We start from the raw sequence: 72,089 nt of genomic DNA on the forward strand, positions 1-72,089 counted from the left end.
TCTAGATTAAGCAATAGCTAGAAGATTATGACGTTCAGACTAAAACAATTGAAGTCAAATGTGACAACAAGAGTGCCATTGACCTATCAAAGAACCCAATCCAGCACAGCAGGATGAAGCACGTCAGCATAAGACATCACTTCATCAGAGATCATGTACTCAAGGGAGAGATCAAGCTGACCTATGTCCCAATGGATGAGCAGCTTGCTGATATCTTCACAAAGCCACTGGCTCGTGAGCAATTCAACATACTTAGAGAAGCCATTGGTATGTTTAATCCTCTTTAATATATTCCAAGTATAATATGTGATATATGCATGCTGAGTTGATTACCATGCTGAGTGATTTGTGCTAAATCAATAACTATTACATGCTGAGTAGATATACACGCTGAGCGGTTATCTTAAGCTGAGTTACTAAGCACACGAATAATTCCTTTGCGTAAAACTGACTACTCAGAACATTAAACGTTTAGAATTCTTAACACTGAGTAAAGATCTGTTGCACAATTAATGCTACACACGCAAATTAAATAGCCACCTAGGATGATGTAAGCGCAATAATTAGAAAATACATGCGCCGATTGTGTCATAAATGCCAGAATCATTGTTGGTTGAGTATCTCGAGGTCAAACCGCCACCTCAACGCTTTACGCTTAGAAATTTTTGGTATTCAAATCCTCTCTTTTCTAAAAATTCCCAAACCTCTCAAATTTCTCTGAAAATCATGTCGGATTCTCAGAATCTCTCCGGAGGCGATTACAACGACAACCACTCCGATGAAAATCCATCGTACCAAACTGAGCAAGAACACGAGGAGATCTTAACTGAATCTCAAGAAGAAGGTAAGCATGACCATCCTAAAGTCACCACACCAAGCAAGAAACCCCACGCTGACCAAGCTACCTCTTCGAAAGGGAAACGGAAGCAGGATAAGGGAAAGAAACCGATGGAACGTACCTACTCCCTAGTTTACAACAGCGTAAGGGGATATAAGGTTGACCACTCCCGTTGGTTCTCGAAGGGATTTGTGGAAACTGAGCAACCCTTCTGTGAGTGGATCTCAAAGAACGGCTGGACTGAGCTGTTCTCAACTCGAGAAGCCACCTACCCTGAGTTAGTGAAGGAGTTTTACACTAACCTAAGAGCCGCTGATGATGATCGGGACTACATGGTAACCAAGGTTCAAGGGAAAGATATCTTCATCAACCCTCCTTACCTTGCCAAACTGCTAAACTAAAAACTGAAAGAGCTAAACTTCGAAAAACCGGTGACCACGAAAAAATTGACTATCCCGCTGAGTTTTGCAAACCTACCGGTCATGTCAGGGAAATCTCGAGTACCTCCATGGGTCAGAATCAAAAGGTGGCCCATTACATACTGACCAACTTCCTCTTTCCAAAGGTCAACTCCACTTCCTCAGCGTCGAACTTTGAGTAGTGCTTTATTTGGCACATGCTGACCTACCAGCCGATCAACATGCCAGTCTTTCTAATCGGTGGTTTTCAAAGAAGTACTGGAACCCTTAGGTTAGGCTCCCTTATTACCAAACTCCTTAAAGACTATCAAGTGAATTTGGTTGAGGAAATTAATGTCTGGGGGACTGAAATTACCGCAGCTGCATTGTTTGGCTTGGTCTACGACCAACCGATTGTGCCCAAGAAAGGAAAAGGGGCCGCTGTTAAGGAAACTGAGGGGATGCTGACTAGAGAAGGAAAGAAAGTAAGGAAAGCTCAAGCTGATAAGCAAGATAGAAAGAGGAAAGTTGTTCAAACCTCTTCCAAAGACATTGACGCTCCACCAAAAAAGAGTCGGTTTGTGTCTAAGGGAACTAAGCCTCAAGTTCAACAAGGTCAGGTTGGACCCAAGTCAGCAGAAAACCTCAAAAGGCAAGCTGAGCCTGAGGAAGAAGAAAAAGAGGACACTCTTGAGCAACCGCTGAGAAAGAAGAAGAAGATCTCTTCTGGGTTAAGTCCTATCGATGCACCCCCGCTTGATGTCGTTATCTCTGAAGACTCACATTTCATGAGAAGTCAAGGCATTGATCTCGAGAAAACACCCACTGATCAAGATGAAGAAGAATTGGGTAATCTCGGAGGTCAGTTTGATGCTGAGGAGCTGATAGGGGTCAAAAACCCCTATCTTTGGGTACGGTTTTAGAACGGTTTTTAGCGTTATTTAGTTAATAAGCGAGCAATTCTCACATTTAAATGATTTTGTGTGAGTTAGTTAGAAATTGGAAATGTTTTATTTACTTTTCGTTGTTCAGGCTCGTTTTATGATCAATTTAGGCAAATACGGCCAAAATGGCATGCATATTATAATTCCGTTATCTTTTGAAGCTAATTGATCCGTCAAAAGTCGCACCAAACGAAGCGTTTGCTCAAAATAAGCGATTGGCGAGTCAATTTAGCCTTTGGACTAATGTTGTTTGGAGTTTATGTGCGTGTGCAGGTTAAAACATGATCAATTTCAGGCAAAAATCGTGTCTCGGGGACCCCCGGCAGTCGCTCGGCAAATTGAGCATCGGTGAGCAGCCCAGGCGCTGCTCGGCGCGCAGCCCGGGCGCTGCGCGGCGCGCTGCCCAAGCGCTGCTCGGTGAGCTGCCCAAGCGCTGCTCGGTGAGCTGCACAGGCACTGCTCGGCGAGCTGCCCAGGCACTGCTCGGGCACTGCCCAGGCACTGCTCGGGCACTGCTCCTGCTCGCCGAGCAGGCCCTCAGAGGCCTGCTCGGGCGAGCAGGGAGCCTGCTCGCGACGAGCAATGCCTGCTCGCCGAGCAGCTCGCCCTGCTCGGCGAGCAGACTTGCGAGAATTGGTCAAAAAGACCAATTCCGCCCCCCACGACTTCACGATCGGCCCCACGACTTCCTACCTGCATAAGGACACGAAATAGGTCAAGAAAAGGGCCCAAACCACACCTATAAATAGGATTTTTCCAATGTAAATTAGTATCTTTTATCTTTTGTAATTTTCTTAGCTTTTCATCTTGAGAAATCCTCTCCACCTCCTCCATATCCTTCAAACCTCCATTGAAGACACCTCCGAAGCTTCGCTCACCGAGGATTGCTCAAGCTCCATCCTTAAGTCCTAGGAAGACGCCTGCATTGGTAGACAGGTTCCCTGAAAGGGATTTTTCTTCTTTTATATTCTATCTAGCCTCTGATCCATGTTATGAATCCTAGGCTTAGTGTATCTTCGTGACAATACTTTCATCTTTGATATATATGATAGTTTTTGTTGAGCCCAAATTGCTGAGCCTTAGAGCTAGTTTCGGCCTTACAAGGGAATCACGAACTAGGGACTTTAGGAGGATAGGTCGGGTTAATCGCCTCGGACACAAGTGACTTAGATTTTAATTCAATTGCTTAAACAATCTATTTTCATTATCATCGTATCCCTTCATGTTCCTTCGGATAATTGCATTGGTAAAAGATCACTTAGGAGTAGTTTAACTTAATTAGGGGTAGAGTAACTTAATTAGGCGTAGAATAACTTAGTTAGAATCAGATAACTTAGCTAGGAGTAGTATAATTCAACCTAGGAGTAGATTAACTTAAGAAAAACCAACTCAAAACCCCCTAAGCCTAGATAACACCTGAAACCAAGTAACTCGATACTTTTTTATGAAGTAAGGCTGACAAGGGTAGCGCAATTTTTGAAAAATCTTTGATAAACCTGCGGTAAAACCCTGCGTGCCCCAGAAAACTTCGCACATCTTTTACATTGGCAGGAACGGCCAGCTTTTATATCACTTCCACCTTCACTTTGTCCACTTCCATCCCTTTTTCTAAAATTTTATGCCCGAGAACAATTCCGCCCGTAACCATGAAGTGGCATTTCTCCCAATTCAAGACCAAGTGGGTTTCCTTGCATCGCACAAGCACGGCTTCGAGGTTGTTTAGACAGCTATCAAAAGAGTTTCCATAAACAGAGAAGTCGTCCATGAATATTTCTACGGTCCGCTCCACCATGTCATGAAAAATGGACATCATACATCTTTGGAAAGTGGCTGGAGCGTTGCACAGTCCGAACGGCATTCGTCTGTAAGCATAGGTCCCATAAGGACACGTGAACGTTGTCTTCTCTTGATCCTCACTATGAATTGCGATCTGGTTGTATCCTGAATAACCGTCAAGAAAACAATAGAAGGCATATCCCGCTAACCGCTCCAACATCTGATCAATGAAGGGCAAGGGGAAATGATCCTTCCTTGTGGCTTCGTTGAGCTTTATGTAATCAACAGAAACTCGCCATCCTGTTATTGTTCTTGTGGGAACCAACTCGTCTTTCTCGTTAAGTACTACGGTTGTTCCTCCCTTCTTCGGCACAACATGGACAGGGCTGGTCCACACACTATCAGAGATTGGGTAAATAATGTCGGCATCAAGAAGCTTGATCACCTCTTTTCGTACAACCTCCTTCATGTGGGGGTTTAGTCTGCGTTGCGGCTGGACAGATGGCTTGTGTTCCTTTTCCATCAAGATTCTGTGGACACAGACTGCCGGACTGATACCTTTGATATCATCAATTTTCCATGCGATTGCATCCTTGTTTCTTCGCAAAACCGCCATGAGTTGCGCCTTCTGATCAGGAGTTAACTTTGAGGATGTAATAACTGGACTTCCGCTGGGTGGTTCTAGGAATGCATACTCGAGGTGTGCAGGTAACGGTTTCAATTCTGGTTTAGACACTGGCACAGTTGGTATCTCCGGTGGTTCTTGATGAGTAGGAACAGTAGGATCGAAAGGAGGTGTCTCCCAATAGAACAGCCTGTTCCTTCACATAAGTTTACCTCTTCTCCCAATAGAGTCTCCAGAGTGTCCTGTTCCTGCAAAGTAGAAAGACTTTGAAAATCATCCAAGAAACAGCATGTGTCATCATTATTGTTTGCACGTCTCATTGCCTCGTTCATTTTGAAAATGACTTCTTCCCCATTAATCCTCAAGAATAATTGTCCCTCTCCTACGTCTATCAATGCTCTACCCGTGGCTAAAAATGGTCTACCTAGGATAATAGGAACATGCAAGTCTTCATCAATGTCCATTATAATGAAATCAACGGGCAATATGAATTTTCCTACTTTGACTAGCACATCTTCCACAACTCCCCTAGGATAACATACTGAACGATCGACCAACTAAATGGACATACGAGTAGGTTAGGGTTCTCCTAATCCAAGTTTACATATACAGAATAAGGCATCAGGTTTATGCTAGCTCCTAGGTCACATAGTGCATTTTCAATATTTAGCTTTCCAATTGAGCAAGGGATAGAAAAACTCCCTGGATCTTTTAGCTTTTTAGGTAGCTGCTGCTTGTTTTGGAGTATTGACGAACAATCTCTGTTGAGTTGGATCATGGAAATGTTTTCCAGCTTCTTTTTGTTAGACATGATATCTTTGAGGAACTTTGCGTATGTCGGCATCTATGCTAGTGCTTCTAAGAAAGGAATGTTGATGTGCAACTTCCTTAAGGTGTCCAACACCTTAGAATTCTGTTCTTCCAGCTTTTTGTTGATCAATCACGTTGGATATGGCACAGGTGGAACATACGGCGGCAGTGGCTTATACATTCTTTCGCTTTCCCCTTGATCCTGCTTACTGGTACAGGCTGTCTTTCTGGTTTCTTCTTCACTAGGAACAGCCTGTTCCTGCTCCCTTTCAGCTTCTTTGGATGTTCTTGTGCATTCAGCATTTTCATCAGTCGATATAATGGGTTGAGTTTGCTTACCAGATCTCAAGGTAATTGCCATGACATCGCCCTTTGGATTTGGCTCAGTGTTGCTCGGTATTATTCCCTTCCCTTTTGACGTAGATGCAGCTAACTGGTGAACTTGTGTTTCCAGATTTTTTATTGATGCTTGTGTCTGTTTCATGAACTGCATCATCATTGTCTTCATATCTGGCTCTACATCTTCCTTTGGTGGAACAGGTTGTTTATAATGCTGCTGAGGTTGCCTTTGGTAGTGTCCTCCTTGCTGTTGTTGATATTTTGGTTGTTCCTGTTGGTTCGGCTGGCCTGTCCATCCAAAATTTGGATGGTTTCTTGTGGAAGGGTTATATGTGTTAGAGTATGGGTTAGGCGGGTTCCTTTGGTTGTACCCTGCATAGTCACATTCTTCCTGTGCACCCTTTCCCTACTTAACTCCGGGACAGTTGATGCTAAAATGAAGCCCTCCACAAAAATTACAAATGTCATTGAATGGTGGTTCGTTGTGAATTGAAGACACATTTATCTTGCCGAGCTGTCTAGCAAGTTGTTCCACCTGACTTGTCAATTTTGACACAACATCTTCATTTCCCGCTCTTTTTTCTTCACTTCTGGCGGAGTGCTAGTTGTAACTTGTGCTTACTACCCTCTCAATAAGGTCATACAAAGCCTGTGGCTCAAGATCTTCTAGGTTACCGTTGGCAATGGATTCAATCTGGATTTTGTAGATGTTTGTTACACCATTATAAAAATTCTGCACTTGCATCCACATAGGGATACCATGATTTGGTACCCTTCTCAACAACTCTTTGTATCTTTCCCAGGCTTCTGCTAGCGACTCATCCTCTTCTTATACAAACCGAGACACTTCATTTCTCAGTTTTATGGCTTGTCGAGGTGGGAAATATTTCATTAGAAAAGCTCGTGCCATTTCTTCCCAAGTTGTGATTGTCCCTGGCTGTAAATTTCTTAGCCAGTTCTTTGTTTTATCCCTTAGGGAAAAAGGAAACAGCTTCAGTCTGATTACGTCATCAGAAACGCCTCTGTTTGATCTGAACGTGTTGCACAGCATGATGAATTCTTGAATATGCCCATTTGGATCTTCAGATTGATACCCATTGAATTGTACTGAGGCCTGGATCATCTGTATCATGGACCCCTTCACCTCAAACATGTTGTTTCCCTCGTTAGGTAGCACAATGCATGAAGACTGTCCCTCTGTTGTGGGTCGGGAGTAATCCCTAATCCTCATGATTGGAGGATTATTGTTTTCTCCTTCTCCTTCAGGACCAGGCTGAACAACGTGTTCTGGTCCTCTTCCAGCCATTCTTCTTTATCTCTGTCTCTCTCTTTGTCTAGCACGTCGAGCTCCCGCTTGGTTTCGTCTACACGTTCTCTCTAATTCGAGATCGATAGGAAAAACAGGAGGTCCAGCTCTACGCATAAACAAGTTAAGAACTTCTTTTTCCTGCACGCCTTAGCACACAGATTAAAAACACCCTGTTTCACAGAAATTTCAGATAAATTTTGTTGCTTTCAATCCCCGGTAACGGCGCCAAAAACTTGTTGTCCTAAAATAAGACTCTAGCAAGTGTACTAGATACAAGTAATAAAGTGATAAGTCAAGTATCGTCTCCACAGGGATTGAGATCCAAAATAATATAAGAAAATCGTTGCTGAACAGTGTGTGTGTAAAGGTATCTTCTTAGTAAAGTTGATTGTTGAGGTTGGTCAGTTAAGATGAAAGAGTGCTACTTCTATTAAGGATATAACAAATAGATGACAGTTAAAAGATAGAACAGGCTAAGCACAGCCGAACAGGTAGTGTAAGCTCCTAAATCAGTCCAACGAATCAGTGAAAATACCAATGAAGTCAAAGTATCAGCTTTAACGCTCACTTAAGTCAACTCTCGTGTGTTCTTAAGTTTCTAAGATTTACTAGAACCAATAGCGTCCTAAAGGAACGTTCTTTCTTGCATTAAGATCAAAGCTGCATTTCTGTTAAGAAAACCTTTGACACAACCATCTAACATGTCTGCTTCGAGGTTGTGAGATTGATAGAGATATCAGTGAAGATGCAAGCAGTGTCCTAACATTCATCTATCATATGCATAAATGCCTAAGCATAGAAATATAAACCCTCATCAACACATCATTGGTAAAACACTATATATTCATCGCAAAGTTATGAGACTTACATTACCGGCCCAGACTTTCATCACTATATATTACTCACTCATATTGAGCAGTGAGCAATAAGAAATTCTTCCAACATTCAGAAACTCCATCTTTGGAGCTCTCTTCTTTTCTAAACAGTGACTTTGTTTTCTTCAAAATATGCTATCCCAAATCTTCCCTTTGCTACATCTATTTAAAGGAAAGACCGGGGCCAAAATCGGTACCCGAAAGTACCTTTACAAAATATTACAGCAACAAGTCAATTGTCCAAAAATCTAAACAAACTAGAAATGATAATGGATCCTTTTGACCCTTGAACACTCAAGGGTCGAAACTTCTTGTCATCTTGCTACTTAGGTAACGCTCTGATACACCTTTCCACCTGCTGCCTCTGCCACGCCCACTTCTGTCCTGTCGCTGTCCGTCATCAGATTATCCGGCGTTTGACCGTTGGATCAGAGAAAGGCTCCAACTCCTCTTTATCAGTAGCGAAACAAGCTGTTTCCATATTGTTTGGCTTTATCTTTACTTATCTGAAAAAAAACATTAATCAGCCCTTCATTCTGGCAATATAACAGAAAAACACCACTATTATTTTATAAATATCGTGTTAAAACTTAGTCAATTTCATGCCTAATAGTCAGCGTCAGTGTATCCAACGAGTGTGAAATCATTAGTATTAGGATACCATAAACTTGCATTCACTGAGCCTTACAAATATCTAAGGATTCTTTTTACAGCTATGTAATGAGATTCCTTAGGGTTAGATTGATATCTTGCACAGTAACATACTGAGTACTGAATATCTGGCCTACTTGTCATTAGATAGAGTAAAGAGCCAATCATACCTCGGTTCAATTTGCTGTCTACTGACTTAACCATTTTCGTCAGCACAGAGAACAATGTCAGTATCCATAGGGGTAGATATTGACTTACAATTTTCCATTTCATATTTCTTCAATATCTCCTTGGCATACTTAGTTTGGCTGATGAAGATGCCATTCTTGCCTTGTTTGATTTGAAGTCCAAGGAAGAAGTTGAGTTCTCCCATCATTGACATCTCAAACTCAGTCTGCATCTGCTTACTAAATTCCTTGCACATAGATTCATTAGTAGCACCAAAAATGATGTCATCAACATATATTGTGCCAGTAGGGTATCCTTACCCTTTCTCTTAATGAATAAGGTTGTATCAGCTTTTCCTCTGACATAGTTTCTGGTCAGCAAGAAGCTGGTCAGCCTTTCATACCAAGCACGTGGTGCTTGCTTCAAACCATACAGAGCATTTTTGAGTTTGTAAACATGGTTTGGGAACTTGGGATCCTCAAACCCTGGAGGCTGACTAACATAGACCTCATCATTTATAACTCCATTAAGAAATGCACTCTTGACATCCATTTGAAACAATTTAAAATTCATAAAGCTAGTGTATGCACACAGTATTCTAATAGCTTCTAGCCTTGCCACTGGGTTCTCCATGTACAACTTATTCAAGTCAGCAATTATTTCTCCTGGAGTTTCAACAAGGGGATCCATTGTTGGTAAGTTTTCTGGCTGTTGAAGGTATGATTCTGAATTATGATGCATATATTTATAGTGATATGATTGTGGTAAGGGAAAGGCTGTGTTAGGGGAAGGGTCATATAATTACTACTAAGTTTAGGGTTGTGTGTAATATTAATGATCTGCTTGGCTTTTACAGATAGCAAGACCTTTGGGATTATAGGCCTAATTATTACTCCAAGATATGGATTGACTTATGGAATATATTGGTTATTATTTTTGTGTTTTAATTCAGAAATGTATTGGTTATTCAAGATATGGATTGACGTTAGGCACAAATGTAAACATATTATGAGTATTGGTCTCCAATAAAATTGAAATCATTGATATATAGAATTTAATCTTCATATTTTAGAATATTTCTGTATTCAGGTATAAAAACCAGAAATTCAAACGAAGAAGAAGGGATAAAGTGACATTTTAATTTTTAAAAATATCATCTAAACAGGAATAAAAAGACATTAAAAAAATGTTTCTGTCATATGAAAAAAACTCCTTTGACATGGTTGATTAAAACATGTGTCATCTAAACAGGCTATAACGGCAGAATTTATTATACAAACTGTTATCTCAAATTAAATATGCCAATTTTCCACACGCTAACCTGACGGTTTTAATTATTAGAATGTCATGTGATGACATTAAAGGCGACGACAGTAATAAATAAGCTGCATCGTAATAAGGGAAAGATAACAGTAAGAAAATAGGCTAATGTCATGTGTGATGACGAAACATGACAGAACCTGACCGTCGTCTGAAGGTGCAATAGACAGCAGCGAGCCCCGTGACAGATTTATATCTCGCGGGATGACGGTTTTTAACCGTCGTCTGAAGAGGGTTTTGGCGTAGTGGAGAAACCTCAGATTTCACTACTTAGATCAATCATAGAGAAGAAACGAGAGACCTTGTTGAGTTATGTTACCAAAAGTTAAAACTCTCAAAAGTAAAGCAACTAGATTATAAACAACATAGGTTTAAAATTCCCCATTGGGTAAGGCTAAGGTATTTCATAGGAAACCTCAATCAATTAAATATGAGTGGTAAGACTAAGTTGAGAGAGAAACTAATAAGCCAAAACAAAGTTTATACATAACCAAACAAGAAGCTAGCACTTGCAATCTCTAGATTCTTAAACTATTACTAATGTCAAAGTAATTGATATCTACCTATAGTTAAATAGAAGTATAAGTTTCTCTAGTAGTTTGTTAATCTTTAAGAAACAATGAATGATCACATTGATCCATAATTAAAAATTTCAAATGAATAGCTCTATGAAAAGGAAACACTTAAACTATCCTAGATGAATAGCACAGACAAAAACACTTAAATTATCCTAGATGAATAGCATAAATATAGAAACACTTAAACTACCCTAGATGAATACCACAAACAGAACATTTAAACTACCCTAGAGGAATAGCACAAACATAACACTTAAACTACCCTAGATGAATAATTATAGCATTTATTTAAGCATAATTAAAGTTAATATCATAAAGCATAAGTTTTATGTGCAATTCCTTTTCATAGAGACCAAATATAAAGTTATCACTTGCAATTTTCAGCTCTTAAACTAGCCTTGTTTACTAATATCAAAGCAATTGATCTCTACCTATTGTTAAACAACCGTAGATGAATATCACAAACATAAACACTTAAACTATCCTAGTAGTTTCTTAATCTTCAAACGAATTGCAAGTTGAAAAGTAAAAGCAAGCTTACAAGTTATGTTACCAAAAGCTAAAAACTCTCAAAAGTAAAGCATCTTTCATCAATTACAAATTATTAGTCTTTCATCAATAATTAAAAATAACCCTCATTCACTCAAACCTCTAAGAATAAGTTCGCATTCTAGATTTCATCCATAACTCTAGATACAACAGCTCCTCGTCGTTTATTAAATGGCTAAGACCAGAATATCCCTGCAAATTTATAGGGACGAAGACTTGGATTAGTTTCATAACTATTCAAGTGAAAACAAGTAACAAACGAGGTACATATAAACATATACATATTCAAGTGCGTTGTTTTCTTCTTCTATATGTTCTGAAAGAAAACATATAAATGAAATTCAGTATATTTACACAAATGAAATGAAAGTGAGATTGAATCTTAAAGTAAAAACCATATAAACCCAGGGTTTCATCATCCTTATCATCGACAACTTGAGGTGCAGATAGAGTTTGATTTGTAATATCTCTGTAAAATTACACATAAATAAAATGAAAGTGAGATTATAGGTGAAAGTAAAAGAGGATTGAAGCTAAAATTGCACACAAATGAAATGAAAGTGATATTGATATTGATACCTACGGTTTAATCCAAACTAACATGCAGGTAGTGTATTTCACTATCCAAATGTAGATTTAATGATATGGAGATGTAGAAACCCAACATATTAATTTCAGAGGAAGAAACCCTAAACAAATACTTATAAAAATGGAGTCGACTTGATAATGCACGAGGAAGAAGACGAATTTAGATGCCATAGATGTAGATGGAGAAACCGGATATAAGATTAGGTTTTTCAGAGCTTGATGAAGAAGGTGAGTGTGAGAGAGAATTAGGTTTAAGAAGGTGAGTGTGAAAGAAAGCTTTTATATCCTGTATAAAATTTGAGTCGTTTCTAACTTTGGGAAATTTTCGCTCTCCCGTGAAACTTAAAGTTTTGATGCTTTTTAGTTTTTACACAACAATAACAATGATTTATAAATAGTGTCATCTGATAATATATGGGATAATATATGGGACCCCATCTGCCTTGCATATTCCCTACTTTCCTCGGGATTCCTAGATTGCTTCTATTGGCCAATTGTTTGATGATAGAGAGATGGCTTTTCAAGTAACGAAATACCAATTGCACAAGTTGATGGTCAGAGAACTGGCATGGTTTTCAACATAGGGGACCTTGTTTTTGTCAAATTGTAGCCATATAGGCAAGGAAGTGTACTGCAACATTCAAATCACAAGGTATGTCTTTATATTACGGTTCCTACATTGGGTCGGTTGCTTATAAACTCAAACTTCCAGCAAGGTCCTCCATCCACCCCCATTTTCTATATGTCTTAGCTAAAGAAGAACAAGGTACACAACAAACAAGCCATTTCTACCCAGCTACCGGAAATGGATGATTAGGCACCATTTCCAGTAGCAATTTTGGATCACAAAATGGTCAAACGTGGTAATCAAGCAGCTACTATGGTATTATTTCAATGGTGAGGATATAGTCTAGAAGAGGTAGTGTGGGAGTTTTCTTTTGATATTAAAAAATGTTTCCTTGTACTAAACTTAGAACCTTGAAGACAAGGTTGCTTTAAGGGAACTGGACTGATATGAGGAAAAATAAAGCATTGTCATTTAATGTTTTGTTATTTGCGTTTTCCTTATTTTGTTTGTTAGTGAGTTAGTTATATGAGAGAGAAAGGGTTGACACTTGTAATTCTGTACCACTTGCACAACACCCCATGTGCAACGGCTATATCATCTATAATTCCCAATTTGGTTGTTGTGAATGAAAAAACAGAATTTGCTCTTCCTCGCTTAGAATTATAACATCTCAGCAACAAAAGTACATATCTAAATTTTTTGGATATGACTGCAGATCAGCTATAAGAAGGGGATGGAGAACATTGTTGCAAATGCCTTGTCTAGACTTCATACAACTGAGTTTGCGGCATCGATAGTTTCAATTATAGTTGGAGGTTTGTTGCCTGAAATTGAGTCTTCTTGGTTAACAAGTCATTAAAGAATTGCAGGAAAGAACTAATAAAGATAGACCTTATACTTGGCAGGACTACTTATTGCGAAGAAAAGGCAGACTTGTGGTAGGAAACAATGTTAAGTTGCGGGCTAAACTCTTACAGCGCATGCATGATTCTGCAATAGGATGTCATTCTGGGGCCCATGATATATACAAAAAAACTGTAGTTGCTTTTTTTTATTAGAAGGGTATGGAGAAGTATGTGAGGAACTATGTGAGAAGTTGTGCTATTTGCCAAGTTTGTAAGTGTGAAACTATGGGAACTCTAGAGCTATTGTAGCCTTTGCCAATTCTTAAAGGAATCTAGACAGCGATTAGCCTGCATTTCATTTATGGGATTCCTAAATCTAATGGCAAGGACTAATGAGTTCATCTTTATAGTGGCCGATATATTAAGTAAGTATGCACACTTATTAAGTCTAATTCACCCTTATACTACTGCAATTGTGACTCAAATCTTTTTGAACAATGTGTACACGCTACATGGACTCCCATCCATAATTGTCAACGATCGAGATTTTATTTTCACTAGTTCTTTTTGGACTAAATTGTTCAAGCTGCAGAGGTGTCCTTAATCAAATCTTCAGTTTACCACCCACAAACTGATGGGAAGACAGAAGTGGTTAACATATGCCTTGAGACCTATCTTAGGTGCATGATAAATGGTAATCCTAAAAAGTGGAAAAATTGCCTCTCTCTCTGGCTAAGTGGTGGTACAACACAAATTTTCACACCTCTACATAATCAACCTCATTTGAGATAGTATATGAGACCACCTCCCCTGTATATTCCCTACTTGCCTAGGGATTCCAAGATTGCTTCTGTCGACCCATTGTTTAAGAATAGAGAGATGGCTTTTCAAGTAATGAAATGCCAAACAGGGCCCAGCACATGATGAAATAACAAGCTGAGTAGGACTGACAGGGTTTTCAACATAGGGGGCCTGGTTTTCGTCAAATTGCAACCATATAGGCAACAAAACGTAGTGCAACATCCAAATCACAAGTTATCTCTTTTATACTACGGTCCCTACATGGTGGAAGATAAAATTGGCTTGGTTGCTTATAAACTCAGACTTCCAATAGGGTCCTTCATCCACCCTGTTTTCCATGCGTCCTAGCTAAAGAAGAATAAGGTCCACGACAAACACGTCATTTCTATCTAGCTGTCTAAAATGGATGATTATGCACCATTTCCAATATCAATTTTGGATCGCAAGATGGTTAAACGTGGTAATCAAGCAGCTACCAAGGTCCTAGTTCAATCAAGACAAAGTCTAAAAGAGGTAATGTGATAGTTCTCTTTTGATATTAAAAAATGTTACCCTGCACTAACTTAGAACCTTGAAGATAATGTTTCTTAAAGGGAAGTGGTTTAATATGAGGCAAAATAAAGCATTGTCCTTTAACTTTTTGTTATTTGCGTCTTCCTTATTTTATTTGTTAATAAGTTAGTTATAGGAGAAAAAACACGGTGACACTTGTAATTATGTAACCACTTGCACAACATCCTATATGCAACGGCTATATCATCGGTCATATGTTTTTCCTCACTTGGATTCTTCTTCTTCCTAAAATAACATATACAATATAGAATAATAATTTTCTTATTTTATTTTTATTCATATTTCAATCTTTTATTTGTATGAGCTTTATCCATATTTTTATTCCCATCAACTAAGAAAAGCCCATTTGTATCTTGGGATGAAATTATTCATGGTTGGTGATAGCTTTTTAAAAAAATATATACAATATATGTATCATATTAATGATATAATTTTCTTTTTTTTTAATCATTGTTCTTAAAAAAAATGAAAGATTCCATTTCCGGCCATCACATTGAAAAATAAAAGTTTGTTGATGATAATGCAAAACTAAACCGGAAGTGGATACTGACATTTGCTACTGTGTCACCTTCTTCTTCTGGTTACAATTTACAAACTGAAGATAGGAATTCACTTTCTCCAAAATTACTTTCTGCCTTCTCAAATCCAGGGAAAGTGACAGTTGAGATTTCGTTTCCCATTTCAGACCTGAATATTCAGGTATATTTTCATTTTAATTTGTCTGCTTCATTGATTTTATATGCAGCTCTAAATTGGTTTTTGCTTTTTAATTGATAATCAGCTAAGTTTGGATAGATGAAGCAGGTTCTGGCTGAACAACAAAATTGTTGATCCAACTTTCTTCTGAGATTGGAGGCGGCTGTTTTTTTCAGGTTTTAGATTATTATTTCTTTGGAAGCACCAGAAGTATTGTAATCTTCTGGATGTTTTAAGGTAGCTGTTTCAGTTGCTCATGCTTGATTATCTGAAAAGAGAGAATTTTAGAGTTCTGAAATCCCAGAATCAAGATGCGCTGATGAATCAGAATTTCAGTTGAATCTAATTTCTGGGATTTATTAATAATTGATCATGGAGAAACAAGTGAGTTTTAAGATGCGGACAATGGAGAAACAGGTAAGCTTTAAGCAGCAGAAAGTGATAGAAAAACACCCAAGTTTTCGTGGTGGGACAGAAAATCAGTCGACTTCCCGGAGTGTGATGGAAAAACACCCTAGCTTTCGCGGAGCACTGGAGAAACAGAAAAGTTTTCGTGGGTTTGTAGAGAAACAGAAGAGTTTTCGTACTGTGATGGAGAGACAACTCAGTTTCATTGGCGTTGGTGAGAAGAAGAAAAGCAAGGAATCACCTGGAAAGAGAGGTGATACACAGATTCATTTGGCAGCTCGAGCAGGGAATTTGACTAGAGTTAGAGAAATTCTTCAGAATTGTGATGGAAAAGAAGCAAAGGGTTTGTTAGCAATTAAGAATCAAGAAGGGGAAACCGCGCTTTATGCAGCTGCAGAGAGTGGAAATGTGGGAGTAGTTGTAGAGATGTTAGGATATATGGACCTTGAGACTGCTTCTATTGCAGCTAGAAATGGGTTTGATCCGTTCCATGTTGCAGCAAAGCAAGGTCATTTGGGTAAGACTTGATCAATTTATATGCATTACTTAGTCAATTCTCTCTATTAAGATTATTTGGTTGAGTAGCTAAGTGTAATTGTGCCTATTTAGAACATTTGTATTGCTGAAACAGCTTAGTTGTTAGCTTTCAACTCTATTGTTAACCTCATGGTGTATTGTTTACACTTTCATATTGAAGATTACTGGAGTATAAGGGTTGGCTTATCTGTCATATGACAGTTATTAAGTTCTATAATCTTATCCCATGATAGAAGTTGATTCAACTTTCAGGAAATTTCCTTACCCTATGATCATTCAACTTAACTCAGACCAACACAAGCTGATGCCTGTACCCATAATGGTCAAGCTGACATGGAAATTCTTTCCCTATCTATGGCCATTTTCAGCTTTGCAGAATATCTCTTAGGTCTTATGCTGAAAATAACCTGCTGCAGCGGCCTTCCATAGTTTGAATCTGGGACTCGCTATGACATGTTATGTGATTCTGAAGCAACCCCTTTGCTATCTGCAATGCAAGATTGAGAAATCCACTTTTCTTGAATGGTTTGCTGTTTCTTTTAATTGCTTCTAATTTTCCTTCCCAACACCTTCCAATTTTGCAGATGTGCTGAAGGAACTTTTGCATGCGTACCCCAATTTGGCCATGACCACAGATTTGTCCTGTACAACTGCCTTGCATACAGCTGCCACTCAAGGTCACTCTGATGTGGTAGATCTCCTTCTGGAAACAGATTCAAATCTAGTTAAAATTGCTCGGAATAATGGTAAGACTGCCCTCCATTCCGCTGCTAGGATGGGGCATGTGGAAGTTGTGCGGTCCCTAATGACCAAGGATCCAAGCACTGGATTTAGGACCGATAAAAAAGGACAAACTGCACTGCATATGGCTGTCAAAGGGCAAAATGAGGAAATTGTGCTTGAATTGCTAAAGCACGATTCTTCTGTTGCAAATTTGGAAGATAACAAAGGAAACACAGCTTTGCATATTGCCATTAAGAAGGGCCGTACTCAGGTGCATATTCATTTCCCTAGCTTTCATTATGATTTTTGGCCAGTAGCATATTTTGGAGACTTTGCAGCTGTAAATATTTCCTTCGGTAAAATTTGTTTCATTGAATTCTTGGAAGAAATATCTATTGCCTACACCTGAAATCTAGTTGAAGGTTTTTAATTTAAAGAGGTAGAAGGATTGAGGGAGTGTTTATAATTGACAAAACTAAATAAGAGGTTACAACTTAATTGCTCAAAATTCTCACAACAATTACAAGTGTGTGTGCGCTTTTTTTTTTTTTGGGTTATGGAAGAGAAAGATCCATTTAATTCAACCCATTAAGTTGAAATTAAAGCATTTAAGTTGAGATCGGTTATGTGATGCTGAGATCTGATATCTGAAGTTACCAGATATTGATGTCAATTATAACTACCAGAATTTTTGGTCTTGACGTCAATTATGTGCGCACTTATCACCAAAATCTCCAGTATCCAAAGAGATTTCACTTGGTATGGATTCCTAGAACCAATCTAAGGCTAATGTCTAGTTCAGTTTGCCATCTCTTTACAAAGAGTTTTGCATTCTGTAGATGGAATTTATATTGCCAATCCATCAAAGAGAACAAAAAACGTAACAGGATGTGATTGAGAGAGAGGTGCGAAATAATTCATAATTTAGTTTTGCCTATCCCAAACTACAAACTGCGATGCTGATTTAACAGCTTGAGAATTGAAGTTATGAAATCATCATTCTGGTCAGACAAAATTCTGGCCTCTTCCCATTTTCCCAAACTAAATTAAGAGTTTTCTCTAGCTTTCGGTTGGAGTTCACCTAGAACATCAAGTGTCATCATGCATTGTTTGTAGAGAGGAGATAATCTCTGATTGAAGAAATTGTGGACTAAGCAGTAAAACTTTCAATAAAAAAAATTGAAGTTACATCTTTTCCTTTTTGTACACTATATTGTAACATCAAATACCTCCAGTCGTTTTCCAACTGTCCTGTCTGCTCTACACTACAATATAACCAATTTTTTTGCTCAGTGTTTCTGAATACACCAACTTATTCAGTAATATCACTATTGGGGCATGGGATTGGTACCTATATCATTTTGTAGATTGAAGTTGTTATTTTACTTTCAAGGGAAAAGAGAGTTGTTGATTTAATAGCACATTTTACCTACAACAGCATATATCTCTTGAGTCAGAATGCCATTGTCGCTGATAGTTTCCATCTTGATCAACGTTAAGAATATGGCATTATCCTTGCCAATTTTACATTGATTACCCGGAATGCAGCTTAGTGCCAGTGAAAAAGTACTAGCATTAACCGGTAATGGAACTAAGGAAGGGAAATGAGAGGAGAAAGAGGGAGCTGATCCTGGTTTTAACTTTTATCTTTCAAATGTGGATTTGTGAGTAAGACTCAGTTAAAGTATCTTTCTTCCTGATTTTAATAGCATATGAACATCTAATTACCTGTTAAAAGCTGCTTTTTCTTTTGGATGAGGTCTCTATAGGAATAGTTTTGATTGATACCAAGTCTTCATGTGATAATAAAGTGCTTCATTGTGAATTAGAGGTTTGACTTCAAAAACATGCTTGCAACAGAACAGGAAAATTGCTTCTTCCCTTTTTTTTTTTTTAACTTCTGCTGACGGAATATTTGGAGTGTAAGTTTAGCAGTGACAGAAGTAGGGAGGCCGGGACAATCACCCTAGATGGGAGGGTTGTCCAGGGCTCGGATTGCTTCCGTTATTTAGGGTCTATTATTCAAACGGATGGAGAAGTTGATGGAGATGTTGCTCATAGGATTAAATCTGGTTGGTTGAAGTGGAAGAGTGCTACGGGTTTCCTTTGCGACCCCAGCATGCCTAATAGATTGAAGGGAAAATTCTAACGCACGGCAATTAGACATGCATTGTTATATGGTACGGAATGTTGGGCAGTGAAACATTGTCACATTTATATGATGTCAGTGGCGGAGATGCGTATGTTGCGATGGATGTGTGGTATACGAGAAAGGATCGGGTGAGGAATGAAATAATTAGGACGAAAGTAGGGGTTACATCTATTGAGAATAAAATGATGGAAAATCGAACTAAGGTGGTTTGGCCATGTAAGACGAAGAGTGCTTGATGCGCAGGTTAGAAGGATTGAAAAGTGGCAAAGGGATGCAATGGTGAGGGGTAGGGGAAGGCTTAAGCAAACTTGGAAAAGGGTGATTGAGAGTGATATGAATTTATTGGGGATTGAGGAAAATATGACAGGGGATAGGACGGAGTGGAGGGAGACTTATATAAGCCAACCCCGAATAAGGCTTTGTTGTTGTTGTTGTTCTGCTCTACAGATTTGTTTTTGTTTTTGTTAACTGACCATTACATAATTTACAAACGGTTACCTTTTTCCGCTTCTATTGAGATTTGGGTTCATTTGGTTGCAGAATGTACGATGCTTGTTAGCAACTGCGGGTATCAATATAAATGAAATGGACAAAGCTGGAGAGACCCCACTTGACATTGCAGAAAAACTTGATGCTTCAGAAATAGTGTCCATGTTAAAAGAAGCTGGGGCACTCAATTCTAAGGATCTGGGAAAGCCACAAAATCCAGCAAAGCAACTTAAGCAGACTGTCAGTGATATAAAACATGATGTCCAGACCCAGCTTCAACAAACTCGTCAAACAGGTTTCAGGGTCCAGAAGATTGCCAAAAGGTTAAAGAAGCTTCACATTAGTGGCCTCAACAATGCTATAAACTCTGCAACTGTTGTGGCTGTTCTCATAGCCACAGTTGCTTTTGCAGCCATTTTCACCGTGCCTGGCCAATATGTTGAGAAAAATGAAAAAGGAACTTCGCTCGGGCAAGCCCATATAGCAGAGTATCCAGCTTTCTTAGTCTTCTTTGTGTTTGACAGTCTGGCATTATTCATCTCTTTGGCAGTTGTGGTAGTCCAAACATCTGTTGTCGTTATCGAACAAAAGGCAAAGAAGCAGCTTGTCTTTTTTATTAACAAACTCATGTGGCTGGCTTGCCTTTTCATTTCAATTGCATTCATTTCTCTTACTTATGTGGTGGTGGGTAAAAAGTCAAGGTGGCTTGCAATTTATGCAACCGTAATCGGCAGCACAATCATGCTTACGACCATTGGGTCCATGTGCTATTGTGTGATATTGCATAGAATGGAGGAGTCAAAGATGAGGAGCATGAGAAAAGAGAGTCGATCGCAATCTTATTCCATGTCTGCGGTATCAGATCAGGAACTTTTGGAAAGTGAATATAAAAGGATGTATGCATTGTGAGGAGATCAGAATTATCTGACATGCTATACTCATTTATGCTGTAAGATTGCTGCATGATGCTCATGCTCTAATTTTTATCAAGTATATATGTATGTATAAGAAGTTGAGCTAAGATGTTGCTTCACTGGAACAGTATGAAGAGACGAAAGGAGTAATCTGGTTCTGCAACTGAAAAGCTCCTTGGATTTCGGATTTTCTGGCTTCTGCAAGAAAGCTCAACTTGATATCCTTTAGGACACCAGGAGTAAATCTTATTTACATCTAGCAGTCACAGATTGTATCCAAGTTCAAAAGCAGGCAAAAGGCATCAATGAGTGATGTCAATTGTTGTGCCTGCTTGAATTATATGTTTAAGAATATCCAGTTGTGAGAAATATCTTTATAATTAATTTGATGTAATATGGACTCATCAATGGTGTTGTTAGTAATAGTTCAAAGCATGAGACAACTGATTAGTGAATGCTGATTGAACACTAATGTTCTTTAATGGTTCCTATTCGATTATCTTTCCAAAAGTATATCCAACTGAATAGTTACAAATAAAATGAACCTTTACCATAGTGAATAAAATAAACAGTGCCAAAAGTGTATTCACATCAAGAAGGCACAGCACCAGAATGAGTTTCTGACTTTCTTCAGACTTTGATTTTATCTATAAGGGTATTGTTTTTTCTAGAATTTTTCAATTTTTTCTTGAAGAACTGTTCAATTTAGTTGAATCTGAATGGACTCCCTTTGCTGAGAAACAGTGACTGGACATTGATTTTGTGACTTCGTGTTGCAGTTGAACTGCTTCCTTGTACAATGACATTTAAAATGACTTCCTTATCACGCGTATCTTCACACCACCAGTTCTGTGGGATGCCATCAACTTGATCTTCTGAAGCATGGAATTCTTCATGATGCACCGCTATTTCCACGCAATGATCAGGTTTAACTATGCCACAAGTTGGTCTGACCTGTACCAAAAACAACACAGATTACCCCAAAAATGGTGGAAAACAGAGAAGCATGTATGCTTCTAAATTGATCAACTACAAACTATAATGGAGAAGCTACCTCAAGCCACCGTGGGATGCCGTTGCAACCTCTAGCACGATATTCAACCTCTTCGCCATCATCCTTGACGATTGATTGACCTTCACAAATAACAATGAATGCTGCTTTCTCCTTGGTGCACTTGTTGGTAAGCAGAATGGAAGTGTCCTGGTTCTGAAGGACAACGTTATTCGTGCTTACAACTGTTTCTGGAACATAACGCGACTCTTCAAGCAAACTCCTAACTTTCTCATTGGAATTAATGATTGCCCCAAACATTTGTCTCCTCACTGATCTCTCAACATGGGAAACTTGGACGTTGAACTTGCAACGAACAGGTTTGTGGTCACTCTCTGTCACGTCCATGACAGCCTCATACCTCAATACATACAGAACAAATGTTAGAAAATCGGTTCATTGCTAAAACCCTTCAAGTTTACCCTAACACACACACTACCTTCTACTGTTTGAAAATTAGCAAGTTTAGCCTCCCACGGCTCTGCAATTAAGTCCTCAGCTTTCAAGTTGACAGCTTAATCAATAATAATATAAAGATTATAAGTGCTAATTTTGAAACAGTAGGGTACAGGAGTGTATATAGAGATAAACCTAGTGGGTTTCAAGTAATTAACTCTAAGAATAAATAAGGATGAAAGAATGCTCCGAAATTCTTAGTTCAAACCATACTGTAAAACTGATGAGACTACAGGACATTCTAAGCTGCACTCAGAAACTGAAGCCAACCGACTGTCACGAAATATTATTCTATCGCACCAAGCAGGAATGTGCTTTTTCTCCCCAGAGTCATATCCTGTGAAGAATATGTGTGATGGAAGGTCCAAACTGAATGATATTATGTAAAAATAAATAATATATAAATAATGAAACCGACTCGAAAATACAAATTTTAAAAAAAAAAATAAAAGACCATTTTTGAGATTTTTCACAGAAGCCAAGACCCATGAACCAATAAGCTGAAACAATTTTACCTCCTAAACCAGGTTGGTTTCTCTCAAACTTGTAAGTAGGAGGGAATCTGATGAGTGCTTCACGCATTCCTTGAAAAACTTTTCCTGATCTCATTTCTGCTCGAAGCTGGTCCTTTTCTCTAAGCCAATCAAAGCTCCTTTTTGAAACAAAATCCATCGCTTCATCATAAGATATACCAAAAAGCCGGTAGTTAAAATCACCAAGAAACACGACCATATCTGCCTCTGATAGTTCAGGCTTTATGTCCTCAGTGTTGGCACTTACAGCCTGAGAAAACCGCACGACACAGTAAGCAGTTGATTGTAGCCAGTAAAGACGATCACATTAAATATAATGAGCGAAATACTGTTGAGGAAAGTAACAACAAATAGAACAGAAACATACATTTGTACCCTTGAGCGTTTGAGTGGTTGTTGAGACACCAGCTGCAATACATAGGACCAATGGCAAGCCAGAAATATAAAGCAGCCAAAATAAATATGTGGACAAGGCAAGAGAGCAACACAAAAACAGGAGTCGCACCATACCAGCTGCTGGAAGGGTTGAAGACCGGCTGAAGACCATGTTTTTAAAAATGCGATCAAAATCAGCATTCCGTTGATTAACTGCTTCCAAATGTGCAGGCAAGTGACAGTTCACAAAGCACATTATCCTGTCAAGAACCCTAATCCTCAAACCTACACCTCCCTGCAAAGGAAAAGTAATCCACCAAATATGACAATGAAGAAAAAGCATTGAAACTCTTCCAAGGTTGGAAGAAAAGAGGTGAACTACTCTAGCTCTAGTTACGACATTGCATGAAATTGCTTTTATATGTAACTCTTCCAAGGTGTAATTATCCCACCGAAAGCAAAATTCCTATATTGCAAGGTACGTGACTGCTGTAAACACCTATTTGCTTGGATACTAATGCATATTGTTGAAACAAAAAATTCTCTGGAATATCACAGATCAAAACTGTGGAACTCTATTCATCCAAGTCAATTCACTGTCTTCTACTTGGGTTTACTGCATGTAATAAGAATTGAAATCCAGTGCAAATCAGCTCAGTCCACAGAATTTTGTATATATGAAGCCCTAAGATCATTTATACAGGGTTTTGTAAGAGAAATAAATACACAATTTTTTAATTTTTTTTTTTTAAAAAAAACTTTGCCAAGTAAGAACATATTTCGATTTCCGATTTATACTTTGAAGTAGTTTGAAAATCATATAATTAGTATACCAGTCAACTAACCAGTTTGACAATATAAAAACAAGTCGAAGAATGGAAAATAGATAAGAATGTTAAAAGTACCACAAAAAAAAAAAACTAAATTACAATACATGATTGATCTGGTCCCTAATTCAACAACTCCAACCCTCCACCCTTATCCAGTTTACGAAAATAGAAACTAAGCTATTCTAAAACAGGTAAATCTTAAAAGCTACAGCGACTAAGACTTTTACTGCAAATGCAATCGAAACTAATATGAGCCGACCATCATCACTACTAGACGGAAATTATGGTTGATCTGGCTCCTAAATTAGCAAGTCCAACCACCCAGTTATATCCAGTTTACGAGAATAGATGATAAAGACATTCTAAAACCAGAGTTCTAAATCTTTCATCTGAAATGTAATTGAAAGCTAATAAAGCTTACTATTATCACTGAGAAAAGTCATTCGCATACAAGATTTACAGTTGATACTGCAAAACTTAACATGTTAATCTTTTGGCTTTATATATGTTCTGTTTGTAGGACAAAAATGGAAAAACTGATTTCTAACTCCCAGGAATGCCAGTAAATTCACCTTATTACCAATTGCACGTCCAAAGCAACAAGCAACTGCTCCAGCATCAACATCCCCAACATGCGCTCTAAGATTCTTCCTCACCCTAATTTAGAACTCACAATATAATTTCAAAAGAAACATAAGGATGCAGGATATTTACAGGGCAGGTTAAGGTGTTCCAAAAATGCAAAGAAAGATAAAGAGGAGCTTTCATACATGAAATAAGAAACTAAGTTTGAAACTCATTTTTAAATATTACTAACCAAAGAGATATAAGCATGCCAGCCAGCTGCCTAGAGCCCATGCGCTCAAAAGTTGTTCCCTCATCTAATGCCTTTCCTATGTTGTCCAGCCACCAATGCCCAACAGGACTCCCTTCAAGCCCAACCTACAATTGGAACATAAACAGGATATAACATAATCTATAAATAAGCGGACAATGTACAATGCATACTCATACATAGACACAAAAGGCATCAAATGAAGATGTGAAATGTTGTGATGAAAGTATTATTGACTTCATATTATTAACAGAACCATACATATCTATATATACAAAAGAAGAGTTATGGGTAGAACTGGTACAGTATGGGTATAGTCATGAAGACCCATACTATCTGTCAACAGCCTGTTAACCCTAGCCTATTGTGTAATCTGTAACCTATCTGTAACACTTCCCCTCAAGCTGGAGCATAGATATTTATCATTACCAGCTTGTTACAAATATAGTTTAGCCGAAACCCATTTGAGGCTTTAGTAAAAATATCTCGAAGTTGCGCCTGACATAGGCTGTAGAGATGATATTTTGTTCCAGTTTTTCATGGACAAAGTGGCAATCTATTTCAATATCCTTGGTTCGTTCATGAAATACTGGGTTAGAAGCAATATGAAGCGCGGCTTGGTTGTCACACCATAGTTTTGCTGGAGTATTAACCTTGAATCCAAGTTCAGATAAAAGGTGGCGAATCCACATAATTTCACCAACTGCTCGATATTCAGATTCGGCACTGGAGCGAGATACAATATGTTGCTTCTTGCTTTTCCACGAAACCAAGTTTCCTGCAACGAAAACACAATAGCCTGTAGTGGATCTCCGATTGTCCTTATCACCTACCCAGTCTGCATCGGAGAAACATTCAATCTGTGTATGACCATGATTCTTGTAAAATATTTCTCGTCCATGAATTCGTTTCAAGTAACATAAGATATGTTCTAGCGCAACCCAGTGATCAATGGTAGGAGAAGACATAAACTGGCTAACAACGTTGACTGCATATATATCAAGTCTAGTTACTGTAAGATAGTTAAGTTTTCCTAACAACCTCCTATATCTATCAAGATCTTCAAATAGCTCTCCTTTTGATGTGGGATGTGAATTCAGAGTCATAGGCGCACTGCAAGGCTTAGCTCCAGATTTTCCTGTTTCTGACAACAAATATTTTCTTTGACACAAGAAGATTCCTTTATTACTTCTTGATACTTCAATTCCCAAGAAGTATTTTAGAACTCGCAGATCCTTGAAATTGACCATGGAGAAAGGTTTTTAGAGATGAAATTCCTGAAATATCACTTCATGTAATGACAATATCGTCTATATAGACAACAAGGAGAATGATACCCGATTCCGAGTGTTTGTAGAAAACAGAGTGATCACACTTGCATTTCTTCATCCCAAACATGTCAACTGCTTGACTAAACTTCCCAAACCATGCTCGAGGACTTTCTTTCAGGCCATATAGAGATTTACGAAGACGCCAGACCTTGCCATACTCCCCCTGATCAACAAACCCTGGTGGTTGCTCCATATAGACTTCTTCCTGAAGGCCCCCATGTAAGAATCTAGGTGATGTAAGGGCCAATTAGAACAGGCCGCCATTGAGATAAAGAGCCGAATGGAGGCCATTTTAGCCACCGGAGAGAATGTATCAGAGTAATCGACCCCATAGGTCTCAGCATACCCCTTGGCTACAAAACGCGCTTTCAAACGAGTTACTGATCCATCAGAATTAAGTTTAGCAGCATACACCCATCGACATCCAACCGACTTTGTGCCAGAAGGTAAATCTACCAGATCCCAAGTACTGTTAGCATCTAAAGCATTCATTTCATTGATCATTGCATTGCGCCAGCCAGAATGTGATAAGGCCTCTGAGACGGATTTAGGAACAAAAGTAGAGTCAAGGGAAGTAACAAGGCAACGTGAAGTGGAGGAGAGGTTAGTATAAGAAACAAAAGCTAAAAGAGGATAGGTGCAGGAATGTTTACCTTTTCGTAGGGCAATAGGAAGATCAGGGTCATCTTGACTTGTGTCAGAAGGTGGATCCGATGGCGGATCAGATATTGGTACTGGACTAGAAGCAGGAGGATTTGGACGCTGAGAATATCCCTGAACGATTGGTGGCTTAGGCGTCGTTTGGGGCACAGACGGTGGAGCATGGTGGACTTGATAGACTAACACATTAGCGTCGTTTGGAGGAGTAGATAAATTAGAGGATGCGGGAAAGAATTGAAGGCGTTCCATAAATGTGACATCAGAAGATATGAGATACTTATTCAGAGATGGACAAAAACATCGATAGCCTTTCTAAAGAAGAGAGTGTCCAAGAAAGACACATTTGAGGGCTTTGGGGTCAAGTTTAGTAATTTGTGGTCGAATATCCCGAACAAAGCAAGTATTCCCGAAATTCGTGGTGAGATAGGAAACAACGGTTTGGTAGGGAACAGAGTACCATAAGGAGTCTCACCGTGTAACACGGCAAGGCATTCGATTGATAAGAAAACAAGCTGTCAAAAAGGCATCATCCCAAAAGTGTTTAGGAACATGGGTTTGAAATAAAAGGGCTCTAGTCGTTTCAAGTAGATGACAATTTTTACGTTCAGCTACACCATTCTAAGATGGTGTATCAACGCAGGAGGATTGGTGAAGAATACTATTTTGGAGCATGAAAGTTTGAAATGGTCCAGAAAAGTATTATTTATATTTAGCATTGTCACTTCTTAAGGTGTGAACTCAAACATTAAATTAAGTTTTACTTCAACACAGAAAGCAGTAAAATGAGTAAATGATTTGAAATGATTTTTCGTTAAATATAAGCACGTAGTACGTGAAAAATCATCTACAAAGGTAACAAAATACTTAAAACCAAATTTAGACACAACCGAACAAGGTCTCCAAACATCAAAACGAACTAATTCAAAGGGAAAATTGGACCTTTTATTGACTCGTGGAGAGGAAAACACGCGATGGTGTTTAGCAAACTGACACGACTCGCAATTCAAAGTAGATAAATTTTGAAACTGAGGACACAACTGCTTCAAAAGAGGAAGAGATGGGTGCCCTAACCGGCAGTGCTCATCAAACGGAGTGGATACAGTGGAGCAAGCAATAGGTCTTCTAACATGAGTATCCAACAAGCAGAGACCTCCAGATTCTCGTCCACTACTAATAATCTACTTCGTCAGGAGATCTTGAAACAAACAATGATCAAGAAAAAATGAGATAGAGCAATTTAGTGCACGAGTAAGTTTACTCACGGATATCAAGTTAAAATCAAAACCAAGGACATTGAGGACAGAGGAAAGAGAAAGTGCAGGAGTGGGGTCAATAGTGCTTGAGCCAATGACAGATGAAGTTGTTCCATCAACTAGGGTTACATGGGAAGGAAAAGTACGAGAGTAAGACGAGAAAATTTTTGAATTACCTGTCATGTGGTCTGTGGCACCAGAATTAATGACCCATTTTGAGGAAGACGAAAGGAGGCATTTATTTGTGTTACCTGACTCGGGAAGAGCAGTGATAGACAGAGATGAATGTCGTGCAGGGTACGTGGCATACTCGGCTGCAGTGTGTATGTTGGATCTGATGAGGAGGATGCAAAATCACTAGTGGCAACATGAGCAAACCGATGCCTTGGATTTTTGTTATGTAGTTTCTGGGAGGTACGCTTGGTATGACCAGATTCATGACAATAATAGCACACAACAAAGCCACTTCCCTCTCCCGAGTGTTTAGCATCTCGAGTGATAAGAGCACTAGAGACAGGAACAACAGGAGGAGCGGAGATAACAAGCTCACTACGTAGAACACGAGTAAGAGCCTCATGAGAGTCAAGAATGTCCACGCCAGAAAGAATTTGAGAAGTAACACCCTCATATTCGGAGCCCAGTCCACATAAAATTTTGAGAACAAACATTTGGTCTCGTTGAGTTGGTAGTACTTTGATATCAGTAGTCAAGAGCACCAATTCTTTCCACTGTTCAAAAATTTGCATAAGTTGCATATAGTAGTTCTGAACAGATCGACCCTGTCGTTCGGCAGTGTAAAAAGACTTGTAGATATCATATATGCGCGAGACATTACCTCGACCAGAGTATAAAAATTGCAAGAAATCCATGAGTTCTTTGACAAACTCACAATGTTGAACCATACCTACGATACTCATATCAATTGAATTCTTAATCTGAATGAATAAACGAGCATCGTCCTCCATCCAATCCTCGTCAGTTGTGTTCGGAGCATCAGATAAATGACGACTTTTCCTAATACTGCGAAGATAAATTTTGATAGTTTTGGACCAGTCAACATAGTTCAAGCCTGTCAATTTGTGGTTAGTGATCTTCTGAGATACCGGAATAATATTAGTAACAGGAAGATTATGAGTTTGGACTTTCTTTCCGTCAGCCATAACAACTCAATAAAAGAAATCTCACACTTGAACAATTCCAAATCAACCCAGCAAGAATTCACACACTGAAAAAAATATCCAAATTTGCCAAACTCAACCAAAATAAATCACAAACCACCACCTATATAGCCCACTGATAGAGAGACTGAAGATAATAACAGCAGAACAGGGGTAATGAAAAACAAAGACAAGCAAAGTGTTTGAACTGAAAAAGTGACCAGATATTCTGATAGTGGAGGAAGGGACGACGCCCGAAAAATAATCTGCTAGGGGTGGTGGTGAAGCAAGGAGATGCCCAGAAAGTAATGTCTTCCCCAACTGTCTATACACCGGGATAGAACGGAGGAAGAAAAAAAAATTCAGAAAAAAAAAATCATCAAACAGAAAAAAGAAAAGGAACACCAGAATCAACTGCTCACAAGGACAGCTCTGATAACATGTGAAATGTTGTGATGGAAGTATTATTAACTTCATATTATTAACAGAACCATACATATCTGTATATACAAAAGAAGAGTTATGGGTAGAACTGGTACAGTATGGGTATAGTCATGAAGACCCATACTATCTGTCAACTGCCTGTCAACCCTACCCTATCCTGTATTCTGTAATCTGTAACAAAAGAAAAGGCTTAAAGGAGAGCTACTGTCAGTGATCATAATCCTAGGTTAACTTTCAACTGGATTTTAATAAAATCCTGCAGCCAATCCACTGATAAATTTAATTCAAATAAATGTTTAAAAAAAAGGCATTCGCAGAACTGAATTAAATCAATAACACATTCTGAAAACATAGTTTACCATTGAGAATCGGTGAAACATGAGTCAGGAAATCTCTCAGAACAATTGAAACATTAGGCTTCAGTTAGAAATGGTTTTAGAGATGGAAAAGAGAATTCAGAAAGTGACAAGTGATGCATGCAAGAGACCAAAGTGTAATACTCAAGAGATATATGCTGCAGCTGAATAATTTTATAGCTAGGATAAATATGATTTGGAAACCAACGTTATTCATGTACTCAAGCATAATTATGACATGGAAACTTCAGATAATATTTGTTTTTCTAGCATAGTGGTAGTTCTATAACAAAAATAGAATAAAATAATATTAATTTTTGGGAAAAGTACAAAAATAAACCATGTAGTTACACATGTTTTCGAACAATACTCATGTTGTTTAAAAGTTTGCAAAATGGTACCTTGAGGTTCATTCCGTCAGCAAACACATATCAAATTAACTAACGGTGTTAAAAATCAAAGCAAAAAATAGTTAATTTAGTTCTTATATTTATTTATTTTATAAATTAACCCTCCTTATTATCTAATTATCAAAAACAAACTCTAAAATAAAAAATAAAAATCAAATATACCATCTCCTTTGTCTCTCTTTAATTTTTTATTTCTCTTCTTCTCTTCTCTCTCCCCTATTTGTTAATTTCTCTCTCTAAAATATCTCTTTAAAGACAAATGAATATGATGCTCCTATTTATGTTAAATTGAATCCCATATTTTAAATTAAGGTAAAGAACTTTTCTAATTTATTACTCCCTCCGTTCCATAATATCTTATCTTTGATGAATTTGATTTATGCCTAATTTGACACCAAATGATTTTATTTTTTTATTTGTATATAACATGATAGAACAGAAGCTCATGCATCAGTCCAAAAACCACGAACGTCGCCAATATGGCTACCGGCGGACTCCACTTCCCCAACACTCCACCCAAACACTGCCTTGTTGATTTATATACGGTGTGTCGCAGTAGATTCGTCATCATGAGATTCCATCTTCTTCCCTAAAAATCTTGTAATGATGTAGAAAAGTAAGGTTGATCGGACGGCAGATCTAGCTCCATATTTAAAATTGCACAGACCAATGCATTTTCTAATTCCGAAAACAATATCCACAAGTAAATACACCACAAAGCAGTATATAACCAAAACAGTTTTGCGATCCACACGATCTTTGTAATCATCGATTTTGACCAAAAATGGCGAAAAGAAAAACTTTGATCGGCCAAATTTAGGGTGAATGTTACTGATTCTGATGAATTGAAGTAAAGAAGAAGTAGAAGAAAGTGGACCATTATCCAAGGCAAAGAGGATGGGCTTGAAATTGGCGGACCAGGAGATGAAGCCAGAAGCTATGGCACTGTGGATGATGGTGCAGTTCCCACTGTAGAAGAAAATGACCAGGCCATAAGTTATCTTCCTTCTTTAACTCATGCCTATTTGCAAAATTTTGACTTTATGGTTTTGTTGTTGTAATTGTAGCATTGAATGTATGGAGATCAGCTCGGAATTCCTACTACTATAGAGGATTTGGGTCGGATGGCAGTAGGAAAAATGTAGGAGAAGAAGAAAGGGACAATAGAGAAGAGCAAGATGATGGGAAGAAGAGAGTTTTTAGCCAGAGGAGAGAAGAAGAAAAATAAGAAATTAAGGAGGGATTGAGAAGATGGTATATTTGATTTTTATTTTTCATTTTGGGATTTGTTTGTGATAATTAGATAATAAAGGGGTTAATTGATAAAATAAATAAATATAAGAACTAAATTAACTCTTTTTCCTTTGACTTTTAACACCGTTAGTCAATTTGGTATGTGTTTGCTAACGGAATGAACCTCAATGTACCATTTTGCAAACTTTTAAACCACATGGGTGTTGTTCAAAAACAGGTTTAATCATAAGGTTTATTTTTGTATTTTTATCTTAATTTTTTTTCATGTCATGATATGTGACATGCCAACTTTTCAAACAGTTAAATTTTCACATGGAATCATGAAAAAAAAAAATCCAAGTATAATAAATTCATCATAATTAATAATTATCAATGAAGTCATGAAAGTCAATCTTACATTTTTGGCAGCAGACATTGCAAGAAAACCTGGACCCATCTCTATCTCTTGCAACCCAACAATAATAATGCCAACATCTGACGCAGTAGAACCTAACCATGCTGTAAGCGCATCTAGAGATGCTCTTCCCTGCCCAACATTCCATGTGCCAACTAGAATTCTGAAACTGTCTTGTCTTGTATATACGAGTTCTTTATGTGCTAATTCTGATCGTATGATATTGTCAAGGGGTCCTGGAGATGCAAGATTCCATCCACGTATACATCCATGAGCAGCCAAGCTAAAGATATAACCATTACCAACTGCTAATTTTAGTACAGGATTACTATGACAAACCCATAATGCAACAAGGTTTCCCTCAAGATCTAATGCTTGGACAACGCCGCTCACGTAACCCACAAATATTCTTGTTCCAAAAGTGCAGAAACATTGAACACTAGAAGAATGGTGAGTAAAATCTTGTACACGAGTTCCGTTTCCATCCCATTGTATAAGGAGGCCATCAGAACATCCACTCCATATCATTCCATCTGCAGTGAGCACCAAAGCTACTGTTTTCTTCTCTTGGAAACTACCACCTGCACAGCAATACCGTCGGATTTGCGGTTCTTCAGATCCATATATGCCAATCATTTCCGACATGTGTCATACGCCCCGCGTAGAGTGGCATACGCCCCGCGTATGCTGAGTCAGTTCCACATGGCTTCTGCGGATAAGGCAATCATTACCGACACCATGTTTCACGCCCCGCGTAGGGGATTATACGCCCCGCGTATGGAGTGGATTTTTGCTCCTTTCTCGTACCTGAAATACAAAACTTGAGAGCCGAGTTAGCTTGACGATTTTATTTCCAAAACTAATCAAAACGAGGAAAATAAACTGAAAGTACGAGATTTATTTTTATTTCTTTATTTTATCAAAAACACTTTATTTTTGTAACTAAACTTATTTATTTTATCCAAAATCAACCCGTAAATCACGCTAAAAGATAGGGGTAAAATACCCTTATCAGTCTGCAGGAAGAAAGCAAAATTTTAATAACAACATCAGCAATTCTAGTGGAAAAGGAGGTCATAACACTAAAAATAAGTCAGATAAGTTATGCACTTATTGTAGGAAGGAAGGCCATGAGAAAATAGAATGTTTCAGGCTAAAAGGCTATCCGGAATGGTTCAAAGGGAAAAGGACAGCCACACACCAGGCCAACTTAACTCAAGAAAACTCATATGATCTTGATAATCCTTTGTGCACAAATGATTTTAGTGACACATGTGACAAACACAGGAATGACACAATGCAAGATATGTTGCAAAACTGGAGATGATGCGGAGAGAGGTACAAATAGCATTGAAAGGCAAACATACTGAGCAACAACAATCAAAATTCTCTGCTGTTGCTGGATTTGCAGGAGCTTGTTCAGGTAATTCTATTTCTAGCAATAGCATGTTAGTTGAATGGATAATAGACTCAGGGGCAACCACACACATGACTTCTAATTGGTCAATCATGAGCAATATTGTTAAATTGCATCATCCTAGAAGGATTTTCTTACCAATTGGAGAAGTACATTCAGTAGATTATGAGGGAGAAGTGCATTTCCAGCAAAGATGCCACTTACAAAATGTTTTATATGTGCCAAATTTCAAACAAAACTTGTTATCAGTTAGCAGATTGATGACAAATAAGGAAGTGACTGTGAAATTCTAGGCTAAGCACTGTGTTTTGCAGGACCAGAAATGTATGAAAGTCATAGCAGTGGGAAGAATGAAGAACGAATTGTACTATTTGAATGAAGAATCTTTTAGCCAAGCTATAATAAATGAAGTTTGTAGTTTGAATAAGAATGTTACTGCTTTATCTGTAAGAGAAGCAGATACTGATTCACAGTTGTGGCATAAAAGACTGGGACATATTTCAGCAGAAAAGATGTCTCATGTATTTTATTTTGTAGATCCTCAGTGTTTTAGCAAATGTGATGTTTGTATAAGATCCAAGCAAACCAGGAAACCTTTTTGTAATAGTACAACAAAGTCAATAAAAGTGTTTGATCTTTTACATATTAATTGTTGGGGTCCCTATAAACAAGCTTCTCTAAGTGGTGACAGATATATGTTAACCATTGTGGATGACTATAGCAGGGTGATTTGGACAGTTTTGTTCAAACATAAGGATCAAGTGAGTGTTTTAATTGAAGGATTTTTGTGTTTGATTAATACACAATTTTAGACGACTGTAAAAAGCATAAGAACAGATAATGGTACTGAATTCATTAGTCAAGCTACCCAATCAATTCTGCGAAAACATGGAATTTTGCACCAAAAATCATGTGTGTATACACCACAATAGAATGGAGTGGTAGAGAGAATGTTGAAACACCTTTCCACATGATTTTGATTTGACAAAATTATTTAAGTAAAATTAAATAAATTCTAAACACACTAAGTTTAAATGCTTTGATTTATTATCCTAATGTGTTTGTTCAATGTTGAGTTAAAATTGTTTATAAGACATAAAGATTAAAAGGCCCAAAGCCCAATACGGAAGTCAAAGCCCAAGTCAAACAGATCAAGGCAACTCGGCCCACGTATGTCAAAACGCTGTCCTTGTGTACAAAACGCAGCTCAGCGGAAGAAGGTTCGAAAAGACCTTCGATGAACAACTTCGTAACGAAGCTGTTGGGTTGAATCAACAAAGAGTACAAGACAGCAGCTGAGCAAGAACAACTTCCAGACAAAGTGTTTCCACTTTGGGTAAAGTTCAGAAGACACAGGACGCTGTCTAGTTGATCTTACCATAAATGGAGAGACATTCTGCCGAGCTGACTAAAAGCTGACCGAGGACAGAAGATACTCAAATCTGATTGGCCGAGAGCTCTGAGCAAGACTGAGTGACAACGACAGTAAGCCGTTTCCCTCCAACGGTTATTTCGAAATTCAAAATGACCGATGTCTCAGACGTCTCTATAAATAGAGCCCTTCAGTTGCTTCATTCCATACAGAACTTGATCAAGCCATTACGCTGACCAAAATTCTACTCAAAGTTCTGAAAGAAAAAGCAAAGCAAATTCTTACACCAAATTTCATATCTTTCGTGTAAAAGTCTAGAGTGATTATTCAATCATCTAAGGTGTCTTAGCAATTGTTGTTTAGGACAAATCTTTATCATTTCTAGAGATTAGAAAGGAGAGGCTGAGTACTCGGTTATAGTACTCAGCGTGAGTTTAGGAGTGAGTAGAGGTATAGAGGAAGGTACTCTTGTTATACTCAGCTTCTAAGTTGTAAAAGGTTTGATGCTCTACCGTTAAAGAGCTCAGTAGAGAATTCAAAAGCTCGGAACGTGTTCCGGGGACAGGACGTAGGCTCAGAGGCCGAACCTGGATAAATCTGCTGAGTAACATCTTTCTAACCTTAAACTCCTTAATATATATATTGCTTGCTTAATCAACACTGACCAAGTAAAGAGGTCAAGCTGAGTTGTGTGTATTGAGTGTCTGAGTTCAGGAATAGACTCAAAGTGCTATCTCCTCACTCAACGAAAGAAGCTGACTTAGTCACCAGTTGACTAAGCTAGTGTCTTATTTACTCAGCGCGCTGTGTAATCCTTTTTCAAAGAAAAAGAAGTCAGCCTTAACGTATTAAAATTTTAAATAGTTCCTATCCCCCCCCTTGGAACTAACTTATTACGTTATAAGGGACCAACAAGTGGTATCAGAGCTTAAAAGCTCACTGTTAAAGGTTTAACTACCTTGAGCTGATCCCCACTATGGCTGAAAACAGCACTCGGTTTCTCCTAGGAAACCAAACAACTCAGATCTTACCTGAGGGGCTATCCATTACTCGGCCTCCCCTATTCTTCCCGTCTAACTATACCTTCTGGAAGAATAGGATGAAAAACTTTATTCAGGCAACAAACATGAGTGCATGGCTTTCAATAGCCCAAAGCCCATTTGTTCCTATTGAAGTTGTGGCTGGCCAAACAGTTGTCAAAGCTGAGGCCAAATGGACAGAGGATGATCTCAAGAAGCTACAAAATCACGCTTCGGCTATAAATATGCTTCACTGTGCGCTTGATGCTGCAGAATATAATAAGATATCAGGTTGTGAGTCGGCGCAAGAGATCTAAAAGAAGCTGGAAGTCACCTACGAAGGAACCAACAAAGTGAAGGAGTCCAAGGTGAACCAGCAGATGAGACTATACGAGCTGTTCGAAATGAACGATGATGAAGGAATATCTGACATGAATGCAAGGTTTACAAACATCATCAACGAGCTCAAGAGACTTGGGAAGATCTTCACCGAGGAAGAACAAGTCAAGAAGATTCTTAGGAGTCTTCCTAAAAACTGGCAAGCAAAGAAGACTGATATTGAGGAAGCTCAAGACCTAACCACCTATAAATATGATGAACTCATCGGCTCACTGCTGACCCATGAGATCTCGATGAAGAATTTCGAGGTGAAGGAAAAGTCTGAAGACAAGAAGCAAAAGTCTCTTGTCATGAAAGCTAACTCCACTGATGGGAGCTCAACAGATGATTAGGAGATGGCTATGTTCACCAGGAAGATGAAAAGGCTGTTCAAAAAGAATGACAAATATTCTAAGAAGCCCTATAGAAAGTTTGATAAGTATAAAGCTGAGTCCAGCGACAGCAAATACAAGAAGGACAACTCAAAGCCCATTACATGCTTTGAATGTCATCAAACTGGCCATATCAAGTCAAGCTGCCCCACGCTGAGGAAAGAAAGGAAGAACGGCAAAAAGGAAATGGTGGCAACATGGAGCGAAAGTGATGAGTCTTCATCATCAGAAGCTGATGCCACTGAGTCAGTAAAGATCTGTTTTATGGCTGACGAACTTGCTGAGCCATGCATCTCTGAGCATGCTGACCCCTCCATTGCATCTGACGATGAGGAGCAATCAAATGAGGTAATATCACTTCCCCAGCTCAGAAATGAAATGGTTAATGCCCTGAGTGACCTCTACACACTTGTCAAAAAGTGTAATAAGAAAATTAGAGCACTCAGCAGGCGATGTGACGAGGTTGAGGAGGTCAAACTGAGTGACCTTCGATACCTTCTTCAGGACAACTCAGATTTGCATAGTAACATTGGAATTATGCAAAAGTTTGTCTCTGAGGTCCAATCAGATTCCAAGAAACTGAGAAAGGACGTCACATCCATTCAGAACCAACTAAAGGTTCCAAACAAAAGAAATATTCCTCTGAATGCTCAGTACCGAAGTACTGGTCAGCAGAGATGGAATCCCCAGCGGAATGTCCAGTGTGACTTCTGTGGGAAGAAAGGACACACCACAAAGGTGTGCTGGCACGCTCAGCACTGGGGTGCTGACCAGTCAGTGAGAAATCCTAAACGGAAGGTCAGCTGTGACTTCTGTGGAAAGAATGGCCATATCGTCCAAGTATGCCGCCATAAAATAAAATATGATGCTTTACCTGTTGAACCTAACAAGCAAGGACCCAAAAGGAATTGGGTACCTAAAAGTAACTAGTTACATTGCAGGTAAGCCTGAGATGTGCCGAGAAGTGAAAGATATGGTATATTGACAGCGCATGTTCAAGGCATATGACTGGTGATGAAACTCAGTTCATCACATTCGAGCGTAAACGAGGAGGAAGTGTAAGTTTTGGAGACAACAAAAAGGGTAAGATAGTAGGGTCAGGAACCATTGTAGGTAATCCTACTATTGAGTCAGTCTCCCTAGTCAGCGGACTCAAATATAACTTACTCAGCGTAGCTCAGCTATGTGACAATGGGAGAAAAGTTATATTTGATGACACTGGATGTAAAATATTCGAGGGTAAAACTAATGAGTTAATTTTAACTGCCCCTCGTATTGATAATGTCTTCATGCTGAGCTTGGAGAAAAAGTTTTCAAAAACTGTATGCTTAGTTTCAAAGGAAGAAAATTCCTAGCTATGGCACAGGAGACTTGGTCATGTAAGCATGGACCTCCTGGCCAAATTAGCAAGAAAGCAATTGGTTGAGGGACTGCCAGAACTTAAATTTGAAAAAGATTAACTATGCCACGCTTGCCAAGCTGGAAAACAAACCAAACAATCTTTTCATAGTAAAAATGTTGTCTCAACTAAGCGTCCGTTTGAGTTACTACACTTGGATCTCTTCGGTCCAGTCCAGCCGCTGAGTCTGGGTGGAAGAAGATTTTCCTTGGTCATTGTAGATGACTTTTCTCGGTACACTTGGGTCATCTTGCTGAGTAGCAAGGATGATATCTTTGAGACATTTTCAAAATTGGTTAGAAAACTTGAAAATGACAAAGACCTAAAATTGCCTCACATCTGAAGTGATAATGGTGGAGAATTCAAAAACCAACAGTTTGTTGAATTCTGTGAAGCCAGCGGCATTGACCATAATTTTTCTGCTCCTAGGACGCCTCAACAAAATGGGGTTGTTGAAAGGAAGAACATAACCTTGGTTGAAATAGCCAGGACAATGCTGAGTGAGCATAGGCTTCCAAAGTACTTTTGGGGAGAAGCTGTTAACACATCGTGCTATATTCTTAATAGGGCTCTTGTTAGACCTATACTAAAGAAACCCCCCTACGAGCTTTGGAAAGGACGAAAGCCCAACATTGGATACTTTCGTGCCTTTGGCTGTAAATGTTTTATTTTAAACACCAAAGATAGCCTAGCTAAGTTTGACTCAAAAGCTGATGAAGCTATCTTTTTAGGCTACTCAACAAACAGCAAAGCATACAGAGTTTTCAATAAACGAACTCAAGTTTTAGAAGAGTCAGTACATGTTGAGTTCGACGAAACTAACCCTGCAGGAAGATATCTGCCGCTGACCGAGGATGATCCACACTCAGTACCCGCTGATCAAGATACAGCCGCTGAGTCATTCCCTCAAGGGCTGACCAAAGGTAAAAGTGAACCAAATATTGTTTTCACTGACCAGTCTTCACCTGCAGAGATTGTTGAAACACAGACAGCACAAGACATAAATCTACCAAAGGAGATAAGGATACCAAGAGGACACTCAGAGAGTGCTATTCTTGATGCCGCTGAGAATACCCTGATGACAAGAAACCAACTCAGGAGATACCTCAGCAACGTAGCCTTCGTCTCAGTTCAGGAACCTAAGAACTTCGCTGATGTTGAGGAAGATGAATTCTGGATGAGCGCAATGCAAGAGGAACTTGACCAATTCAGAAGAAACGATGTATGGGAGTTAGTGCCACATCCAAGGAATCAGAAGACCATTGGAACAAGATGGGTCTTCCGCAACAAGCTGGATGAGCAAGGAAATGTAGTCAGGAACAAAGCAAGGCTTGTAGCTCAGGGCTACAGTCAGCAAGAAGGTATTGACTACGGTGAGACCTTTGCCCCAGTGGCAAGGCTAGAGGCTATTAGACTTTTATGCGCTTATGCAAGCTATATGAACTTTAAACTGTTTCAAATGGATGTTAAGAGTGCATTTCTTAATGGAGTTATAAACGAGGAAGTTTATGTGAATCAACCTCCAGGGTTTGAGGATCCTAAATTCCCAAACCATGTTTATAAACTCAAAAAGGCTATGTACGGCCTCAAGCAAGCACCACATGCTTGGTATGAGAGGCTGACCAGTTTCCTGCTGACTAGAAACTATGTCAGGGGCAAAGTTGATACAACCTTATTCATTAAGAGAAAGGGTAAAGATACCCTGCTGGCTCAAATATATGTTGATGATATTATTTTCGGTGCTACTAATGAGTCAATGTGCAAGGAATTTAGCAAGCAAATGCAGACTGAGTTTGAAATGTCGATGATGGGAGAACTCAACTTCTTCCTTGGACTTCAAATCAAACAAGAGAAAAATGGCATCTTCATCAGTCAAGCTAAATATGCCAAGGAGATATTGAAGAAGTATGATCTTGAAAATTGCAAGCCAATATCCACTCCTATGGGCACTGACACTGTCCTCTGCGCTGACGAGAATGGTAAGTCGGTAGACAGCAAATTGTATCGAGGTATGATAGGCTCTCTACTTTACTTAACAGCAAGTAGACCGGACATTCAGTTCTCAGTATGCTACTGTGCTAGATATCAATCTAACCCTAAGGAATCTCATTACATAGCTGTAAAAAGAATCCTTAGATATTTTCAAAGCTCAGTGAACGCAGGTCTATGGTATCCCAACACTCATGGTTTTACACTCGTTGGATACACTGACGCTGACTATGGTCGAGACAAGCTAGAACGAAAAAGCACCTCTGGAGGATGTCATTTCTTAGGAAGCTGTCTTGTATCCTGGTTCAACAAGAAGCAGGCGTCAGTAGCCTTGTCTACCACTGAAGCTGAGTACATTGCTGATGGACACTGTGTTGCTCAAGTCCTATGGATTAAGCAACAGCTTGAAGACTATGGTGTTCAAACAAAGACAATTGAGGTCAAGTGTGACAACAAAAGTGCAATTGATCTATCCAAGAACCCAATTCAACACAGCAGGATGAAGCATGTCAGCATAAGACATCACTTCATTAGAGACCATGTACTCAAGGGTGAGATAAAGCTGACCTACGTCCCAACTGATGAGCAGCTTGCGGATATCTTCACAAAGCCACTGGCTCGTGAATAGTTCAGCATACTGAGAGAAGCCATTGGTATGTTTAATCCTCTTCAGTAAATTCCAGCTCTTAATATAGATTCATGCTGAGTGAATTAACATGCTGAATGATCTATTATTTGCTGAGTAAATAAATGCATGCTGAGTGTTTAAATAAATATCACAAACTGAGCAAACATTGGCACCGAGTAATTATCTCAAACTGAGAAATCATCCGTATGTATAAAACTGACCACTCAGAATATAAAACCTTTAGTATTCTAAACGCTGAGTATAAGATCTGTTGCATTTAATGCTAGAGCACGCGAATATCCACCTAGGATGACGTATGCGCCGAATGTGTCATAAAAGTCAGGATTATTATCGGTTCACAATCCCAAGGCAAAACTGACACATGGATTCGATAAGATCCACTTTTCACAGCTATAAATAATGGGCAAATCCCCATTGTTATCTCTTTACACTTATCGAATTCTCTGGCAAAGCATTCTCTCTCTAAAATTCTCAAAACTTCCTAATCTTTCTCTGAAACTATGACTAAGGTTTCCGTTAACATCTCCGGTGCCGATCACTCTAAGACCAGTTCCGATGAACCATCCAGGCAAACTACTTCGCCTAAGACGACTAAGGCCACTACACCGAGCAAAGGCAAAACTGGTCAAGCTACCTCCTCTAAAGGAAAATCGACCAAGGTCAGAACCTACACCAAGGTTTTCGCAGATGTAAGAGAATGCAAGATAGAATTCTCTCGATGGTTCTCTGAGGCCTTTGTATCAACCGAGCAACCATTCTGTGAATGGATATCGAAGAATGGCTGGACCGAGCTGTTCTCCATTAGAGATCCCACTTACCCTGACCTTGTAAGGGAATTTTACCATAACTTGAGGGTTGCTGACGATAACCAGGACTACCTAGTTACTGTGGTAAAAGAGAAAACCATCTTTATAAACCCTACCTACCTTGCCAACTTGCTGAAGTTGAAGAATGAGGGAACCAAGATGAGGAGAACTGGTGATCATGAAGGAACTGGGTATGTAGCCACCTTCTGCAAACCCCCTGGCCATTCTGGAGAAATCTCAAGTTCATCAATGGGCCAGCACCAAAAGATGGCACATTATCTGCTGACCAATTACATCTACCCCAAGATTAATTGCACCAGCTCAGCGACAAATTTCGAGCAATGCTTGACCTACAAGCCCATCAACATGCCAGTTTTCTTAATAGCCGGCTTCCAGAGGAGCACTGGAACTTTAAGGTTGGGCTCACCCATAACCAGAATCCTCAAAGACCATCAAATTGATCTCTTCGAGGAAACTGAGGCCCAAGGATCTGAGATCACAGCTGCTGCGCTGCGTGCCCTGAAGTATGACCAACCGATTAAGAAAGGCAAGAATGCTGATGAGGGTGATGAGGAGACAACTGTCCCAAAGAAAGGGAAAAGGACAAAGGCTCCAGCTGCCCGAAAAAGGAAAGCTGTTAGGACTCCTTCAAAGAAGGCTGAGCCTCAAACCAAGAAGCTAAAGTCAGCTTCTCAAAAAGGTCAGGAGAGACCTAAGTCAGCCGAGAAGAGAAGCAGGCAAGATGAGCCTGAAATAGAGGAAAGGACAAATGCTGGTGAGCAACCTCAAAAGAAGCAAAAGTCTTCAGAGCTGACTCCTATTGATGATATTCCTACTGACTTCATTGTTCCTGGTGACTCTCACTTCACACAGTGTCAGGGAACTAAAGCTGAGCATCAAGAAGATGATGTGGAACTAGATGATCACTTCATCACTCAGGTGGAAGAAGAACTAGATAACGAAGATCAGGATGCTGAGGAAGAAGAAGAGGAAGAAGAAAGCGGTCAGGATGACGCTAAGGAGACAGCTAGTGAAGAGGAAGCTGCTGACCCAACTAATACTGAGTTGGGTGCAGATAAAGGACAAGAACAAGCTGACTAGCTTAATGCTGATCAAGAAGAGACTTCTCCTTCTCACTCAGGAGAGTCTATCCAAGCTGACACTCCTCCTCGCAGAAGAAGATTAATAAAGGCAAGTCAGAAAACTGTCATTGACCTACCGATCCAAAAGCCAACTAAAGATCCTTCTTCTCTCAAGTTTAAGTTTTTCAGTAAGCAAACCCCTTCTTCTCAACAAGCTTCTCTTGAAAAGCAAGCCTCTGTTTCTTCACCAAAGGAACAAGCCGACTTGAATGCTTCCGCTAACTCAACGAGCCAAATCGAGCAAGTTCTCGTCAATACTGCTGCTCCAAGCACTGTGCTGACTCAGAATATTCCTGCACCAATCATCACTGACAGCATTAGGATCACTACTTCACCGACCATCACTACTACCGATCAATCCTCTCTTCCAGAAAATCAAGTACAGCTTGAAAACACACTTCCAGTCATTGACCCTATCATAACTCTGACTCCTCCACAAACTGGTCATACTGAGGAAACTAGGCAACATGATGATGAATCCCTCAACTATCTGCATGCCACCGACTCTGGTAGAAAACTCATCCACTCGGTGCAGTCATTAATTAAGGACATTCATCAATCTGCTGAACCTACTGCTGGGTCTAGTAACAATGCATCAACTCAGCTGTCCCAAGTCACTCAGCTCTTAAATGAGGTTAAAGGACTGAAGGATCTGCTAAGTGATATGATTTCAATTCAATCACATTAGCCCAAGCAGGACTCAATAACCAAGCTGGCTGAGCTCCAACTAACAACTGTTCAACATCTTAACACTCTTCAAGGCCAATTCCAGACCTTGTCAGCTGCGAATACTCAGTATGCCACTTCTGATGAAGTTAAGATGCTCTTTGCCCATCTTAACACAGATTTATGTAGCTAAAACTCTATGAAGTGAGATGAGTATGATAAGTTATAACCATGATAAATAATGACTCTAAATGTATACGGATAATAGTTTACTCTTGCAAAGACGACCAAGTGTAGTAGAACCGACCCGTGAAGCACTTAGACTACGTGATTCCTAGTCAAGGCGTGTCTAACGCGGGGGAATTAGAAACTAGGGCCCGTAAGTTCCGTGGCTTGTCAATTCCTACGGTTTCCGGTTTGTCACTTCCGGTAAGGCAACACCTATATAACTCCCTAAAGATAGCCCGAATGGCGGCGGTAATCGCGTTCTCCTACACAATAATCAATTATCAATATCAAAACAAGCAATAAACATTAACACATAAAGGGAAATAGAGATTATAAATCATAAATTATAAATATGGAAAGTGATTATATGAAATACAACCAAGCCTAGTACATAGGAAGAGTACAAGCTAATTAGCAAGTAAAAAGGGAGAATCCGCCCTTGGAACTAGCTAACCGGACTCAAAGCCGTCTCCTAGGTCGTGGAGGTGGAACTTTCGAGCTTGGTGACGAATGGTGGAACGGAGCATCAATGGAACGCCGGAACAACGAACAAGCTCTCGAGGGGGAGAGTTTAACTTACAAAATTTGAATCTAAATTACAAGGAAAGAAAAGAGTATAGTGTAGCTCTCTAGTATGTAATTGGTGTCTAATGAAGTTCAAGAGCTTCTTATTTATAGACATCAAGCAAGGGCAAGTTTGTAATTTCACAAAGCACAAGTATGGAGCAACATTATTTGGTGCAGAAATCCCATGATACGCCCCGCGTAAATTGGTCTACGCCCCGCGTAAATGCCCATTCCGTCAGAAATCTCCTGCATGTGGACCAATTCATTGTCTTGTTGTCTCAAGCACGCCCTGCGTAAAGGATTGTACGCCCCGCGTGTTTGCGTCTCTGGAGTTTTATTGCTTGAATTGGAGCTTTTACGCCGTGCGTAGCTGAAGTACGCCCCGCGTAAAAGAGTCTCTGATCTTTTTACGTTGAAGAACTGCCTTTTACGCCCCGCGTATATGGTGGTACGCCCCGCGTAAGGAGAGTTGACTCTGGGAGACAATGCAGTCTGACTTTCAGGATTAGGCCAATCATTTCCGACTTGTGTCATACGCCCCGCGTAGAGTGGCATACGCCCCGCGTATGCTGAGTCAGTTCCACATGGCTTCTGCGGATAAGGCAATCATTACCGACACCATGTTTCACGCCCCACGTAGGGGATTATACGCCTCGCGGATGGAGTGGATTTTTGCTCCTTTCTCGTACCTGAAATACAAAACTTGAGAGCCGAGTTAGCTTGACGATTTTATTTCCAAAACTAATCAAAACGAGGAAAATAAACTGAAAGTACGAGATTTATTTTTATTTATTTATTTTATCAAAAACACTTTATTTTTGTAACTAAACTTATTTATTTTATCCAAAATCAACCCGTAAATCACGCTAAAAGATAGGGGTAAAATACCCCTATCAGTCTGCAGGAAAAAGCAAAATTTTAATAACAACAGCAGCAATTCTAGTGGAAAAGGAGGTCATAACACTAAAAATAAGTCAGATGAGTTATGCACTTATTGTAGGAAGGAAGGCGATGAGAAAATAGAATGTTGCAGGCTAAAAGGCTATCTGGAATGGTTCAAAGGGAAAAGGACAGCCACACACCAGGCCAACTTAACTCAAGAAAACTCATATGATCTTGATAATCCTTTGTGCACAAATGATTTTAGTGACACATGTGACAAACACAGGAATGACACAATGCAAGATATGTTGCAAAACTGGAGATGATGCAGAGAGAGGTACAAATAGCATTGAAAGGCAAACATACTGAGCAACAACAATCAAAATTCTCTGTTGTTGCTGGATTTGCAGGAGCTTGTTCAGGTAATTCTATTTCTAGCAATAGCATGTTAGTTGAATGGATAATAGACTCAGGGGCAACCACACACATGACTTCTAATTGGTCAATCATGAGCAATATTGTTAAATTGCATCATCCTAGAAGGATTTTCTTACCAACTGGAGAAGTACATTCAGTAGATTATGAGGGAGAAGTGCATTTCCAGCAAAGATGTCACTTACAAAATGTTTTATATGTGCCAAATTTCAAACAAAACTTGTTATCAGTTAGCAGATTGATGACAAATAAGGAAGTGACTGTGAAATTCTAGGCTAAGCACTGTGTTTTGCAGGACCAGAAATGTATGAAAGTCATAGCAGTGGGAAGAATGAAGAACGAATTGTACTATTTGAATGAAGAATCTTTTAGCCAAGCTATAATAAATGAAGTTTGTAGTTTGAATAAGAATGTTACTGCTTTATCTGTAAGAGAAGCAGATACTGATTCACAGTTGTGGTATAAAAGACTGGGACATATTTCAGCAGAAAAGATGTCTCATGTATTTTATTTTGTAGATCCTCAGTGTTTTAGCAAATGTGATGTTTGTATAAGATCCAAGCAAACCAGGAAACCTTTTTGTAATAGTACAACAAAGTCAATAAAAGTGTTTGATCTTTTACATATTGATTGTTGGGGTCCCTATAAACAAGCTTCTCTAAGTGGTGACAGATATATGTTAACCATTGTGGATGACTATAGCAGGGTGATTTGGACAGTTTTGTTCAAACATAAGGATCAAGTGAGTGTTTTAATTGAAGGATTTTTGTGTTTGATTAATACACAATTTTAGACGACTGTAAAAAGCATAAGAACAGATAATGGTACTGAATTCATTAGTCAAGCTACCCAATCAATTCTGCGAAAACATGGAATTTTGCACCAAAAATCATGTGTGTATACACCACAATAGAATGGAGTGGTAGAGAGAATGTTGAAACACCTTTCCACATGATTTTGATTTGACAAAATTATTTAAGTAAAATTAAATAAATTCTAAACACACTAAGTTTAAATGCTTTGATTTATTATCCTAATGTGTTTGTTCAATGTTGAGTTAAAATTGTTTATAAGACATAAAGATTAAAAGGCCCAAAGCCCAATACGAAAGTCAAAGCCCAAGTCAAACAGATCAAAGCAACTCAGCCCGCGTATGTCAAAACGATGTCGTTGTGTACAAAACGCAGCTCAGCGGAAGAAGGTTCGAGAAGACCTTCGATGAACAACTTCGTAACGAAGCTGTTGGGTTGAATCGACAAAGAGTACAAGACAGCAGCTGAGCAAGAACAACTTCCAGACAAAGTGTTTCCACTTTGGGTAAAATTCAGAAGACACAGGACGCTGTCTAGTTGACCTTACCATAAATGGAGAGACATTCTGCCGAGCTGACTAAAAGCTGACCGAGGACAGAAGATACTCAAATCTGATTGGCCGAGAGCTCTGAGCAAGACTGAGTGACAACGACAGGAAGCCGTTTCCCTCCAACGGTTATTACGAAATTCGAAATGACCGATGTCTCAGACGTCTCTATAAATAGAGCCCTTCAGTTGCTTCATTCCATACAGAACTTGATCAAGCCATTACGCTGACCAAAATTCTACTCAAAGTTCTGAAAGAAAAAGCAAAGCAAATTCTTACACCAAATTTCATATCTTTCGTGTAAAAGTCTAGAGTGATTATTCAATCATCTAAGGTGTCTTAGCAATTGTTGTTTAGGACAAATCTTTATCATTTTTAGAGATTAGAAAGGAGAGGCTGAGTACTCGGTTATAGTACTCAGCGTGAGTTTAGGAGTGAGTAGAGGTATAGAGGAAGGTACTCTTGTTATACTCAGCTTCTAAGTTGTAAAAGGTTTGATGCTCTACCGTTAAAGAGCTCGGTAGAGAATTCGAAAGCTCGGAACGTGTTCCGGGGACAGGACGTAGGCTCAGAGGCCGAACCTGGATAAATCTGATGAGTAACATTTTTCTAACCTTAAACTCCTTAATATATATATTGCTTGCTTAATCAACACTGACCAAGTAAAGAGGTCAAGCTGAGTTGTGTGTATTGAGTGTCTGAGTTCAGGAATAGACTCAAAGTGTTATCTCCTCACTCAACGAAAGAAGCTGACTTAGTCACCAGTTGACTAAGCTAGTGTCTTATTTACTTAGCGCGCTGTGTAATCCTTTTTCAAAGAAAAAGAAGTCAGCCTTAACGTATTAAAATTTTAAATAGTTCATATCCCCCCCCCTTGGAACTAACTTGTTACGTTATAAGGGACCAACAGAGAATGCATAGAAGTTTAATCACTGTGGCTAGGGCTTTATTAAAGGAAAGCTCATTACCAATCAAGTTCTCGGGAGAGGCATTATTACACGCAACAACATTATTAAATGTATCCCCTACCAGAATTTTGAATTGGCAGACACCTTTTCAAGTTCTTTATGGAAAAAAGCCAAATTATGCAGATCTTAAGGTTTTTGGATGCAAAGGATATGTGTTGAATGTCAATCCTAACAAGGGAAAGTTTGATGACAGATCGATACCTTGTGTTTATATGGGAAATTCAGCAGGGCAGAAAGGTTGGAAGATGTATAATTCGGTTACATCCAAGTTATGCACTTCAAGGGATGTAAAATTTGATGAAAATTGTTTCCCTTATGCAACTAATATATCTATTTTGCAGAATGTTGATACTTCAATGCACAGAGTTTCACTTAGAAATGAATCAGCATTTGATACTGATGATAATGCAGTGTATAAGACTCATACATCCTCAAATATTCTTCCTGACAATGAAGCACCCTCACTTGCCAGTGTCAATGCAAATTCAGAACATACAGCTGAAATTGAGCATAATGCAGACGTTTCAGAAACTGTAAGAACACAGTTGCCTATGGAGGTATAAGGAAGGAGATCTACTAGGCAACATGCACAACCTACATGAATGAAAGATTTTGTAGTCAATAATGTCTCACATGCGGGACAAAGCTCTTTACTACTAAGTACATCACATTCAGCTTATCTAGCGGAAATGCAAAAGGAGCATGAACCTAAAACATACAAAGAAGCAAAAGGGAGCACCAAATGGGAGTAAGCTATGGCAGAAGAAATAGCGGCTTTAGAGAAAAACAACACATGGAAATTAGTTCCACTTCCAGAAGGAAAACCCGCAATCACCTCTAGGTGGATTTTTAAAGTCAAATATGCAGTTGATGGCACTGTCTCTAGATACAAGGCTAGACTTGTTGCTCGGGGTTATAATCAGAGATTTGGAATTGACTATCACGATAGTTACTCACAAGTGACAAAGGTCACTACTGTAAAAGTATTTCTTGTTGTAGCCATATCAAACAATTGGACAATTCAGCAAATAGATATCAACAACGCTTATTTGCATGGTTTCATTGAAGAAGAATTATACATGGAGGCACCTGAAGGGTATGACAGTCAAGGAATGATGTGTAAATTGGAGAAATCATTGTATGGTTTGAAACAAGCCGGAAGACAATGGAATAAAGCATTCACTGATAAGCTTCTTCAATTGGGGTATGTGAAATCAATTCATGATTATACAAAGAAAACAACATATAATCATTTTCTTGCTCTAATTGTCTATGTGGATGATGTTCTGATTACTGGAACTTCAATGAAGCTGATAAATGAAACTAAAAGAGCTCTAGATGATTCTTTTACCATCAACGATATGGGGGAGGCAAAGTACTTCCTTGGTATTGAACTTGCTAGATCAGAACAAGGTCTAATGATCTCTTAGTTTAAGTACATTAGGGATTTAATCAAGGATGTCGGGCTAGATGGAGCTAATAGTGTGAATAGTCCTTTTCAAAGGGGTAAAGATAGAAGATGAATCCCCACCTTGTCTTGAGCCTGAGAGGTTCAGAAGAATGGTTGGCATGTTGTTATATCTAGGTTTTACAAGACCAGATATAGCTTATACCACACAACAATTATCTCAGTATATGAATAATCCAACTGTTTTGCAGATGGAAGCAGCCATGTACGTGGTTAGATATCTAAAGGGGTCAATGCATACTGGATTGTACTACAACAGAAATGGAGATTTAACTCAAATGGAAGCCTATTGTGATTCAGATTGGGGAAGATGTAAGATAACGAGGAAATCAGTAACATGGTATTGTGTTCTTATTGGTTAGAATCTAATATCCTGGAAATCTAAAAAGCAAGGTACTTGTAGTAAAAGCTCTGCAAATACAGAGAGCTATGTCAACTGCATCATGTGAATTAAAATGTCTTTCATATCTTGAGTGAGTTTCAGTACCAACCACAGTTGCCTATACCTTTATACTATGACAATCAGGCTGCAATACACATAGCAGCTAATCATGTCTTTCACGAACAGATGAAACATGTGGAAATAGATTGCCACATTGTCAGGCAGCACATGGAATCAGGATTCATTCATACACCGTATGTTTGTTCTACTCGGCAACTGGCAGATTTGCTGACAAAACCTCTAACATGAAATCAAATGTCATCGGCACTACACAAAATGCAGATATACACTTTTGAAGTTCATGTTGAAGAACACTGATAAAGATCAAGTTCAAATGACAATAGTATTTCAACTTGAGGGAGGGTTGTTGAATTATCAGTAGTTAATATAGGGACTTAAGTGTATTTTGTACAATAAATAGTGAGGGTATTTTAGTCTTTACAGATGGGATTAACAGAATTAGTTAGGGTTTTGTTATGATGTTAATCCTATACCTATATAACTCATTGTTCTCCCTGTAATCGATACTTTGAATTCTTGAATCAATATATTTTTCTTCTCTCGGTTCTTAGGTTTTCAATAGATGCGAATAATGGAGAAACATCAAAGCTTAGAAATTACAAAGCTTGCAATTTTATTTTTTTTATAGGTGAAGGTGCACTACAACGCTACACAACACGAAACCCAGGCAAAGAAACTCTCACATCTCTTGCTCCAAAATCTTCTTTAAATCTCGAGACGGCTTGTTGATGATGTGCACTACAAAGATAAAGTGCAGGCATAGTTGGTTAGCCAATCCGCATTTCTATTGCCTTCTCTTTAGATATGGCGCATAGAAATCTCAGTCTCCTTATATCAACAAGCTTCGCAACCGCCCGCACTAAAGACAGCAACCTCGTTGGGGGAATAAGGTACCGAGAAATAAGGTCGACACAGATCTTGCTATCAAATTCTAGAAATACTTTTTTTTGTAGCTCATTGACCAAGCAAGTCTCAATCCCTCCATAACACCTTGTAACTCTGCCTTGACCACTGAGCAGACACCCACATTCTTAGCAAAACTTGAGACCCAGTATTGAACTTGACCCAAGTGGTGTTTGACTACAACACTGTAAAATATTTTCCAACCACTAAATATAGATTCTTCTTATTTTTTATTTTCAATTGTATATATAAAACACAAAAAAAGAGATTCACATGTATTAAGCACAAATTAAGAACCAAAAACACACATAAACCGTAAGATGTCGTTTGGTTCGCAGAATCGAATGGAATAGAATAACAAAGAATGGAATAGAAATTCTCCTAGGAATAACTATCCTATGTTTGGTTGGTGGAATAAGATAGAATAGAATATATAATTTTTCATTCAAAAGACAGCATTACCCTCAAATCTATTACTATAAATTGTACGTTTTCATGTGTTATTAACGTTATTGTGTTTTTTTGCATTTTTTCGTGTTTTCACGTTTAGTTTTTCGGTTTTTCAGGTTTTCCCTTTTTCTTTTTTTCGCATTTTGTTACTTTTTCATGTTATTCACGTTTTTAATGTTTTTCGTATTTTTCATGTTTTCGTATTTCTTACGTTTTCGTGTTTTGCTTGCATTTCTCGTCTTTTCATGTTTATCGCGTTTTTCATGTATTGTCACGTTTTCGTGTTTTTTTTATTTTTCACGTTTCTGTATGTTTCGTGTTTTGTCACTTTTTCGTGTTGTTCATGTTTTGTGCTTTTTCAAGTGTTTGCTTCTTCTTTTTTGCGTTTTTGTGTTTTTCGCGTTTGTTTACATTTTCATGTTTTTTACGGGTTTTTCATATTCTCGTTTTTGTAGTTTTCACATTATTCATGTTTTTCGTGTTTCATATTTTTCGTATTTTTACATTTTTTAATGTTTTCCTCATTTTTCTCTAAACACGTATGTTTTGGGAAAATGTTTTACCCTTTTGAAAATGGTAAAACATTTTCTCTTATTTCTTCCTTTTTTTCCATTGACTTACCACTTATTTTCCTTTGACTTATGTTCCTGCGCAAAAAGAGCCTTAATGTATTTTTCTTTTCAGGGTTTGAAGGGTATTTAAACTTGTTATGAATTTGTAATTGCAACTTTTTATCAATCAAATCAAAAATTACACCGATGCATACTAGAGTTCATCCTTTTATCAAATTGGAAATTTATCTCTCAATTAGCTTGTGAAATTTTTCTCTCAATTGAGGAGCGTGAGAAAAGAGAGTTGATTGCATTCTTATTCCATGTCTGCAGTATCCTATCAGGAACTTTTGGAAACTGAATATAAAAGTATGTATGTGTTACGAGGGAATCAGAATTATCTCACATGTTCTACTCGTTTATGCTGTAAGATAGCTGTAATTTATGCATGTATAAGAAGTTCAGCTACGATGTTGCTTTGCTGGAACAGTATAAAGAGATGCAAGATGTAATATCCAATTGTGAGAAATATCTTTATAATTAATTGATGTGATATGGTCTCATCAATGATGTTGTTAGTAGTTCAAAGGGATTGAGACAACTAATTAGTGAATTGCTGATTGAACACTAAACTTCTTTAATGTTCTGTAGTAATTTTTTTTTGTTACAAGGAAAGCAAACAACAAAGCAAAAAGAAAGGACAAACTAAGCAGATACCCGACAAGGGAAGGACACTCCAACTAGGTCGTCTCTTAGGATTTGGGCAATATCCCTAGGGGGTCCGTTAGGACTTTGAGGCCAGGAGGGTGAAGATGAGCCGCTCTTGCCATAAGATCAGCACACCTATTCTGCTCGCGGAAGACGTGAGTAAACTTGCAAGAAATACCCCTTGAACTAAGGTCCCTGATGGCCGAAATCAAATTTCTAGCCGGATGGTGCATGGGAGAGGGCCCTATAATTAGGGAGATTGCCTTTTTGCAGTCACTTTCAATAATTAGGTTCGGGATATCCAGCTGACGGGAGACAATGATTCCCGAATAGATTCCCCAAAGCTCAGCTATGAAGGAGTCAGCAGCAGCAAGATTGTGATCAAAACCCCGCATCCAGCTCCCCTGGTCATTCCGGATGACCCCGGCCGCCCCAGCAGTTCTTTTTTCTTTGCAGAAGGAGCCGTCAGAGTTTAGTTTAAACCAGTTTGGAGGTGGACAGTCCCAGGCCAGAAGGATATCCGTTTTCCTCCGAGGAGGTAGCAAAACAGCTAAAGGGATTCCAGAGGAGTCAAACTCCGTAAAACGAAGATGAAGAAAGCGTACCTTATCATGTGGAATGTCAGCAGCTTTCTCAAAGCAAAACGAGTTCCTCCACTTCCAGAGATAGTAGCATGTGGTGAGGAAGATAGAGTTCCAATCTTGTAAAGCCGCCTCCAAGGCTTTATTGTTAAACCCCCACTCGAACCAATGAACCATGTCCATATTAAAGAAGGAAGCGTGTAGAGATGGAGGGATGAGTTTAACCCAAACCTGGCTACTGGAGATGCAGTCACGGAGAGTATGAGTAGAGTTTTCTATAGGTCCCAGACAACGACTGCAGTGCTCAAAATCAGTCAAATGACGCCTTTTGCGCTCCAGGTTCGTAAGAAGGTCGTTCTTCGCACACATCCACCCAAACATGCAGATTCGATAAGGGACTTTTAGCTTCCATATGGTATTCAAAATCTTGGAGTTTGTGTCTGGATCCTCAGTTCCCCTAACCAGAGCATAGGCTGAACGGGTAGAGAAATTGCCATTGCTACTCCCCACCCAGTTGATAGCATCACGAGAATCTTCCCTGGTGTCTACTTTGACGCTAAGAAGTTTTAGCTTCCACTCCAAATTGAGGAAAAGATCTAGTAGGTGCCACTTCCAACAGCCATCCTCATCAACATAATCTGCAACAGTTTTATGCCAAACATTTTGAGGGGGGCGGTTGTTAATCAATTCCACGATCGGGGAGTTTGAAAGCCACTTATCAGACCAAAAAAGAGTGTTTCTCCCATTCCCTATGTTGATGACTATACCTTCACAAAAAATCTCCATCACAGCCTGAATGCTGCGCTAGGTATGAGAACGCTGACTGCATTTTTTAAGAATATCCTTGAGGTCTCCCGTCTGCCAGTACTTAGCCCTAAGAGCACGGACCTAGAGTTTGTTCGGTTCTTGGATAAGCCGCCAAATGATTTTCAAAAGTAAGGCTTTATTATTGTCAATGGCTTTCCTCACTCCAACCCCACCAAGCCGTTTAGGCTTGCAAAAATCAGACCAGGGAACAGTATGAATTTTTTTTGTATCACTCCGATGACCCCAAATGAACTGGCGATTAGCTTTATCAATGTTCTTTAACATGCCAACCAGGAGCAGGTTAGTTTGCATAACATGGTTTGGAATGGCATTAGTTACAGATTGAACTAAAGTGATTCTGTCCGCCACAGAAAGGGTGTTCGCTTTCCAACCCGAGCGCTTTTGTTGAGCGATTTCCGCAAGTGCACGGTATACGCTTGTAGTAATAAAAGATATCGATCCCACAGGGAACGCTTTTTTAACAAAACTTATTTTGAATCAGTTAGATTTATTTTTAAGGTTTATAATATGTAAAATCGTTTAATTGGATTTGGTTTTGAAATCGCTAGAATAAGAATTAGAATAGATTATAACAAATGTTTAGAAAATACTTCTGATTTAGGGATGAATTTGCAAAACATGAACGTTTAGTTCTTTAGAAAAGTAAACAAATGTATTCGTTTGCATTAAGCAAAGAAAACAACTTTAAACTTTGTATGAATTATAACAATGAAATAAATGACGGAACCTCTAATTTTAGGGCTTTGAACTATAGTCAATCTTCCTACGGTCGGGTAAGATCGCTACCTTAATCAAATTAATACTCTACTGATGATATTAATTTGTTAAGTGTTCAATAAAGTTTCCTTGTAAAGATTTTGAATTTAACTACGTTTTAATGAGAACACCACCATCCACTTTGGATCCTTTACCAAAGTGCTGCATAAAAATCTATCGAATAGAACGGACTTTATTAGATGAAAAATAAATTGATACAAGTTTACAGAGAACAGGGTTTCGTTAGAGTTTGTCAGACTCAGGGGCAGATTCTCTACTCAATCTTCTCGCTGTAACTTCGTAATAGGGATATGGTCGGCCTCTACCAAAATGTGAACTAATATGAACAAATCTAAACGCTATTGTGTTTGTAATTATTGAGTAAACAATGTGTGTACATCATATTGCTTTTTACAGAAATGAAATCTAAATTCTGAATCACTCGACTCGAAATTTCTGCATTAATTCTATACTAATCTCTTTCTTCTATCTATCATATCTTCAACTCTCCATCAACTCTTTATTTATAGATGTTGAAGAGTCGTGATTGAAGTTTCGTGTCCGTTGTGAAGGATCGTATCCTCTGCGAAGAGACGTCTTTATCCACCCGAACGAACGCGTTTTATCAAAAACGAAAGTGTGCAAATGGCTTCTTCCAGAATTTCTGAACTTACCGAGAATGCAAATTCTCGGCCGAGAATGGGGGAGCAATTATTTGGTCTTCGAACGGAAGGAAAAAGGCGCTGGAAAACGCGTGTCGCGACCGAGAATTTGAGATTCTCGGTCGCGGCTTTCATAAATTCTCTACCGAGAATTTGGTTTCCTCAACTGAGAATTTGACATTTTCTTCTATTTCTGACTTCGTCTTTATCCTCGTTTTGGTGTAATTGATCTTCATCGTTTTTTGACTCCTTTTGTAGGGTTTTTATTCTGTTTTGAACCTCTTTCGCTCCTATTTGGATTTTACCAAATATTTAGGTACCTTGCAAGAAAGAAATATATTCGAACGTAAAAGTATTCTAAACAGGTATAAATAGCACAAATTCGTAGCAATATTGATGTAATTATTGATGATATATTAGGTATATTTTGGGCTTAACAAATCTCCACACTTAATCTTTTGCTAGTCCCGAGCAAAATTTCATTGAATTTATTCTTTTAACTAATCTTGTATAAAAATAAAACATATATCTCTGTATTATCTTTTAAATTAGTTAAGCCGAAAAGACTAACTTCGCATGGGATAATTTATACGCAAAATATCAAACTAACTAGTATAAAGGCGATATATCATTCGTCTTGTATTTTCAATTTTGAATTGAAGTATTTGGGACGATATAAGCACGCATGTTATTGAGTCTTTCGTCTCAAGGCATTTCAAAGCACAAAATTTCCTTTCCCAAACCTAAACTAATATATGAAATATATTAAATTTAAATAAGTACTTAGGTTAATTTATCCGTTTAGTTACGCCCGAGATAAGGGTGGTCTTGACCATAACTTTATACGTATTTTATTGCTTAGTGTTCGCTTAAGAGGTACCGACCATGCCATGGGTGGACGCAATCGTTACTTTAAACTTAAACACGCTTAATTTTTTGTTTAAACGTTCCTTCCATACCTCGATTGTGATAAGGGTGGTCGCAATCGTGGCCAAAAGTAAACGATACTTAATTTCTTCCCTTTCATACCTCGATTGTGATAAGGTTGGTCTCAATCGTGGCCAAAAGTTAAGAATTCAACTAATTGATTTAATTAATATGAATTATAAAATTTAGATTGTAAATTGGGAAAAAGAAAGATAGCACATTCATCCTATATTGACTTTAAAATTCAACATGTATTATGGCTAAAGTTTCCTTAAAAACTTCAATTGGTGTTAATGTAAGACGAAATCAAACCGAGCTAAAATTGTTAGTTCAATTTAATGCCTATAAACCTAATTGAAAATTTAAAATGAGATTTATTGTATCATGAATTTCATGATATAAAATAGAGATTAAAAATAAAAAAAATTTTTACTTAAATACATTCACTCGAGATAATTTTACTTAAAATCGTATCGGAGATTTGTGAAAAATTTTAAAAATTATTGCCCGTATAGAAATATTATTTCTATCGATAATGATAACCTAAAAATAATCATAAGTTAAAATATTTTAAACATATGGAAATGTAAAGTTATGAAAAATAATGTTAAAATAAATTGTGTTGCAATATATGTTGCATTTGCATAAAATAAGTGTTGCATTTATAAATGTTGCTTTTAAAAATTATTCGTTGCATGAATTATTCCTACTAAAAATTTAAAATGATATATGTATATCTCCTCCCACACTTAAATTTGATCATGTCCTCATTGGTGCAAATAATGAGATAACAAGAAAAAATAAGCACAAAATAAAGCATACGAAATAAAATAGAAATTTAGCAAATAAAAAATCATTCAACATAAAACGAAAATTGTACGAAACATAATAAATAATATTGTACCAAACTGAAATTTAAAAATAACATAACAAGAGGAAAATAAAAGATAAAACCTAAGCATTAGGCGGGGAATCCGGAGGGGTTGGTGAAGTCTCCACATTGCGGCGGCGGAAGAACGAAAGCATCCGATGCCGAGTTGACCTATGCTCACGCCTCAAAGTATTGAGGTTGTCATTCATCACCATATTATTCTCCACCAAATCATCAATTCTTAAATTCATTTGGCGATTATCTGAATTGATTTGGTTCAAAATCCGCCTCAAATCTACCGGATCATCATCTTGAGGTACTTGGGGTTGTGGTTGAGCTTGTGGTGCATCTTCTTCGCCTTCCTCCGCGCCTCCTTCTTCGGTACCTACAAATTGTGAACTTGAGGCGCCTCCACCCATAGTGCCACGAAGATGGGCAATACGGGAAGCATATGAAATAAAAACAGGAGGAACCGAAGTAAGCAATAAGTGAGCCCGTTCAAGTGCCGAAACGTCCAAAATCAGAACATACCCATGGTAGGTGGACATGTCATAATCGGCCAATTCACCCCATGCCCCCAAAACAATAGCCGTGATAAAATTACCGAGAGGGACTTGAATTGTGGAAGCCCGCGAAGCACGGAACAAATTATCAAACAACATACCAATGCTATCAACCCTCAAACCTTTAAACAAACAATCCAAAACAAACAAATCCCGAACTTGAATCTTCGAACTCTCAACACGACCAAACAAGGAAAAACTCAAATACTTATGAAAGAAGAAAACACAATTGTCCTTAATCAACTTGCTCGAGGTGTTTTTGGAGTTAAAATAATCTTGATCCGAAAGAGTTTGCCAAATTGAATCGTTATCAAAATCCTTAGGCTTATCATAAAAATCAGTAGTAGGGAAACCAAACATGTTTCCCATAGCCTCATAATCAATGGTGTAAGTCACACCATTATTCCTAAAAGAAATTGATGTCTTCTTCTTATTCATGGTCAAAGTGACCAAAAACTCTACCACATATTCTTGAATACGGGGAAAACGCATAGAAACAAATTCTTGCCAACCCAAAACTTCAATAAAAGCATCAATTCGAGTAGAGAAATCCAATGCTCTTACCGAATCGAAGTCAAGGAAGTGCATATCCATGAATTGCTATGGGAAAAATGAATGAACCGAGCGGCTTCCTCCTCCGTCTCGATGTCAAAATAGGCTCCGCAACGAATACGAAGGCGATTAGCTTCCGTAACGGTCGGCTTGTGACCAACACGCTTTTGTCTAGGCATGGTAATGGTGTTTGTAGGGTTGTGCAAAGAAGAAGAAGAAGAAAAGATAGAAAAGCAAAGCTTGAAGATGAGTTGGGAGTTGTAATGGGTAGGTGATTGAATTGGTAAGTGATGTAGAAAGGGTAAAGAATAAATTGGGAAGAGGAAAAGTGATTTATGGGGAAGAGTTGAGAGTAAGGGATTGGATAAAAAGTGAGGTGATGTGAGGTTTGTGTATGAGTAGGTTTATATAGGGTGAAATAGGGAGATGTAGAGGTTGAATAGGAATAGGAATAGGCCAAAAAGATGTCAAAAATCCGAAAGAACTCTGCCTACAGGTCGCGTGTCGCGACCGAGAATGCTGATTCGCGGTCGCGGCACGCGAAATTCAGAGAATTTTTTTGCTCTGAATTCGGCCTGTTTTTGCTGGACTTACCGAGAATTATAAATTCTCGGCCGAGAATCGGTCATATATGGCTGTTTAGGTGCCTTTTGACTTGGTTTGTGCAATTTAATTGATTAATTGTGTCCTGGACTTAATATAAACTGTACCTGCACTAAAAAAAACTTAAATGAAAACATTAAATGCAAGGAAAACCAAAGGTTTATCCTTATTAATTGTAAAAATAAAGAGAAATTAATGGCAAATGAAGAATTAATGAATCATTAATGCACATTTATGCATACAAGTTAAATGAATCATATTAAGTACATATTAAATACTAGTTCATGTACTAATTAATTGAATTAAATCTTAATGTGTTGAGCATAATAGATTAAGTTTATGAATTTAGATTATGTGTTGATTAAGAAACCATACTAGGTTATTCTAAGCATTTTTGTTTATCATCAATTAACCAAGAATAATTAGAATTCGTCAACATTTAATGGACTAGTATAGATGTATCCATGAGAAAATGGAACAAATATATCTAACTATTAGAAAATCAATAAATGATATAAGATAAATAGAAAATTTTATTTATTAAATGAACACATATGTACAAATCATAAAAATAAAAAATTGAATAACACAAAAATAAGGAAATATGTACACAATAAAATTTAAGAATCTAAACTATTCTATATACTCATCCCTATCAATCGGGATTTTCCTAGCCCTAAAACGGTCAATTTTCAACTGCACGAAGGCTTGACGTTCTGGTGCAGGTAGAAAATGCGGGCCTGCTCGAAATATACGTTTTACAAGACCTTCATACTCTAGAAACTCATAATCGAGAGTCGGAAAACATTCATCCTCGCTCCAAGGAATATTGATAGTACCCTTGGTACCGAGAATTATTCCACAAATTATATTCCCGAATCCAATCTTTTTAACCTTAGATCGAGAAGCGGCAACAAGACCCTCCATCAGAATTTTTGAAGTATCAACGGTATTTCCTTGGAATATATCGCCAAGGACATACAAGTCAGTGTCGCGGACTATAATGCTGAAGGTTTGCCCGAACAGACTGTGACACAAGAACTTGTGTAAATACAGCATTGAATTGGAGTGAAAATACTGATTGTAAGCGAGTTTAGGATTGAATCGCCAGAATCCAGTGAGCATTCTCCAAATATCAGTGGATGTCATGTCTTTGCCAGGATGACGTTTGATTGTATCCCTCGGGGGAAAACCAAACCAGGCATGTAACTCGGGATATCCGAAAGTAAATATTTCGCCATCTCGACGAAAACTAAGACGCACCCATCGTTTGTTAACAAAATGAACAGTACAAAAAAACTCGAGGATCCAATCGCCAATTATTGGAAATCGCATGTTGGCGAATTTTTTCCACCCTAGGCGTTCCAAATAGCGACTCATGTCATCGCTTATTCCGAGTTGTGCATTCAAGAAGTCATCCAAATACAACATTCCGACGAAGAACTTGTAACGAAGCCTCCAGTAGCGCCTTCCTTCATCGTGATTGAAGATAAGAAAGGGCGCACCATATCGTTTAGATAAGTCGGGACGTTTAGTGCCTGAAACAACAATTTTCTTAGAGGTTTTGTGTTTAGTATTCATAGTGTTTGGGAGGAATCAAAGAAACAAAGTTGTCTGGAACTTAGTTTATTAATGGAGGTTTGAGAAAATCAGAAATTTGTTCTGACAGAGATGAAAAGAATGTAACAGAACTTTGATCCTCTAGGACTTATTTATAGGATTCTAGGATGAAAAGAGGTGTTGTTTGGATGCGAAAAAGCATAAAATCATACCTCTGAAGATTGAAGAAACTTAATTTTTCGTTTCTGAAAAGTTATGCCTGCAGGTAGAAGAAGATACAGGTCTGATGGTGCAGGAATTTGCCGTGTCGCGACCGGGAATTTCAAATTCTCAGTCGCGGCACGCTGATTTCCTTGCGGAAATCAGGTGTCGAAACCTATGTTTCTGATTCTCGGCCGAGAATATAAATTCTCGGTAAGTTCAGAAAATTTCCTACCTCTTTGGTCAATTCTGAAAATGTGAATTCTCAACTGAGAATCACCAATTTTCTCCAAAAACGTACTAAAAACCTAAAAATAAAATAAAATCATGACTTAAACATATTTTTATGTATCTAAACCTAAATATAAAGTCTATTAATAATTAAAAATCATAAAATTGGCATGTGTAAAAATTTAAACTAAATTAAAAATCATTAAAAATCACTAAAACTAACAAAATGAAACTAAAATAAATAAAAATAAAAATAAAGTACATTAAATCTAAATAAATTTAATTGTCAGAAAAATGCGTTACAAACGCAATTTTTTCGTTTGAAACATTTTCGTAATAGATTTTACATCTATTACCGTTAACTTTAAAACGAACTCCGTCGGGTCCTTCAAGTTCTAAAGAGTCATAATCGAATACATTAAAGACTAGATATGGTCCTGTCCATCTGGACTTAAGTTTACCTGGAAATAAACGGAGACGTGAATTAAATAACAGCACCTTGTCCCATATTTTAAAGCTTTTGACTTTAATCTTGGTGTCGTGCCATTTTTTCACTTTTTCTTTATATATTTTCGCATTTTCGTGAGATAGATGACGTAATTCGTCTAACTCATTTAAGTTGAGCAAACGTTTCTTACCTGCTTGTTGCAAATTAAAGTTAAGTTCCCTAATAGCCCAATAGGCTTTGTGTTCTAATTCGACTGGCAAATGACACGCCTTCCCATACACTAAGCGGTATGGAGTCATTCCTATTGGAGTCTTAAATGCAGTACGGTATGCCCATAACGCATTGTTTAGTTTATAAAACCAATCTTTTCTTGAAGATGAAACTGTTTTCTCTAGAATCCATTTGAGTTCTCTATTTGATATCTCTGCCTGACCATTCGATTGAGGATGGTATGGCGTTGACACCCGGTGGCGTACTCCATATTTTTTCATAAGTATATCAAAACTTTGGTTTATAAAATGGGTACCGCCATCACTAACAATGGCTCTAGGACAACCAAATCTACAAAATATATCCTCAAGAAAATTAACAACAATTTTAGAATCATTTGTTGGGGTTGCAATTGCTTCAACCCACTTTGAAACATAATCTACGGCGACTAATATGTAAGTTTTACCATTAGAAGGAGGAAAAGGTCCCATGAAATCAATTCCCCACATATCGAATACGTCAACTTCTAATATGTTTGTGAGGGGCATCTCATCTTTTTTACCTGAATTTCCCGTTCTTTGGCATTTGTCACAACGAGTAATAAATGAACGGACGTCTTTAAACAATGTAGGCCAAAAGAATACACATTCAAATATCCTGGCTACTGTCTTACTAACGCCATTATGTCCCCCATAAGAGCTAGAGTGGCATTCTGACATTATAGACTCATATTCGTTTTCACTAACGCATCTCCTAATTATCCCGTCACCATAAGTTTTGAACAAGAAAGGATCTTCCCAAAAATACTGTTTAATGTCAAAGAAGAATTTCTTCTTTTGTTGGAAAGTTAATCCTTCCGGAACAATGTTGGCTGCAAGATAATTTGCAATATCCGCATACCATGGCGACATGACACTTTTTATTTGATAGAGATATTCATCAAGGAAATCATCTCGTATACCGATAGTTTCACCTATAGGACCGTTTTCATCTTCGAGTCTTGATAGATGATCGGCAACAAGGTTTTCTACTCCCTTTTTGTCTTTAATAAATCTTCTGTAAAAACCGGCATGTCCTAAAAACGACCTTACTCTCTTAACAGTAGTTGGAGGGGGTAATTTTCTATTACTGAAGTTTTTGCTCTATCCACTTCTAATCATTTTTCAGATATTTTGTGACCTAAAACAATTCCTTCGTCAACCATGAAATGACATTTTTCCCAGTTTAATGCTAAATTTGTTTCTTCACACCTAGACAAAACTTTATCCAAGTTTTGTAGGCACGAATCAAAAGAGTCTCCATAAACGGAAAAATCGTCCATAAAAACTTCCATGATATCTTCAATGAAATCATTAAAAATCGCAGTCATACAACGTTGAAATGTTGCTGGTGCGTTACATAGACCAAAGGGCATTCTCCTATATGCAAATGTTCCATAAGGACATGTGAAGGTTGTTTTGTCTTGGTCATCCGGGTAAATATATATTTGAAAGAATCTGGAGTAACCATCTAGAAAACAATAAAAAAGCATGACCAGCTATCCTTTCGATCATTTGATCAATGAAAGGAAGAGGAAAATGATCTTTCCTAGTTGCTTTATTAAGGTTCCTATAATCTATACAAACCCTCTAACCAGTTGTGGTTCGTGTAGGTATTAATTCACCTTCGTCATTCCTTACGACAGTGATACCTCCCTTTTTGGGTACACAATGGATTGAACTAACCCATTCACTATCAAAAATAGGATAAATGATTCCATTGTCTAGAAGTTTGGTAATCTCGTTTTTTACTACCTCTTTCATATTCGGATTTAAGCGTCTTTGCCTATCCGCTTTAGGTGGCTTATCTTCTTCTAAGTGAATTCTGTGCATTACAATACTAGGATTAATTCCTTTTAAGTCTGAAATTTTCCATCCCATACTTCTTATTCTATTTCTAACAACATCCTTTAATTTTTCTTCTTGAACCTGTGTTAGTTTGTTAGAGATAATTATAGGTAGAGAATCGCCTTCGCCTAAGAAAGCGTACCTCAAATGGTTCGGTAATTCCTTAAGTTCTAATTTAGGTGGAACTATAATCGAAGGCGGAACTGGTCCATCTTGTCGAATTAAAGGCTCTGGGTCCTTATCTTCTAATTCCTCACTCATTATAGGTTCTATTATTTCTTCTTTTTGAACAATGTCATTTACACATTCTTCAACTAAATCAAGTTTCATACAAGCGAAATCCTCCATAGGATACTTCATTGCTTGATTCATATCAAACTCGATCTTATCGTCTCCTATTCGTAAAACTACTTTCCCTTCCGACACATCAACTAGAGCACGTCCCGTGTTCATGATCGGTCTACCAAAAATTAGCGGACAATTAACGGCATATCCAAAATCTAATATAACGAAATCGGTAGGAAAAATAAATTTGTCAACTTTAACTAAAACATCCTCAATTATACCATATGGTCTTTTAGTGGTTTGATCTGCTAATTGCAAAACCATGTTGGTACGTTTGATATCTTCTTCTAAGCCTAACTTATTAAAAATAGATAAAGGCATCAAGTTTATGCTTGCTCCTAAATCACAAAGACAACTTGGGAATTCAATATCTCCCAATTTACACGGAATGGTAAAACATCCGGGATCTTTGAGTTTAGTGGGCAAATTACTTGACATAATTGAACTGCAATCTTCGGTTAGTGAAATGGATGAAATTCCTTCCCAACTGATTTTCTTTGAAATTAAATCTTTTAGGAATTTACCATAATTGGGAATTTGCGTAATCGCATCCATAAACGTCAAATTAATATGCAAATTTTTAAGTTTGTCTAAAAATGTTAAAAGTTGTTTGTCATAGTCCTTATTTCGGACTTTGTGTGGAAAAGGTGGTTTGGGTACAAAAGTTTTTGTACTTGAGTCAATTGGTGTATCTTTTTGATTTAACATGTCTTCTTTGGATTTTGGTAAATTAGTTCCTGGTAAAGTTGAATTTCCGGGCATTTCCAGACCTAAGTAATTTTTCCCTGAACTAAGAGTGATAGCCTTAACATGCTCTTTCGGATTTTCTTCCGTATGGCTGGGAAGACTTCCCTCTTTGCGGGATGGAATTGATTTAGCGAGTTGACCAATTTGAACCTCCAAATTATGGATGCTAGATGATTGGTTTTTAATAAGCTGATCGAATTTATTCTCGATCCGTTTAAAACCATCGTCGTGATTACTTATTTTTCCGCTCATAGCATCAATAAATTTGACGATTTTAGAAGATAAAGTACTAATCGTATCTCTTGATTGATTTTGATAATTGGTGGTACGATTTTGATTAGCATTAGCATTATTATTATCTCTCCAGTTAAAGTTAGGATGATTTCTCCATCTAGGATTATATGTATTGGAATAAGGGTTATTAGTTTGATTTTGCCCTTGGACAAAATTTACCTGTTCAATTTCGCTCATACCTTCATAATCCACATCCGTTTGGATTGGATTACCAATAGGATCGCATGGTGCCATAAACTTATCAATTTTGTGCGATAAGGTAGAAAATTGGGCTTGCAACATCGTAACTGGATCGAGATTCACTATACCTTTAACTGATGACGTAGTTGAGGATAATGGTTTCGCCATTGGTATGTGTCCACGTTCCGTGGGCCACATGATGCTTCTGATTGCCATCTCCTCCAAAAGTTCTCTTGCTTGGGCCGACGTTTTCTTCATGAATAACCCTACAGACATAGCATCTAATGAACCTCTAGTTGTGGGATTTAAACCATTGTAAAATGTTTGCATTAAAAGTTCAGCGGGCAATTAGCGGTGTGGGCATAAACGTTGAAGTTCTTTAAAACGTTCCCAAGCCTCATAAAGAGTTTCATTATCATTTTGAGAAAAAGATGTTAACTCTTTTATGAGCCTTGCGGTTTTTGCTAAAGGAAAAAATTTTGATAAAAATGCTTGGGCTAATTGCTCCCAAGTCTCAAATGATGCGGCTGGCATAGAAGTTAACCATTCTTTGGCTCGATCCTTCAAAGTAAAAGGAAAAAGGTGAAGATTGATTGCTTCCGCAGTCACATTCGGTATTTTAAAAGTGTCGCAAATTTCTGAGAAATTTGTCAAATGGGTGTTAGGATTTTCGTTAGGTAACCCGTAAAATGTTACGTTATTTTGTAACATATTAAGTAATGCTGGCTTAATCTCAAATTGATTAGCATTTATTTGGGGTCTAACTATGTTGTTCGTCACATCGGTCACTCCTGGCCTAGCGTAATCCATAAGTGTGGCCATAATTTCTGGCTCGGTAACTCTAGTTTTTATTGGAATTTTGTTTTTGTTTTTCTTGTCTTTCTTGTTATTTTTAAGAGTTCTTTCAATTTCTGGGTCAATAGGGTCTGGTGGCGTGTCCGAACTTCGAGAACTGCGCATGAACTTGAAATTTTGCACGAACCGAAACTACCTTCAAAACAGAATTTGAAAAATAAATATGTTAGTATCTAAAAATAAATAAAATACAAAATTTTGAATAAGTATGAATAAACCTAGATCCGAAATAAAATAAGAAAAATCTAAATTTTTATCAAAAAATTTGGCGTCCCCCGGCAACGGCGCCAAAAACTTGTTAAGCGATTTCCGCAAGTGCACGGTATATGCTTGTAGTAATAAAAGATATCGATCCCACAGGGAATGCTTTTTTAACAAAAACTTATTTTGAATCAGTTAGATTTATTTTTAAGGTTTATAATATGTAAAATCGTTTAATTGGATTTGGTTTTGAAATCGATAGAATAAGAATTAGAATAGATTATAACAAATGTTTAGAAAATACTTCTGATTTAGGGATGAATTTGCAAAACATGAACGTTTAGTTCTTTAGAAAAGTAAACAAATGTATTCGTTTGCATTAAGCAAAGAAAACAACTTTAAACGTTGTATAAATTATAACAATGAAATAAATGACGGAACCTCTAATTTTAGGGCTTTGAACTATAGTCAATCTTCCTACGGTCGGGTAAGATCGCTACCTTAATCAAATTAATACTCTACTGATGATATTAATTTGTTAAGTGTTCAACAAAGTTTCCCTGTAAAGATTTTGAATTTAACTACGTTTTAATAAAAACACCAGCATCCACTTCGGATCCTTTACCAAAGTGCTGCATAAAAATCTATCGAATAGAACGAACTTTATTAGATGAAAAATAAATTGATACAAGTTTACAGAGAACAAGGAGCATGAAAACATTCGACGGCGTGCAAGTGAACGGGTTGTCAATCCTTTCCTTGGGTTTCGTTAGAGTTTGTCAGACTCAGGGGCGGATTCTCTACTCAATCTTCTCGCTGTAACTTCGTAATAGGGATACGGTCGGCCTCTACCAAAATGTGAACTAATATGAACAAATCTAAACGCTACTGTGTTTGTAATTATTGAGTAAACAATGTGTGTACATCATATTGCTTTTTACATAAATGAAATCTAAATTCTAAATCACTCGACTCGAAATTTCTGCATTAATTCTATACTAATCTCTTTCTTCTATCTATCATATCTTCAACTCTCCATCAACTCTTTATTTATAGATGTTGAAGAGTCGTGATTGAAGTGTCGTGTCTGTTGTGAAGGATCGTATCCTCTGCGAAGAGACATCTTTATCCACCCGAACGAACGCGTTTTATCGAAAACGAAAGTGTGCAAATGGCTTCTTCCAGAATTTCTAAACTTACCGAGAATGCAAATTCTCGACCGAGAATGGGGGAGCAATTATTTGGTCTTCGAACGGAAGGAAAAAGGCGCTGGAAAACGCGTGTCGTGACCGAGAATTTGATATTCTCGGACGCGGCTTTCATAAATTCTCTACCGAGAATTTGGTTTCCTCAACCGAGAATTTGACATTTTCTTCTGTTTCTGACTTCGTCTTTGTCCTTGTTTTGGTGTAATTGATCTTCGTCGTTTTTTGACTCCTTTTGTAGGGTTTTTATTCTGTTTTGAACCTCTTTCGCTCTTATTTGGATTTTACCAAATATTTAGGTACCTTGCAAGAAAGAAATATATTCGAACGTAAAAGTATTCTAAACAGATATAAATAGCACAAATTCGTAGCAATATTGATGTAATTATTGATGATATATTAGGTATATTTTGGGCTTAACAGCTTTCCAAGAATACCATTCAGGGTGCTTGAGAAGGTAAGCTTTCCAACTCTACTATGGAGAAGGGGAACCCCAAGGTATTTTCCAAGATCAGAAGACAGGGGGATGCCACAAGCCTGGCTAAAGTGACGAGCCAAGCTTGGCGAGATGTTCTTAGAGCAAAACATTCTTGATTTGGAGAGATTCACTTTCTGACCCGAGGCATTGCAGAAGGACTGGAGGATCTGCTGGAGAGCCATAATCTGCTCAATATTGCCCTCCAGAAAAAAGAGAACATCATCAGCAAAAAAACAAATGGGAAATACCTGGGCCTCCCCGACAAATTTTGACAAGGTTTAGAAGCCCTTTATCCTTGGCTTCATTAATTAGGTGCCCCAATCTTTCTATGCAGAGAATAAAAAGGTACGGAGATATCAAGTCCCCTTGTCGAACTCCCCTAGTCGGAGAGAAAGGGTTAGAGATCTCACTGTTGATTAAGACTCTCATTTGACTAGAGGAGATGCAACTCTTGATGATTCTGATCCAATTGTGGGGAATTTTAGCATCCCGCAGAGTTTCTAAAATGAAGTCCCAATTCAGACGATCAAAGGCTTTCTCTAAATCCATCTTTAAAGCAACTATCCCTTTTTTGCCTTTTCTAGTTCTCATCGTGTGGATCATCTCTTGAGCTAAAATGATGTTGTCTTGGATTTGTCTACCCGGAACAAAACTGCATTGATTCTCAGCAATGATGGTGGGGAGGATGAGTTGGAGACGCGAAGAGATTACCTTAGTGATGATTTTGTAGATCACATTACAAAGGCTGATAGGCCTCATCTGGGTGAAATGAGGTTGGGTCTGAGACTTTTGGGATTAGAACAAGAAGAGTCTCGTTGATTGAGGCAATGTCCGCTGAACCAGAAAATACTGAGTGAATAAACTGAGTGACAGAGGCCTTTACCGTTTCCCAGTGCCTTTGGAAGAAAGCAGCCGGGAGACCGTCAATACCTGGAGCCTTGGAAGGACCCATACTGAAGATAGCCTTTTGGATGTCTGTAACACCCTAGCCGTATATCACTTAGTTTTAACACATATCAGACAATATTGATTCTATATCTCATAGTCATTCAAAACATACAAAAACACATACATATATGTAACCATTTAGAATACAGACTTTATTTATGATTACATATGTTATAGACTATGTTTGTAGTTCACCCAAACTGCACATATTCTACATGCTAGGAATGAGAGGAGAGAGCGCGAGATGGAACAGAGTCAACCGACCTTTCATCCATGCTATCTACAATATCTGAACCTTCTAGAAACTCTTGGTCATCTCCTTCATCAACCAACTGAAAAATTTAGCGATTTATATGAGTCGTCACTCAGTGAATATAAACACTCAATGAATTATAAAGCACATACACATACACATGTACAAATTCATGCATATGCCAATGATAAGCCTTTTCTTAATTTTGTTGTGACACCACCAGCTAGACACTTCCCGGGATCAAGTAGCAGGTAAACGGTAACACAGGTATTGCTGTACAGCCTTGTAATTTCATAATTCGACCTTTCAGCCCATATAATCAAGTAGTCCATATAAATGACCATATAGGTCCAAGTAGTCCATATATTTGACCATATAGGTCCAAGTAGTCCATATATCTGACCATATAGGTCCAAGTAGTCCATATAATCAAGTAGTCATAAGTGTCTAAACCGGTATGCCACAATGCCATTTACGTTTTATGCAACATGTACACATACTTTGCATTTAAGTCATTCCATCACAAGTACTTCAATCATTTATCAATTCACATCAAACATAGCAAAACAATGCACTATATCACAAAGTAGCAAGTCATATCAATATTTCAATCACAACTTCAGAAGCCAAAATATTCATAACATGTTTATACTCACAACTAAGCCGCTAGCTTCCTTGACGGCGACTTGTACCTTCCTCCGGAATGTCTTCAAAGTTTTGAGTGCCTTCTTCTACCTCTTCTTCTACCTCTTCTTCTTATCCTTCTTCTTCTCTTCCTTTTTCTCTTTTTGTTCTTTAAGGAATTCTTACCCAAAAGGTTCAGGATAAATCTGAACTATATCCTTTGTTTTTTTTATTATATTTATTAAATCATTATGTTTATCCATCTAGGTTAGCATTGTTACAAATTTGTCCAAACCAATTTGTGTATTTCCAACTACATCCCCTTTCATTGTTAGACTTATGATTAGTGTTAACTAATACTATAATTAATCAATTATCATGCTAATTATGTATTTGTTAACTACTCATCTAGTTTATATGCTTTGAAGACACATTTACCTTTATTTTCTACATTTACACGTTATCCCGATTTTACACTCTATTTGAATCTATCATGGGGTGACTGACATGTAAAATGTAAAATTTTCTCTAATTAATATCGTGTAATGCATGTGTCTAAATGTCATGAATGCACAAGATTGAGATGTTACAATGTCCAAGTCTGAGATTGGCCTAAAAGCGTGATTCGACAGAGAGACATCCAGCAGAGGGAAGGTAGGGCAGTCAACAAGCGGCTGCCGGGGACTAGTGTCTGGGCTAAACAGGTTTTTGTAGAACTCAACAGCGGCAAGCTTTATCTCATTCGGATCCGTAAGAGTCGTGCCATGAAGGTCCTGGATCGTTTCAATTTTTTTTCTCTTCCGACGAATGATAGTGGACAAGTGGTAGAATCTGGTGTTTAAGTCACCCTGTGAAATCCAAGAAGCCCGGGATTTTTGGTACCAGAGCATCTCTTCTTGCCTGAGAGTGCTAGTAAGCTCGCTTTGCAGCTTCCTTTCAAGAAGAATTAGACTGTGAGAAGCACTAGACTCAATGCAATTTTGAATCCCTGCCAGCCTCTGAATAAGATGGTTTTTCCTGTGATGGACATTACCAAAGACATGCTTGTTCCACGAACGGGATGCCTCAGTGAAGTTTACAATGTTGGAGCCGATGTCAGTTGAAGGGCCCCAAGAATGCTTGGCCAAATCAGCAAAAGAACCATGGGAGTCCCAAGCAATTTGATACCTAAAGGGGTGACTATTCCTATTTGGTACCATTCCAGTACTTTTAAGAAGAATAGGGCTATGGTCAGAAGGGCAGAAGGGCAAATTCATGACGGTTGCTTCCGGTAGGAAAAGTCTTGCTTCAGCATTTCCATAAACTTTATCGAGTCGGACAAAAGTACGATTTCTACGCCAAGTGAAGCGATGACCCGACCACCCAAAATCAATCAAATTACAGGCTTCAATTCTGTTTTTCTGAATTCTACACCGGCGGACATAATGGTCGCCACCCCCTTTCTGGTCTTCCAGCGACTCAATGTCATTAAAGTCCCCCCCCCCCCAAGAGCCAAGGCCCATGTATAGTATCCTGAATATTCTTCAATTTATCCCATAACAACTGACGCATAGAACTGTTAGGGGAAGCATAAACAAAAGTAAAGAAACCAATGGACTTACCATTTCTGAAGAGCTGACAATGAATGAATTGCTGGTGGATCTCGTGAGAGACAACCTGAATTTCTGAAGGCTTCCAAAAGACCAAAATGCCTCCAGCCAACCCAATCGGATCCGAGCGAATACAAGACCAGCCTCTAAAGCTAGCGATGATTTTGTCAGAATGTGAGCCACTGACTTTAGTTTCAAAGAGCGCAAAACAAGAAGGCTTACAGGCGTCTCTACTCGCTGCCCCTCTGATATTCCACAAAAGACAATCGATTAAATAAAGAAAAAAGAGCAAAAGCCTCACATGCGATTATCAAGTGGTTTGGCCCTTCGGGACCTCTTGAGAAGGAAGCTCATTCTCAGTCTCCATAGCAGTCTCAGAGGTTGCCCTAGAGCGTTTACTTCTAGAATAGGTACCCTCTGAGCTTGAATCAATACACTTAATAATGCCTTTACCTCTTGTTGAACTGTCTAGTTCTAGTCCATCCGATTCCAGGGAACCAAATCTGTTATGAGTGTTTGAGACGTCACTGAGCACTCTAGAGTTCCAGATATTTCATTGGGAAGGGCTGCTCCCTCCCTTGCCTCCTTTGGCTCCAAATGTGAATTTTGTGTGATCAAGTTTGGGGGTGACCCAACTAGCGCCCCAAGAAACACCATTGGAGAATTTCGAGTTCCCAGTAGGATTGGTGTCGAATTTTGGAGCCCCTTGGGCACTTGAGGATGCTAGAAAAGGTTCTGGAGAGTTTACCTTGTTATACACGGGAGGTGCGACGGTGGGTACAGACACATTGGGGGAAGGTTCATTGGATTTTTGAGGGGACTGCTTGTTGCGGGGGGTGTAGCGTCGCTTGGGAACCATCATCCAGGGTCTGTAATCTTCAGGTGACTCAGAGACGGTTTGCAAGGGAATTTCCCCGTTCCTTGTTTCAGCCAATAGGGAGGTGCCGTGAGAGTTTGGTATAGGAGGATTTGAGCTTTCAGTGGCGGCTTCTCTGATAATGCTGGGTTGATTACAGTTTTCCTTGGCATGCCCGTAGCGGCCACATTGGGTACAGGCGATATGTAAGCCTTCGTATTCAATTCTGAACATCTCATCATCAATCCAAAATTGGGCAAGGAGGGGAGCCGAGAGATCAATTTCGACACAAACACGAGCGAAACGGCCCCTAGCAGTAGTAGCCGTTTTCTTATCTACCCTAATTGCTTTCCCAAACATATTCCCAATAGTGAGCAAGACATCTTCATCATAGTATTGCACCGGAAGTTCCGGAAAACGGACCCAAACCATAGTAGAATAAATAAGAGTTTTAGAGGGATTGAAATCGGGATACCAAGTTCTTACCGTCAAATAGTGGCCCTGCACGATCCACGGACCCTCTTTCATAACTCTCTCACGGTCTTCGTCTTGGTGGAAACGGACTAGGTGAAAGCCCATGTCAAGATCAATTATATCTACCTGACCTTTAG

General features: G+C 38.4%; 2 protein-coding genes, 1 non-coding gene and 1 pseudogene across 6 annotated transcripts; 2 read left to right on the top strand and 2 right to left on the bottom strand.

Annotated features, from left to right (window-relative positions):
• The first annotated feature begins 14,750 nt into the window (after window positions 1-14,750).
• On the top strand, window positions 14,751-20,878 carry LOC136218045 (ankyrin repeat-containing protein At5g02620-like). Of its 4 annotated transcripts, XM_066004772.1 has the most exons (5): window positions 14,751-15,254; window positions 15,337-16,176; window positions 16,781-17,190; window positions 19,612-20,509; window positions 20,603-20,878. In XM_066004772.1, the coding sequence occupies exons 2-4, from the start codon at window positions 15,624-15,626 to the stop codon at window positions 20,467-20,469; spliced, it is 1,821 nt and encodes a 606-aa protein (XP_065860844.1). In that variant the 5' UTR covers window positions 14,751-15,254; window positions 15,337-15,623; the 3' UTR covers window positions 20,470-20,509; window positions 20,603-20,878. The 4 variants fall into 4 exon arrangements, with proteins under 4 accessions (XP_065860844.1, XP_065860841.1, XP_065860843.1 ...); XM_066004769.1 differs by having other exon boundaries at window positions 14,752-15,254; window positions 19,612-20,878; XM_066004771.1 differs by having other exon boundaries at window positions 14,752-15,254; window positions 15,351-16,176; window positions 19,612-20,878.
• Window positions 20,879-20,906: 28 nt separating this feature from the next.
• LOC136216931 (type I inositol polyphosphate 5-phosphatase 12-like) lies at window positions 20,907-32,458 on the bottom strand (annotated as a pseudogene).
• On the bottom strand, window positions 29,781-31,617 carry LOC136220222 (uncharacterized). Its single transcript, XM_066008013.1, has 3 exons — window positions 31,583-31,617; window positions 31,043-31,134; window positions 29,781-31,002 (listed from the first exon to the last, which is right to left on the bottom strand). Exons 1-3 carry the CDS (start codon window positions 31,615-31,617, stop codon window positions 30,755-30,757), a joined length of 375 nt encoding a protein of 124 aa, XP_065864085.1. The 3' UTR covers window positions 29,781-30,754.
• Window positions 32,459-64,815: 32,357 nt separating the features above from the next.
• Window positions 64,816-64,922, top strand: LOC136221030 (small nucleolar RNA R71). Its single transcript, XR_010684822.1, has one exon. It is a non-coding gene; the product is annotated as a small nucleolar RNA R71 (small nucleolar RNA).
• Window positions 64,923-72,089: the final 7,167 nt, after the last annotated feature.

This window comes from Euphorbia lathyris, chromosome 2 (assembly GCF_963576675.1).
Source record: "Euphorbia lathyris chromosome 2, ddEupLath1.1, whole genome shotgun sequence".
In the NCBI taxonomy this organism is placed as follows: Eukaryota; Viridiplantae; Streptophyta; class Magnoliopsida; order Malpighiales; family Euphorbiaceae; genus Euphorbia; species Euphorbia lathyris.

What these genes read in the sequence shown, in the direction of transcription:
- LOC136218045 (XM_066004772.1), top strand. Translation starts at nt 15,624, where the DNA reads ATGGAGAAACAAGTGAGTTTTAAGATGCGGACAATGGAGAAACAGGTA. An exon ending in AGCAAAGCAAGGTCATTTGG is followed by an intron (nt 16,177 to 16,780) that starts GTAAGACTTGAT and finishes CCAATTTTGCAG; the next exon opens with ATGTGCTGAAGGAACTTTTG. An exon ending in TTAAGAAGGGCCGTACTCAG is followed by an intron (nt 17,191 to 19,611) that starts GTGCATATTCAT and finishes ATTTGGTTGCAG; the next exon opens with AATGTACGATGCTTGTTAGC.
- LOC136220222 (XM_066008013.1), bottom strand. Translation starts at nt 31,617, where the DNA reads ATGTGGTTTAAAAGTTTGCAAAATGGTACATTGAG. An exon ending in TTGCAAAATGGTACATTGAG is followed by an intron (nt 31,135 to 31,582) that starts GTTCATTCCGTT and finishes TTTCTTCTACAG; the next exon opens with TGGGAACTGCACCATCATCC. An exon ending in CCTCTTTGCCTTGGATAATG is followed by an intron (nt 31,003 to 31,042) that starts GTCCACTTTCTT and finishes TCAATTCATCAG; the next exon opens with AATCAGTAACATTCACCCTA.